A 52,123-nucleotide genomic window follows, 5' to 3' on the forward strand; every position below is an offset into this window, starting at 1 on the left:
CCATTATTGAAATAAAATATTTTAATAGTGGTAGGATGTTATTTTAATGCCTATTATTCCGACTGTGCATAACACTTTCGGTTCCAGATGACAGGTGGTATGGGAAACATGACAATATAGAGGTAAATCAAAGAACATAATAATCAAAAAGGAATTCATCATCTCATAAGACATACTTCCTTTCTTGAGAAACTCCCCTAGCAGAAAGGAAAGTATTACAAACAAACATAATAATAGACATAAAACTGAAATGCATCATCAACCACTATTGAAATACTTTATTTCAATAGTGGTTGAAATGAAAGGTATCCCCAACCACTATTGAAATAAATTATTTCAATAGTGGGTGAAATGAATCGCATCCTTAACCACTATTGAAATAATATATTTCAATGGTGGTCGTAGTGAAGTAATCCCCAACCCCTATTGAAATAATTTGTATTAATAGTGATATTTATAATAATATTTATCAATAAATAATTATTCAATATACAGGGGGTTTGAACAGAAGTTCTGGCAATTTATTTACAAGATGTTCACCATTGTGCAAATAATATACAATATCATAGGACATGATATGTTTTTAGAAAGAGAAATGTAAAGAAAAAAATGTAAATGTTCAAAGAAAAATTAATGAAGAAATTCATTCTAAGCTACGATTGAAAAAAATAATTTCAATTGTAGTTGTACTTCAACAGTGTCTGTAAATTGATTTTCAAAATGGAATACATCCCGGAATACTATTTAAATATTTTATTTCAGTAGTGGTTGTATTTCAATAGTGGTTGTAAAGTGATTCTTCAGATGAAATATATTCCCAACCAGTATTGAAATAATTTATTTCAATAGTGGTTTTATTTCAATAGTGGTTGCAAAGTGATTTTTTTTAATGAAATGCATCCCCAACCACTATTGAAATAATTTATTTAAATAGTGGTTTTATTTCAATACTGGTTGCAACATCTTCTCAAAAATTATTAGGCCAGAAAATCTCAAATTAAAATGGAAGCATCCTCAGGTAGTGTAGATTCAAGTTTGTTCAAATCATGGTCCCCGGGGGTAGGGTGGGGCCACACTTTGGGGATCAAGTTTTACATAGGAATATATAGAAAAAATCTTTAAAAATCTTCTTCTCAAAAACTATTAGGCCAGAAAAGCTCAAATTAAAATGGAAGCATCCTCAGGTAGTGTAGATTCGAATTTGTTCAAATCATGGTCCCCGGGGGTAGGGAGGGGCCACAAGAGGGGGATCAAGTTTTACATAGGAATATATAGAAAAAATCTTTAAAAATCTTCTTCTCAAAACTATTAGGCCAGGAAAGCCCAAATTTGAGTGAAAGCATACCCAGATCGTATAGATTCAAGTTTGTTTAAATACTAGTCCAGGGGTAGGATGAGGCCACAATAGGGGATGAATTTTTACATAGGAATATATAGAGAAAATCTTTAAAAATCTTCTTTTTAAAGACTATTTGGCCAGAAAAGCTTTAACTTGTGTAGAGGCATCCTCGGGTAGTGTAAATTCAAGTTTGCAAAATCACAGTCCCTAGTGGTTGGGCGGGGCTGTGATGGCTGTTTGAATTTTTACATAGGAATATATAGTGAAAATCTTTAAAAATATTCTGGGAAAGTTTTCGGTCCAAAACTCAGTACTTAGTGTGAAAGCACAGGTTATGCAGATTTAAGTTTGATGAAACCATGATTCCTTAGAGAAAAGTGAGGCCACAAAAGGGGGGGGGGGTATATAGGAATAGAGGAAAATCTTCTTACAGGTACAACAACAAAAAGGGCTTGTTATTTACCAAAAAAAGAAAAAGAGGTGGATAAAAATTGGCAGATTTTCATTTTTTTAAAGCAAGATCTACTGTACTTAGTTGTCAAGATATTTTGATACTGTAATGCTAATTTGATCAGAATTAAGGCAATTGTTGCTCAGGTGAGCGATGTGGCCCCTGGGCCTCTTGTTTTTGGATGTCGTCGATCCTATAACACATGTGCTCATATGTCGTGATCAGATTCGATGTGTTTTATTGAAAATTATGATAATACTGAGAATTATAAACTTGTGTCAAATAGAGGTATACATTCTCATGTTGATTAATCAAATTTCGAACTCGCTACCACCGAATGTCTTGATAGCAATATGTTAGAAAAACATAACATTTCTCTGAAAGAGTTGACGAACTTCTCATTGTAAAGCATGCATGCTTATATGACAAGTTATGTGCATGTATATATTAAACTTGGTACATTGTAAAATGGTACAGGGTGGCCTCATAATTATGTTTACCAAGTCTCTGTGTTGGACAACACGGACCTAATTCTTTGAAGAATTGAAGATCATTGTATTGCTCTTAGTCACAAGAAAGATATTTTTTCGAACATTCTTTTACATGTTATTTTGGTGTTTACTATTAATAAGAAAAATTATCGCAAATAAGTGTTAAAAAGGGAAATTAATCTACTATAAATCTGCATTTAAAGCAATGATGGCAACCCAAATGACTAACAAATACAATGTACGTGAAGTAACTCTTATTTTTTGTAATCAATATCACATGATTGCATATGGAGAAGAATCAGTCCTGTTCAGACACCGTTGACGAGACGATTAAAGAACACTTAACACCCTACTTTCTTCTTGGTACAGTACGTATTCGTTTCTAAATAGTATTAATATTCATTTTATACCGCTTACACTATTCATGAGGGCTAATTGAATATAGATATTCACAGTAAACTATAACTACTTTCACTTTTAAGGTTTTTTTTATTTTTTACTTGCAGATTTTATTTTCTATAGCACCCGTAAAGTTTAATTTTTAAACAAAAACTATTTAAAAGGATTTTAGTCTGGAAGTATTTTTCATATTTATCGGCATTTAAATATTTTTTTTGTATGAACCGAAACGTTCATGTCTGTCTACAGTCAAAGGTCATATATTGAAGCTTTATGGTTTCAACATAATTTATTAATTATTAGTGAATGAAACAGAGCTCGTCTTCCTCAAAATTAAATTCAATGTTGAATGTTTATAGGGATACGAATCATTCAACAAGTTCATTTGACCAAAAGCGTTCATATCCAAATGAACCTTTTTTATTGTTGCTATGTATTTCTTTCTTTAATGGATTTCGTTAAGGACATACTAGACTTTGACCCGTGCGTGCACGGGTTGACATTGCATATCAGACATTTACGAAATAGATATATCGAAAGGGACCAAGCCCGTTTTAACATTAATTTCAATGTAACCATCTATTATTAATGCCTCACATATACCCGTAATGTAACAAAAAATTGCAGAATCGTTCGAAAGACGAATAGTGCCATATAAAAAAATATTTTTATCTCGTAATTACGAGAAAAGATCTCGTTATTACGAGTTAATTTTCTCGTAATTACGAGAAAACATCTCGTTATTACGACTTAATTATCTCGTTATAACGAGAAAAGATCTCGTTATTACGAGTTAATTTTCTTGTAATTACGAGAAAAGATCTCGTTATTACGACTTAATTATCTCGTTATAACGAGAAAAGATCTCGTTATTACGAGTTAATTTTCTCGTAATTACGAGAAAAGATCTCGTTATTACGAATTAATTATCTCGTAATTACGAGAAAAGATCTCGTTATTACGAATTAATTAACTCGTAATAACGAGATCTTTTCTCGTTATAACGAGATAATTAACTCGTAATAACGAGATCATTTCTCGCAATTACGAGATAAAAATACTTTTTAATGTGGCCCAATTCGTCTTTCGTAGAATCGCCCCGTAACGATTTTGGAGAAATTTAATGAAGAAGTATTGAAAATAACAGTCAAATTAATCATAATAAACCATTTTGAGACTGACTGTAAATACCTTTCATCTAAAAATTTAATCCATATAATGTAAAAATTCTACACTTTTTCAACAATGTACACGTATTTTCTTTGCTACAGAGACAATACACGGAACGCATTCTATCGTAAAACCGGGTACGTAGGACATAAATATATTTTTTCATTTTAACGATAAAACATTCTATACATTATATCTTCATTCTCCTAAGAGATATACGAAGACAAAAGTAAGTACTAAGTTAATATGTATATTTGTTATTCTATAATTTCTCTCATAAGGAATCACAAAATAATATATGAACAGAATATTTAGCAATTAAATTTCCAATGAAAATTTACACGTATTTGTACTATCGTTTCTGAGTTTAATAATGCAAATATGATTTTGTAAAAGATCCCGTTCGCGTGAATGTATTGCGCACGCGCTAGATTGTAAAATCCAAAAAATCCAGATGATTTCCGGAATTTTTTGAGGAATTTTCACTGATTATTAATTAGCTTAATTGAGAAAAAATAAAAACAAATTGGTAATTGTCAAGTACCAATGATGTTTAAAATACATAAAACAAAAGGCAAAAATCTTCCGATTTATCGGTATTAAAGCTTAAAAATTCGAGTCTATTATTTTAATATAGTAGTATAGATTTCGAAACATTGCTTACTTCAGGCCAACCGAACAGTTAGTCCACTTTAAGTTTTGCAACAACAGGTGGAGGCAATAATGCCATTCTATCTGAACAGTTATCAATATTATCATATTCGGATAGAATGTATATGCTCTAGAATATTATTTGAAAAGTTCAGTAGATACTTCAAAAGCACTTTATCTTATGATTGCAGTATTTTGTTACGATATGTTTGATAAAAAAGATATATATTATAAGGTAAAGGGTGTCTACAAAAAGGCTACTTCTATTTGAAAATTTTAAATCGTTTTCGTATGATTTAAGTTATTGTTGGTCTTTTGAAAGAAGTTCACGGTTTATCTATACAAAACCCATTTACATAATACCAGTACATAGTGTATGCATATACATAACTGATGTTATTCGTGGTCAACGTTTGAACTTTTTACTAGGGAGTACATTGAAAATAAGAATGCATCATCCAGGAAGTAATGAAGTCGTGCCATCATAGGTACACTGTGTTTAGAACACCAGAGTGTTTGGTTATCATCCATATATATTTTACACAAATAAATTACGAGAAAAGTAAACAAGTGTTAACTCTTAAATCAACATTTCATCATTTGTTAACTATAGGAAAACATATCAAATGTTACCCTACCAGGATATCAACACTTCTCTTACTTATACATTTTTAAATCCACGGCGTCCTTTCTTTATTTGAATACATAATATATTGCTGAATAACTACCGTATTGTGCACATTGAGTTCTAACGACCAATTAAATACTGGTATTAGATAGAAGCTTTTTTTAAATCTTTTAAATTAATACGTCTGTTTCTTGAAAACCGACACCACGAGTGTTGATCTTCATTCTTACGGATATCTGGCTAGAAGCTTTTTAAGACAACAGAAGAAAAATGCACTATTCGAAAACTCTTCTGTTAGTTGTCTTATGTCTATTGCCTCTCATATCCATATCTTTAGGACTTTCATCACTAACCGACGACCCAATTGAAACAGAAAAAAACCGGCCATGAACTGTTGGTTAAACTAGAAGAAAGCTTGCAGAAAATGACCCTGGAGCTATCGTTCCTTAGAGGCGAAGTAGAAAACCTACAGGAGACAAACATAAAACTGATGGGCGAAATCAACAATTGCAACAAGTTTAGAAATCATGACGGAGAAAGTTGAAGGTATGGCATCTAAAACTTGCTATTAAACCAAATCGGTGAATGATCTGTGGACGAAAGCAAATTTTATGAACACAAACACGAACGCTTTCAATTTTTTAAAGCTAAATATGCCGTTTTAATGAATGTTTTTAAAGGGGATTGGTCACGATTTTTGTCAGAATTTATTTTCTCATTTTTGATGTTTACAAAGCTTTAATAAAGCATTTCTAATAAGCAACCGAAATTTGAGTGTCATTCGTCGAGTTATAAGCGAGATGCAGAGCTCACAATTCTTTGTTATGCAAACAAAGCTCAGGTCATGTCATTGCTAACGTTATGAATGTTGACAAGAAAAATCCAGGTTTAGACCCAAAATGAATAAAAGAAAGACTAGGGAATGTTTATTTATGGTGAAAACGAATTAGCAGATAGAAAAATCAGCTTCAAAAAGAACTTTTACTTGCATATTGAAACAATGTAAACAAAAACATGGCACGAGCCATGTTTACATAAAAAGAATCGTGAGCTCAGTATCGTGCTTATGAATGTATGACTGTCATTTAAATGTTGGTAAATAATTAAAAATGCATTAATTAAGCATTTTAAACAATAAATATAGGAAAATAAAATTTGACCAAAATCGCGACTATGCTCCTTTAAAGAAGCCCTCACCAGTCTAGAAAGTTCGTACGTCGAATTTTCCAACATGAGATGAAATAGATGAAAGAAAACACTCAACTATCAACAATCAATTTCCCAGTTATAATATACCGGCCATAGAAAATTTTCAACCAAATTAAAGACAATGGTATGGCAATGACTGACAAATGTAACAACGGATACGTTTACGTACTAGTATATGTATATGTATCATTTCAATATTTATTCTTGTTTTAATTTTCTTGATTTTGTTGTTTTTTCTGTACTAGGAAATGAGAAAAGGATCGCCTTTACTGCGGGTACTGCACAATATATTCCAAGCGTCTACTACCGCACCGACATGATTTATCCAAACGTCATCACTAATCTAGGGGGGGGGGGGTACAAACGAGTAACTGGCGTCTTCACGGCGCCAGTAAGTGGAACCTACATCTTCTACACCAGTGTTGTCTCCCGGGATAACAAAAACATATCCACCGACATTGTGCTGAATGGTAACAGCAAAGTCAGGACATTTGCAGATAGCAGAGGATTCAACGTCCCTGAACATTACGTGTATCAAACCGGGACCAACCTAGTCTGTCTCCAATTGCAAGTGGGTGACAGAGTCTGGGTGAGGAAATATTCTGGCACCGGGTACATTGTTCATTCAACACCCATGCATACGTTTTCGGGATATCTTTTGTAGCCCTTTTGTCAAATCTCTTAGTTCATCAACATTTAAACTTTCCGATTTTATTTTGTTTTTATGAAAAGAATATCATTGCAAATATCTATCTTTAGATTTACGCAAAGCTTTGTTAATTGTCATCCAACATTCGACTCATTTAAATAAAGAGAATACAATTCAAGAAAAGGTTTAAAGTATCTGCGTTGTTTTGTCAAGATCCACCAATGGTAGCTCATACCAGCATATAAAAGTTGAGAAAACTGAACTATTATTATGGAAATATTTCTAAAAATTGAGTACCTCATCCAGGAAGGGAGCGAAAGAGCTCTTTAAATCCTGCAAATTTAGTGCAATTTTGCCACTATATCTTCACTTTTATCCGGTATAATAGTTCGAAAAGTTATCGTAAAGATAAACGAAAGGAAGGTATCAGAAAGAAAATTCAGAAATAGCGTTATTTTAGGTTGTACATTAAAATTAATATGAAGGTTGCATTAATTATATCTGATATATTTGAGAAGGTATGACTTTATCCTATAAAAATTAATGTGTCTATTACCAAAGAAATGCAAAATGTCCAAGTAATTGTTTTTCTGTTTCTCAACACCGTTTTATGACGGTGTATTGTGTATTCAAGAAAAAGGCCGAATCAAATATAAATGATAACTTTGGCGTGCATAAGGTATGAAAGTCAAGCAACTGTGAACAGCAATGCTCAATGGGAAAATTCTATACAGAGCTTCCGCAAAATCAAGTACATCGCTAAATGCCATGCATATATGTTTAAGAATAGTCACAATCAGGAATACGCTAATTCAAATCCACGCCAACTTGTTAAAAACATAATTTCCGCCAAATATCGTACACGCCAAAAATATTACGTTAACAGTAATTTATTTTCGTAATGGATTTCCTAATGAAAGTTTTTAAAAAGTATTATTTAGTGAAAAAATGTCAGTCTATGAAGTCCGTTTTTACATACATTTGATTCGTCCAAACAAACTAACATTCCTTTTTAACTCACCTGAGCTGAAAGCTCAAGTGAGCTATTCTGATCACATTTTGTCCGTCGTCTGTTTGTTTGTCCGTCCGTCCTTCTGTAAACTTTTTACATTTTGAACTTCAACCAAATTTGGTACAAAGCATTCTTATGGGAGGGCAAATATAAATTGCAAAAATGAAAGACCGATCTTTATCCAAAGCGGAGAAAACCTCGAAACTGTAGAAAAAGGGGGTGCATTTTTAAAAATCTTCTTCTCAAGAACTACTGAGTCAAATTCAATGTAATTTAGCATGAATAATCCTTATGGAAAGGAAAATTTAAATTGGAAAATTTATGAGCTAATTCTGTTTCAAATCTGAGTTATTACGAAAATAATAATAAAGGAAAGGCGTGTTTCAATCAGTTTATAGCTTCGGGTTCGGTATCCATAAGTCTTGGTAAAATAGGTAGGCAAACCCGGGCTCACAATTCTTTGTTTGTACACAGATCTGAGGCCATTCTTTTTTTCCATTCTAAATGCTGAAAAGGAAATACCTAGTTAAAAATCTTAAGCTGAATGTAATAAACTCATGTGAACAAATTATGACTCAAACCTAGCAGAATTGTGAGCTCTGTATCTTGCTTATAATTCTACGATCTACTCTCTGGGCGTCCTCTCTTTATACAATGAATAATGTGAAATCTACATCAATTTTGATAGTTTTTTAGACACGACTTAATTAAAACTACAACGTTAAAACAGTCGCCACAGTTCTGACACATTTCTGTTGCGGGGATAAAGGAATTATCGCTATTCCTAAGAAAATATTACAACGGAAAATTATTCTGGTTTGTAGCCATTTGTTATTTTTGAATAAAGATGAAAATAATGCGCGGGCCTTAGAAAATTAGAGTGATGTACCTGTCAATACTATAACATTGACTTTTATACCTCTTTAACATGCTACGTGACAATATTTTTCATTCCAGTGTATTCATCAATCAAGTGTGTGTATAGTTATAAAAGTCACACGAGTTTACGTGAGGTAAACAACAGTCATTTAATTATAATGGAGAAGACAAATTAAATTTTTGAATGTTTTTAAATTGAGGAATTGAGCGCATTGAGGTAAAATTTTATTCTTCAGATCTATAGGATTTAAAAAAAATTTACAATAACTATTACATTATATTTTTAAAAAATACAATAACTTGAGGAAGAAAATGTATTTATATGCTTATATATTGTGATCGCTTTATAAACTGGGGGGGGGGGGGGGGGGGGGGGGAGGGGAAGAACGAAAATATAGGGAATTGGAAGTTAACAGTGTACCCCTACCAAATGTTAAGTTGTATATCTTGCGTAGGATTTTCTTATTCTGGGTAAAAATAGTATTCCATGAAGGAACATTGTCAAAGATTACGTGTATGCAAAAATAAGTGTAAAATTCGAATACTTTACAATATTTATTTTTTGTTGTTCTACCGAGAGGCCATATGGCACACTATCTTTGAACGTCCGTTGTTCTCAGGTGAGCGATGTGCCCCATGGGCCTCTTGTTTATTCTTATTTTCGCGACAAACCCTTTTATGAAACTGGATTTGCATTTTTTAAGTCAACATTTCCAATTACAACTTTAACCATTAGGAAACCAATCACGAAGACGTTCTGTTGTTAGTTGACATATATTTGTATTTATATAAAACGAAATTTATTCAAAAACTTTTACATTAACAATTGTTACTTCTATGCTTACGTCGACTCGATATATATTTAAGTGAACGTGTAATAAAAGATACCACAGAGTCAGTGTCATCTGTTCAATATTTGAATATTTTACTGGAATGGGACATTGATGTAATCTGACAACAAAGGTACTGTTTAACAAGTTGATAAGACAGGACTACCAACAGTCTCGATTTAAGTCATATCTTGTTAAGTTCTATTTTCGATAGAACGACTTTGTTAGCAAATACAATCTTCCTCTGGGTCGCATGCTGACTGACGTTTTTCATACTTATTGTTAGACCATAATTAATCACATAATTGTCTGCGTATTTCCCCCTTTTTTTCCCCAATTACGACATAGAGTACACGGCGGGTGTGACCGGTTAGCAGAGGATGTTCCCTCCCACAAGGCACCTGATCCTGCCCCTTATTTTTGTAGAGGCCCGTGTTTACTCTGCTCCTGTTTTTTTTTCCTTTTGACTTTTGATTTTGAACACTGTTCGTTATCACCAAATGTCATCACACTAAACTTTTAAGTAGATGCTTGATTCTGTAGCATTATAATAAAGTTTAGAAAGAGACCATTTTTAACCATAAAACAAAGGGAACTGTTGATCGAAACAAAGTTGATGGTAGCGGATTATACTGTCGATGAAATACTTGGACGTAATTTTCTTTAAAAAAAAACCTTATGTATAGAGAGCGTTAAATCTTTTAGAATTAAACAAAACAAGGTAATTTGTCCAAAATAATTAGTGCTTTGGATGATTGGGATAGGTAAAATATTTGTTCACAAATATAGGCATTGTTCAAAATACCCAACAGTGTTTTAGTGGATACCAATTTAATGAGTTGCCGGGCGATTACTGGTTGCGCAATGCGTGTTATCCAATGTCTTATCAAACAGGGAACTAAATTCTTAATAATAATCACGAATAAACATTTGAATGACATAATTGAAAAGGGCTTGATTGGACCATCCGTAAGCCTGCGGGAGCCATCTGTCGTTCTGGTTCCTTAGAATGTTTAGAGAACGCGTCATTTAGTCGTCGACAAAACAAATTTATAGCTAAAAATGATATTCATTGATCCGAAAGGTGAAATGGGGGATTGTTAGAAGTGATCAATACGTTTGATGATTTCAAAATTGATCACCGTCAAGGTAGGAAGCGCGGGAATGCGGACACACAAAGCAGCTAAGATGTCATGCACCCAGAGTGGAATCGATTCGGAATCGAAAGCAGAGATCAAGTTCGAACAAAATTGGAAAATCCACTCCGAAAGGGGTGCAGACTGAAAGACATATATTGTTTTATTGTTTCAAGGTTGAAAACGGTAAACACTTAATTCATGTTTCGAAGGTATGATAACGGGGGTTTGTAGGGAGATATCAGGAATATTTACATAAGAGAAAGACTTGTAGTAAAGAAATGGGTGTTCCTGCCATGATGCAAGAAAAATACCTGTTTATTATACAAATGAGGAACACGTTAGGGTGTAAGACTAATGGCACATCCGTAGATTAAAGCACCTAATTGTCACCAAGGCTCTTGCCCAAAGGAGACAAAAATCGTTTAGCCTTTCTGGCAATACATGAACTTTAACATGATAACTACTCTATTAATTTATTAAAAAAGAGATCCAAAATTTGCATTAAATTTTCTAAAGTCGATACCGTAACAGTTCTAAGTCACCTTAAATAACCCATAACCATTGTAACAGTACATGTCTTTTGTTTGAGTGCAACAAAACTCATATCGACACCATGTCCTTTTTTACTTAATAATTATTTTATATGCTGAAAAACCATCTTTTGATATCAGTTTTGATACAAATAGAACAAATTTAGAAAGTTAATAATTGTATCAGTCAACCACTCAAGTATCTAAAGGCTTTATTCCATTAAAATTTGCATGAAATTTTCTAAAGTCGATACTATTACAGTTATAAGTCCCCTTAAATAACCCACAACCAGTGCAACAGTACATGTCTTTTGTTTGGGTGCAACAAAACTCATATCGACACAATGTTCCTTTTTACTTAATAAAAACTTTTAAAACACCATCTTTTGATAACAGTTATGATACAAAATCAACCAATGCTAGAACGTTATTGATCGATCACTCCATCACTCAAGTATCTAAAGACATTTTTTCTTCTTTGTCTTTCATGGTTTGATATGACACGTATCCAGTGTTTAAATTAAATAATTTATAATGCACACTTTCACGCAATATATCAAAGTATAGAACACCTGTTTGTAAGTGTACATAGGTTCCTTAAAGTGTTTGACGAATGTTAGGCTAAAAGATAAAAGTTTGCGGAACTTGAGAGAATAGTTATCAGATATCATCTAAGAATTCTATTGATCTATATGTCGTTAAATCATTTACACATCAAACAGTTGGACACTAAAGACACCTAAAATACTCGATCCTAAAGGCAGGTCAGCAAACGGCCACTGGATATTATTAACCTCGACAATTTTTACATCTAAATCTTTAAAAGACCATTGATTTGTATAAAGTCACAAATCAACGAAAGGTTATCAAATCTCCCTAAACGTGTGTTCGTGATAACAGAGGAGAACAGAGTTTAAACTCAAATACAGATGAAATTTATGATTTCAAGGCAACATCGAATATACAAATTTCTCAAAAACCACTATCGGGTCATGAGTAGGGATTTACCTAATCATATATCTCTTTTCTCTTGAGACACACGATAACATACATCTTTGTTGGGAATTATGTTATTCAAACATTCCTTTAATCTAAAGATTTATTCTGATGACGATAATCCGTAAAGGTGTGTGTATGTCTCCCAGGCAGGGTTATCTGAACTACAACAAATAACGGGGTCTCTTCCGGGTTCTCTTGTGAAGAAATCAAACATCTGTTAACTGTTTACAACTTGTTACCAATTCCAAATTGTTATAAATTGATAAGATAAAGATGAGTGTACTTAACATTAGTAGGGGATAATTATTTTTTTTTACTTTTGATTGACCCCTTACAATTGGTAGAATAATTTGCCGCAAGTACAGTACTCAAGCTAAGATAGTTATGTCTTACTACTCTTAATTTACATATTATATATATAAAAAGATACATTATTGCATAATTTCTAAAAGGAGCGTTTATGATGAAATTATCTTAAAAAATAGATTATTAAAATATCGCATAAAAATTTAAAGCTTATTACATTTACTTAAAATATAAATATCTTTGGAATACTTTAAACATTTCTAACATTTTAATATCGAAATAAATCACATCAAAGTACCAAATGTACATTTTTTTTATTAAACTCGTGCAATAAGGTAACGAATCTCTTAGAATTTAAGGGGATTTGAATTGATCATTTCAGGAAATAATGTATTTGCACATATGCATAAACGCAGGAATAAATCTTTAATCTTTAAGCGTATACGACATTGCCAGTAGGTATCTGATAATTGCAAGCAATATCTCTTACACAACTATAACAACCATCATCCTAAGCACGCCTGGTTGTCCTCATTTTATTCAAATTTGAATGATTTCTTATTTTTCAATATAAGGCTATCAACATAGTCTTAAATGTTGCCACAGCGACATGTTGACATAGCAAAAAAATATGAGCTCTGTATCTTGCTTTTAACTCAACACTGACATAAGAGGTTTTTTTTGCTGACCATTATTAGCACTCTATTGATTTTGTGTTATGAGTAAAATGGATAAAAAAAAAACTTTGAAACTTTCAGCTGAAAATTGTCGCTAAATTCCTTTTAATCTTATGCTTTTATCTTGTCAGAATATTTCACAGGTGTAATAAATGTTACGTATTTTACTTGAGGATATTTATTTGATAATTTAACATTGTAGCCAGTTAAAAAAAAGGTCGAAACTGAATCATATCAATGTGCATAGTTATTGAGGTTATGATTTTAAATTATGTTTTTGATGCTGTTGATGTGTATGTAACTCACAGGATTAAACCAAAGTGATAAACAAGTCATTTTAGCACAATATATTCATAAAAGAACCCCTCATATGTATTTGAGCTTGGGAATCGAAAATCCATGTGTAAATATAATATGTTATGATTTAGGATCCCTTTAAAGAAAATGTATAATTCACATACTGATAGCATTTCAAATAATGTTTTTAACAAAGTTTGAATATGTTAATATCATGAAGTTTTGATAAAGTTTCCAAGATAATTTGGAGAGTTCAAAAATGTTGTTATGATAAATGAGACAGATAGAGACCTCTATGATACGATGGTATGATTAGATTGATACAATTGCTCGTGTCAATTGTTCTGGTGAGCAATTTGAAAACACCAGGATCCATTTTTTTTTCAAATTGTCAGACTGGATTTTATTTAACGATGATTTGTTTCCAGGCTTAAATAGTGCATTTAACAAACACCTTTATAAAATCTGTTATCTTTATAAGCTTTAGAATTGAAGGTGTATCTGTTGTCTGGCCATGCTATTGATTTAATTTTGTTGAATTTTACTTCATAGCTAGGTTTACTTAACTAAGGTATTCTCCATATATTTAACTTAAATAAAATAAAAAAAAATACACAGAAAGAATTAGAGTTTTGAAAGCGTGTCACTTTAGTAACTAATGTTTTAAATGATTTTAATCAAAATTTAGAAATGAAACTGGTACAAGCTCTGATAGTTTAAAGAAGACGCTTCATATTTATGTTCCTCAGGAATACGATCAACTGTTATCTGTTCAAGCAAATAAAAAGGAAACATTGAATTGTTACCACCAAAGCAATAAAGCAAGACTAAGGCATTTTGATGCTTGCATTTTTATACAATGTTTAGTACAAATAAAGGAGGCCAATTTCGAAGTTACCCCATCTTAACTATCAAAGTTCACAATCTTTAAAAATATTTTTCAAAGTTTAAATTGCTGACAATCATATTTTCATCCTAGTATACAATCAACAACCATGCTTTTGTCTACTGAAACCGTTTTCTTCTGATATATCAGTTTAAAAAGAGAAGATATGCTGAATGGTTTCGTTATTATTTTTAATACCCATGTACACTGGTTTTAGAAAATTTATGACAATTTATGAAGGTCGGCCATTTTATTATCTATATCTATAAAAACAGAATTAAAATAAATTTGTTTTACAAAAATCAAACAATAGTTTCTAGTCGTAGATTTTTAACATCACGCTTAGTGTTCTTCAATGATATTTTTTCTCTCTAAAGGATTGCATACAATTAAATGTTCATAGAGATATTTCATTAACAAAATTTAGCCACACCTGGACGGACGCAGTTGAAATCACCAACGGCAGGAAACTTGGTTAAATGTTTTTATTATTTTATTAAATTTTATGATTCACTGAGCTGACAATGTCTCAACAAAAATGACTAATTTTAGTACAATTCGAACTGTCATTATATCTTGTAAGTGAGAAGAGCCTAGAGTTGGGCACATACAATGTTTTACAGTAATCATTTAATATACTGTTTGCTGATAAGTGTGTAATATTACTACTGATAATTATCTGAAGGCTTTTTAAAACCATAAATACTCTGTAATACTGCAATGTTATTTCGTCCGAATACACAAATTGTTAGCAATTCTCCGTTGCTTTCAGGTTTTTCCCCTGATATACATTTTATGTAAGAAAAGAATATATTTGTATATTCTCAGTGTTATAGAAACGTTATCTCTCTTGTATTTTATTGGCCAGTTCTCTTCCTATAAGTTTTTTTTAACTATAAGTAAAAGGTGTGGACATGAAACACAATAACGCAGACCAGGTAAGGTAAGTAAACGGATTACAAAATCTGATCAAATAATTATCAAGGCAACATGTATGTCAAATATGTAATTTTTTTTATCTCTCTCGTGAAATATGTTTACACGTCTTTTTGTACGCCTTTTAGCATAAAGCAGCTTCTTCTAAAGAATTATTTGATTATTTTCCTTTAACTTACTTAAATTAATTATGAAGATATATTCTTGAAACTTCGGAAGTTTCTGCTTTAATTAATCATAATTTTCAACCTTTTTTGTAAATCATATATGACAAAGCGAAAAATCCATTTAAAAATTCAAGTTTTAATGCAAACTATCTTATCAGTTTTTTATGAGTTTTCATTTTATTTAAAAGAAATCTCAATTTCTGATTGCATATTCTTTACGGACTCGCAGATGTACTAAAAAATGGGATCATTGAATGGGTTTAAGATTACCGGAGGACCTCGGAATTTTCCGGTTCTCCTGATATTCTGTATCCTGACGAACGCCATACAGAGAACAACAGCAAGGGATGAACCAACGACGACGGATACTACAGCTACAGCAGATAGAAGAAGTAGGGACTCTAGTCTATGTACAAATATTTTATATCTCGCGTGAAAATGCTTTACAGTCGCGTGATTGTTTTGCGAATTTAAAAGATAATAATATTACATGCAACATACAAGCAAATATGGCATCAACCTCAGTATAATCATCCTTAAAGGAAAACTCTTATTTCTATTTTTTTTATTATTTACAATGCTTTAGAAATGCATTTTTAATGATCACATTAAATTTGAGAGTCATTCGTAGAATAATAAGCAAGATACAGGGCTCACAATTCTTTGTCATGTAAACAAGGTTCGTGCCCTGTTTTTGTTTACATAGATTCCATATTACAGTAAAAAATCTTTTTCCAGCTCATTTGTCTATCTTTTATTTATTTTAAGAATAGATACATAGTTCCTAACCTTTAACACATTCGTTTAAGGTTTAAAACTGAAATTTTTACTTCAACGTTCAAAATGTAAACAAAACGCTTTGTTTACATAACGAAGAATTTCTCTGTAACTCGCGTATAACTCAACAAATGACATTCAAATTTCGGTTGCCTTTTAAAAATGCCTTTCTGAAGCATTGTAAATATTAAAATCGGAAAAATAAATTTTCACCAAAATCGTGACCATGCCCCTTTAAATATGAATATACAAATAAAGTAAAACAACTGTAGCTCGGATTGGTTCGATTAAACGACGACAAACAATGTCTAATAAGTGACAATTTTGTTTTCAAAGAAAACAATATATTAATATCAATTTCGTTTATTATCATTATGAGAGACAAAAACTATTTACAACAAAAACTAAATGACTTTTTGTATTTTCTGATTCAATGTTTATGACACATCATACACACTAAAGCATAATTGGATTGGTGTCCACTTTCAGGGAAAAATAAAATAAAAGATAATAATTTTTATTTCTTAATAAGGTAACACTTTCAATGTTCGATTGAATTAACATTCTTTTCCCCCAGAAAGTCCAAAGAAACTTGCACATTTGCGAGATTATTTACAAAATTTATGATTATGTCTATGTTAAAAAAAACACGACTACGCTCAATACAAGCCTTTACACAAAACTTCTTTTAATGTTATATTGAAGGGGTCAAAATCAAAAATATAAATACGTATTTGCATATATTTTTTATTTTCTTATCTTAAACTTATGAACATTTCTGATTTGTATTAGTCTGTCCAGTTATGCTGATAACGCCGTCATTTTTGGAAACCGATTTTGGGAAACGAGCAATATTCAGTGGTTTTAAAGAAGCAAAACTGGAACACAGTCTTAAAGCAAGATGGCAAGTAATTCGAAACGGAACAATAGAAACCATTGATGTAAATGCCGACAAATATAAAGGGAGCCAACTCTTGCCAAATCTCACGTTAATCATCAAAGCTGCATTTGAAGATGAAGGTTTTTATCGATTTCAAGTGATGATTGAAGACGGTTGGTGTACGAGCAACAGGGTGGAATTAAGAAAAGTCAGAGGAAGTAAGACGTCGATATATATGAAAAACAATATTTCTTTAAATCTCTCATTCAATGATCTTTGTTAATTGTGTATTTGTTCGCCTAGTTTTGCAGCATGGTGATCCTTGCACACAAACGAGGGAATGCAAAGATAGAATGGAATTAATCTGCTCAGACACCTACAAAAAATGTGTTTGTAACAGTTTGTATGCCTATCCTCATGGAAGCAGATGCTACTTCCGTAAGTTATCTTAAGATTATAGAATGATTCATTTTCTGAAGTCAATACTGAAAGTGACATTAAAAAATATTTCAATGTACAATTGTTTTCTCAATCTGTGATAGATTTGTAGCATTCTGTTTGCAAAATTAGACAGGTTACCTGTTAATCGAATCATGTAATTGAATTAAATTAAACTAAATTGTAGAGTCATCACTTAGGGCACTTTTTACGAACAGTAGTATTTCGACAACTTCCATGGAAGTGAATTGGAGGGATCCATCACAGCATGACAATCTTGTACAGCGATACATCCTTGAAATTTCTGAAACTAATGGATATTTCTCAGTAAATAAATCTGTAGCTCGACAGAATGAATTTCATGTCAACTCCACTTTCGTTCCTGGACATTTATTTACTGTGACAATAACTTCTGTTGTTTTCCTCAACGATGTCGGAAAGACTGTATATATTAAAAGTAATGTGCTACTTGTAGTTGGTAAGTGACTTTTATAATGCTTAGAGTTTTAGAGTATTTTTAGAAAACGTTTTATAATGTTTAAGATTTTTGCGTATAATGTTTATTGCAATACATTATCTTATTTTAGAGCCATTACCACCTGGTGCAATCAACATCAGTGGAAGTATTTTCCATCCAGAGCATCTGCACCTTAACTGGGCAGTTCCTGAAATGAATACTTCCGTCGATATGTACAGCATCACCATAGATGGATATCATTATCACTGTCCAAATAACTTTTATGACTGGCCAAGGAGATTGGAACCTGGAACAAAATACAATGTTACCATAAAAGCTGTCAGTTGGTGGAATCGAAACTTCGAAAAAGAAAGCGATCCATATTACGAAGAAATAACTACAATCAGTGCGTTATATTACGAAATTAACAATAACCATTCAAGATCTAATTTAGAACGTCATAATATTCATAGACTTGTAAAGAATTCTATACACTTAAATCACTAAATGCATTATGAAAACATGAGCTTTGGAATAAACAATTCTTAAATTAATATAAGGAATATAATGTAACAATTTTGTAGGAACTCCAAGAGTTATTTTGTCTTCCACTCCATTCTATCGTGTACCCTACTTATCGAATCTCAAAGCAAACGCATCAATTCAGCATCAAGCTGATTTTCCACCTATTCTTGAAGTGAAGTGGCAAAAGGTTCACTACTATACAGGAACAGCAGAAGATATAGATATAACTCACGGCAAATTCATTGGAAGCACTGTTGATAGAAGTAATCCACTTTTGCTTATCAATGGAGTTACTTTCGAAGAAGACTATCCCAACTATTACCGATGTTTAGCAAGAAATTCAGAAGGATGGGGAGCTAGCGACAATGTATCTTTGTCTGTCATTGGAAGTATGTTGATTTGTGAATTTTTGCTAGGAAAAGTTTGAAATGTTAATAATATCGTGTGATCTTAAGGGGGTTTGAGTGGTCGTGGCCAATTTTAGATTATATTTATCTCCAAAGAAGAAGAACTCTGTATAAAGATAAAGAGATATTCAAATCTTAAATCTTTCATATTTAGATTTTTTTTTTACTGAATGATAGTTTTTAGCTCAACCAATGATATAATAAAAGTTAAGAAAGATCCGATAGCTAATTTGTTGACCATCCAACTTCCTTAATGTACTTGTAAAACAGAGGTGGTATACATGTACATAATTGATACACTGCATCCTGAAAAAGTAACGCATAGGATTATTTTAACAAACATGTAAGGAACGAATTGAAACAACCATTACGTAATTTTTATATCTGAAAAATTTGATCCATAACATGCATTTTAAAAAATCTTTCGTCTATTTTTGATATTTAACAGGCTTGAGGTACAATGTACCTTGTAAAGAAAGCAGGGAATGTCTTTATGGGTCTGACATGTACTGTCAGTCTGGCAGGTGTCGCTGTTCTTACTCATATTACCATAGCAACTCTGGTTGTGTTCATAGTAAGTATTTTCCTATTTCAGACGTAGATCCAGTCTTTTAAATTACCCCTCCCCCAGCCCCCCCCCCCCAAAAAAAAAAAAAACCAACAAAACAAAACAAAACAAAAAACCCAACTAAATAAATTGCACGTTACAGGGCAATTATCAAGATTTTATCGATTTCTAAAAAAAGACCATTTACTATATATTCATTAGTGCTAAAAAAAGAACCTTACACTACATTGTTAGAATGTTAGAGAATTTTAATCCGTTCCATGATTTGCATATCTGAAAAGTGACCAATTTTCGCATTGCATCTGACGTCATGGACGCAAATGAAATTGAACGGTAAAATGTTTTCAACTAAAAATACAACTTACTAGTGAAACGTTATCGTCATTAACTATTGATTAACTATTAACAATTAAGTAATTAGTTTCTTGCATGTGATTTCCTGTTTTTATAAAATTGTTTTTAAAACAAGTAATAGATTTAAAAAAAAAAACCAAAATCAAAAAGAGATCCGATGTTGGGAAATTCTTTCAGCTTAATTTAAAATGCATTAAAATTTGATTTTAAATTTCAACGTACAGGAATTTATCCAGTGGGCATTTCAACGTTGAAACAACGTTGTTTCAACGCCAGGCAGCAACGTTGAATCAAGGTTGAAATAAGGTTACATATGAAAGTTGAGGCAACAGTGAAAATGTAACGTTGTTTCAACGTCAAAATCCAACGTTGATTCAAAGTAGAAATTGTGTTGAAATCTAATTTAAAATATATAGATATGACAATGAAAACAAGTTAAAATTAAGTATTTTTTTGGCAAAAATGTTGTTTATAAACATATCTTCTTTTATAACGTTGTGCTGTTTTATGTGTTTTGACACTCTATTAAAAAAAATCCAGATGTATAAAGTCGGCCTTTATTTAAATCCCAGTAGTATTTGAGTATATCCTTCGCTAAACAACTTGTGTATAAAGTCCTCGTTAAAAAGTTTAACTTCGCATTTCAAAATGTTTTAAGTAAGGCTGTAGGAATACGATCACAAAGAAATCACGTACATTTCGCCAAATGGTAGCCATGGCATGAAACAAAGGATGTCAACACCAAAACGTAGAATCCACAATAGTCAGTTCATCATTTGCATTCTGCAGACTGTTTTAAAAAATAACCCCCAAGATACTCCAGTGTAAAATATAAAACAAATTAATAGTTCAAAAGCTAAAATCCCGGCATTTTACTGTAAATCTGTGTAGTGACTGCACGAGGTGTACCTAAGAACTGACTTTCTTTGTTCACCAATAACGTCTTTAGCGGTCAAGCTGACATAGAGCAGTCTGGTAAATTGTACAACTCCATAGATCATCAGTGCTTGCAGTGGTTATGGGTCTGCGCAACCCCTTCTCACTGACCCAGTTAAAATACAATTTGCCACTTGCTGTACGCACAACTCAATCTCAAATTTCTTGTATCAAAACAATCTTTTTAAAAAAATGTAATGTGACATAGTAATTTAACTTTTTATTTGAAAGAAAATTGATATTTTAATTGGATAAGACAACAATATAATATTTTTATTGGAAAATATATAAGAAAAAATATATTCAAATTAACATTTAATATTGTAAAACACATCATTTAATGCTTCCACGTTACAAAAAATAGGTAAAACCTAAATTAAATGAATGATAAGGAAGTTTAAATTTGAAAATGTGTGTTCAGTTTCATGTATATATTAAAACGTTGTTTCAACGTTGAAAAGGGGTTGATGTCAGATATGACACGTTTTATTCAATTAAACACGTGGATATATTAGTTACTAGTCACTGCAGCTATTTGTCAAGTGTATAATTGTGTACTATGTGCTTTTTTCGGAATGTTATGTGTATACGTTTTTTACTCAAAGAAAATATTCAAATTTTTTAAACTACATTTTTCTGTTGTTTATTTTAATTCAAAACATAATATGTATATGCAATAGTTTGTGAATAGGTTTTAACTGTTTAATTATATCCTGAAAGTGATTTGAACAATATGTAAAAGTAGAAATTACTTTAATTCGCTTATAACATATAATCAATTTTCATTTGTTTATTTCTGTGCATTGATTTTTTTTCGGCGCTGGAAGGGAAAGTTTTATATTTTCCTTTTGATATAACACATGCTTGAAATTGAGCAAAACTTAGTATTTTTTTTACAACCTGCTATTTTATTTCCCTTTATTATTGTTGGATTAAGTACACAGTGTCAAACAGTATTAAATTCGTTAATCCATCAACATTAATATTGCAACTTTTAAATCACGGCACCGTGAAAAAAAATCTTGGTAATAACCCTTTAAGTGCAGACTGACGAAATCTACTGTGGAATCAGTATAAGTCGAGGTGGCTTAATTTTCATGGTATTCATGGGTAGCCCTCACGCAGGAATTTACATCCTCTACGAGAACTAATTATACAAATTTTAGTTTCCTACTGAAACTGAAAACCGACGCATCCACAAAATAACAAGCAAAAATCCTACAATCCACGAAAATCGGCCCTCTCGAGATTAAATGATTAGTTTATGTTTAAATCAAAGTTGACTTACAATTAAATATGTATCATCTTCACCAACACAGAATCCAACTTACAAGGACACACGCTCAACCATCAAAGTTTCTTCTGTGAAGAAGGAGCTGGATTTTCGTTTCAGTGGAGAGAACCATACCGCGATACGGATTTGGTGATTGGATATGAAGTTTTATGGAGGGAAGAAACCATCAGTTACAATGGGAGTTCTGGCTCTACGTTTGTTGGAAAGAACACTACATACATAACACCATGCTCCCTGAAATTAGAACCAGGGCGATTGTATTGGACAACAGTCCGAACACATGCCGAATTAAAGAATCCAAAGGAAAATATAACTGTAGATGAGTCTTCGCAGTCAATAATACTTGGTTAGTTAAAGACCGCTCATGAACAAAATCAAGTTAGGAAACGAATTACAAAACATAAGCAAGAAAAAGAAAGAATTGAAATACTTGTACAAATAAGATAAAACTTTGTTCATAAAAAAGGGTTTCAACTGATCTTTCGTTATGTACAGAAAACGTTTATGGCATATCAGAAGCTTAAGTTTAATAATCTGAATATCATTAGGTTTTTATATAGTTTTTGCATTACAAATCTTAAATGAAAAATACTACTAGAAGTATTTTGAGTTAATTTACAAATAATCAAATGGATTTTTGTCTAAATCATGACATAATGTTGTTCTTGTTCACCTTAGATCCCTTACGACCCTGCCCGATCATGAAGAATCAGTGTAATCTCTCACCTGACAACCTATATTTAAAGTGGGAGAGATGGTCAACAAGTTTTGTGAACCATTACAAAGTAACCATCGACAAAAACACACAAATAACAACGGGATACGAACCAGAAATACGCTGGAATTCTCTGCTGATGTCCGAACACGAATATGAGGTCACGATCATAGCACTCAGCTATGGCTATACGACAAACTATCCTACCTACGGCACCAAAGAGAGCGCTCCTTATGTTTTTAAGATCAAGACCAATCGATGTAAGTTTATATTTATTTCGTCAATTTGCGATGAGCTTATTACAGAGATAGATTTTAGAATCTTATCGACAAAATGTATATTTTTTCAGAAAGTAATTCTACTTAGAAATTGAAGCATAATAATGATTAATCCAAACAACATTTTACCATGTTGAACAATATGCACTTTGCATATTTGCCTATGTAAGCTCTCATCACTAAAAAAATAGATAAAGCTTAACATAATTGTTGTTTTCTTCATCTAAATCCTTTCAATAAGAACAGAAATGTGAGGACAAAGCATAATTTTGTTGAAAAGAAACATTTATTTTTCTATTCTTTTTATTTTTGAAATCTGAATCTTAATGAAACATTTGTAGCTAAATATTCTGGAAAGATACAACTTCCATATGGAGAGAAAGAATCAGATATCATTTTGCAAAACAAAAAGACAAGTGAAGCTCTTAAAGCACCGATGACTGTTTATGTTGGGGATGGATCTGATGGCGGATTCAACTCAGTATATGTAAGTTTATGTGCTTAGCATTTTGGCAAGCTAAATTTACATTATTGTTTCCAATAAACATAGAAGTTAATTAAGATGAGTTAGGATGTAAATACAAAGAAATGCATTTGTATTTTTCTTTCACCATTAACAAAATTTTACAAAACAAATTAAATGATAACCAAAATCATAAGCATTGTGAAAAAAATCAATTGAGAACCATAAAAAACCCACAAAAACCCCAATCCCGACATTGTCAATAAGCCAGTTATAAGTCTACAACTGCCAGTAACGTCATATATTTTTACAACAGTGTTTTCCCAGCAAATGAATCGCTAGTCTAATAACCATTAAGATTTATGTTTTTATGTTTTGTAATTCGATATGGATGTTCTTAAAGTAGAAAATTTTAAAAAGACTAATGACTTCTTTTGGCTAGAGATATATTTTATGTGCTTTTTGTTTAGACAGATAACTGTTATTATTTCGTAAGACTAAATTGAACATTTCTTTTCGTAGATTGGTTTTCATGGCGTGATAGGGCTTGGAGACAACTTCAAAAGTCCAAATGCACTAGATTTGCACTCTCCAAATTTTAAGGGGAAAAAGATATTATGTCCATTTTCATCTGAGCTAAAGTCAGAAAAAATTGGAAAAGTGTACTATAAAACATATTCAAGGTACTTAACCGATAAAGTCTCGTTCATTTAAATTTCGTCTATTTGTGTTACACTTTTTATCTAATTTTATACTGTTATTAATGTTTTTAACGCAATAAATTTTTTAACCTAATATACATTCAAAGGCAACAAAATAGAGCCGATTTTAATGAAACCTTTATGGAGAAGGCAGACAATATCATAAAGGCTTATTTCAAGGATTTTAAAGGATTCAAAGCAAATTGGCTTGTGAAAGTGACATGGGAGAATATGACAGTGGGGGGAATTAAAAAAAAGGTCAGACTGCCAGAATATTCATGGTTACTTACTGTTTATCTAGTACACCTGTCTTACTTTATTATATTATATTATAAAACAATTTTCCATTTAATACAAATTTCTTTTTATATAATAATTTCTAGTATATTTTTCTTTGCAGAAAATTACTTTTCAAACTTTCCTTATATCTGATGGAGAGAATACCTTTGCTGTTTACAATTACGTTGATGTAAATTTACCCTACAAACACGGCCTTAAGATATCAGTGGGATATCGTTTTGGTAACACCATTGTGCAAAAAAGAACTGCCAAAGACAAAAGTGTGTTTCGAATGTCAGACGTACCTGGAAATGGAGGTAATTCATTTAAAACATATTTACACGACATACTTAACTGTATCTTTTTGTTAACACATTCATGCTAATTTTATTTAAGGAGGACGAGGTTTCTGGATTTACAAACTCACTAAAGGGGTTCGTACACAAAAGGAAGCAGGAGAATGTCGACTTTGGTATAACTATAACCGAGATAATAAAATTGGCCAACAGCTCTTAACCAACAACATTGAATGTCCCTGCAATAGTCGTTTACTCCGGTTTGATCCACGCTTTGCCATCAGTCGACTTGACACAAAGAATCGGTTATTATGCTACGCCTCTATATTGGTCGATATCAATGCTGTAAGAATTACCTTATAACGTCTTAACATATTGTATTTACCTTCGAAATCAATACTTTCATTTATTCAATTTATTTATTGAATCTGTATTATGACATATGTTTGTTTTAGGAATGCTGCTTCAAGATGTATGCTGATATCGACCATTTAGGACCACTACAATTGTCAAAACCTTTAGCAGGAACCATGTTAAAATATAATCCGTTTATGGACCAAAACAAATATAATAATAATGACTCGCATCCTAGAGATGCTTGTTGCAGTACAGAACAATGTGATTTGTTTTACGAGGTTCGCCCGATTCCAACATGCTATAGCAGATCACCTTTTGTTTCTGGTAATAGTCTTTTAATAAAAGTAGTTAACTTGGCGTTTGAGGACAATTAATTTTTGTATAAACTGTATAAATAATTACGTTAAAATGAAGGACACAAAAGGGATTAAAAGGGGATTTTTCTTCAATTTTAAAAAGGATACAGTAAACATTTTGTGATTCATTTTATAGCTGGTACGTTTGGGGATCCGCATATTACAACCCTTGATGGAAAACTCTATACATTTAACGGTTATGGAGAATACACACTGATGAAAATAGAAACAGGCACGACAACATTTGAGCTCCAATCACGCACAGAACTTGCCTCATCTCAGAATGGGGCGAAATCTAACGCCACTGTCTTCAGTGCGTTCGTAGCGAAGGACCAAACTGGTGCCAGCATACAGGTTGAGATGGCCCGCAACAAGAAAAGTAATTTACAATTCTCATGAAAGTTAGTAAGTCTAGTGTTTGTTTTATACTACTGTTCAATTGAACCTCTGACGTTTCTTTCTAGGTATGATCATTAAAGCAAATGGCAGAGATCTCACTAAGCAGTTTCAAAACTCAAATTACACCCTTTTGACAACAAATATTTCCATTCGTTGGGACAATGGAAAGATTTCTGCTTTATTTCTCAAGCCACGTACGTTGCATTTTTCTTCAATCGTTTATTCAACAACACTAGCTATTCTTTTTGTGGTTCTATATTTTAATAACGGTTTTTATTTTAGTAATTACTGTGAAGATAAGCCTTGGAAAGAATATGTTGCTTAGCGACACTCTTGTGAATAAGAAATACAAAGGTCTGACATCCGGTTTGATGGGAAACTTTGACGGCAACGATAGCAACGATTTTATGTTGCCAAACGGAACAGTGTTAGATGAGAACGCAACCAAAACGGAGAGAGATATCTTTTTCAACTTTGGACAACATTGCAAGTTTATATTAATGACTACCATCTATATAAATATTTAGAGTCTGGTACATTGCCATTCGTTTGCGCAAAGTTTGACATTAGTTGACTTAATCTAAAACTGCGAAACGTTAATTAATTATAACTTTTTATAAACCGCAATGTTAGTCAATTTAACCAAACTGTTGCAAATGAATATTGTATAATTTAATTGAATGATTGTTTTGTGTATCTTTTTATTCGTCGTTTATTATTCAAGTATTTTTTTTTTTGAAAGTGATCTTAATATAATTCTTTCTTTTCATTTAAAGGGTCAGTAAAAGGAAAATCTTTATTCCAATATGATGATGGACTGACGTTCAGGGATTTCTACCATCCTGAGTTCGTTCCTATGTTTTTGGACGAAGTTGACGAAAGCCGTCTAAATGATGCCAAAGCTAAATGTGGACTAAATCCCTCGGCATCCTGCATTTCTGATTATTTGGCAACGGGAGACATTGAGGTCGCTTTATCATCTGGGAAGTCAGAGGAAACATCGGATAAAAATATTGCTGAGCTAGGTAATCAAATTTGTTGATTTAAATCTTTGATATATTTGAGGTAAATACAAATAAAATCGTTTACAATGCGTTTATCGAACATGTTTTTACTTCAAAGCAATATGAGCAGTATTTTTCAGAATTTATTTTGCTGCATAAACATGCTAATATGATAGTTTGTTTACTTGAAAATTTGTTATAAATAAGATTAAAACAAATCTTAGTTTTTTTTCATAATAAAGATTCCTTTTCAATGGCATATAAAAGAAACTAATTTTTTTGTACGGGACGGCAATAATGTAATTTTGCTTCAATCAGTGCCTAAAAATAGTTTTCCCCTAAAAAATTTGACAAACCGAATTTTGAAAACCATTATTTTTTTTTATTTTGTTCATTGAAATAATAAGTTATAATTTTACATTAAAACTTTTCTTCATAACAATTTGTTTAGTGGATACAGATGTTTACACGTATACTTTTACAGAAAACGAATCACCGCAAATATCGGGAAACACCACAATCAATGTGCATGTAAATAAAACAGTCAAATTCAAATTTGAAATTTCTGATGACGGAAAGACAAGTCCACGTTACGTTGTACTAAAAAAACCCGACCATTTTGTTCTCGACAATCGAACAGGAATTGCAACATGGACACCTATAAATGACGACGTTTCTGAGATCAGGTAATTGATTAAATGATATCAATATTCTCTTGAAACTTCCTTTTGCAAAGGAAACCTTCAGTGTGACTATTATACAAATCAATTTTACGTAGTAATCACAAGATAACATGTGTCAGTTTCCCATTGTTCATCCCGCAAAAATTTCATTTGTGGTTTTATTTAGTACATTTTGTAATTACTCTGTTTTATTTATCATGTATTATTATTACAAATATAACTGACTTTTGTTTGGTTTTAGTATTCTTGCAGAAGACGATATGGGTGTGCAGTCGCCAGCGCTGGATGTTATCGTCAACTTGTGTAGTGGCTGCAGTAACCATGGAAGCTGTGATTTTGATAATTCACCATCATCAGGGGGAACTGGATTTCACAAAATTGTTTGTGACTGCGATCAAGGATACACTGGTATCTATGAAATTGGACTACACCCAAAATCAAATTAAATTAAAGTATACATCCTAAAATTGAATAAAGATACTAAAATACATGTATAATATTCCTGAATTTCTATAACAAAAAACTTTGGAGGAACAAAAACCGTTGATGCATTTTGTTTTTCCAGGATTTAAAGAAATCTCTTTGTAAAAATAATCTTGTTACTGTTATCAATACAGGTGATAATTGTGAAAGTGAAGTTGACGCCTGCCTCGAGATGCCTTGTTCTTTGAACAGACAGTGCACAGATTTGAGTCCAGAGGAGGAGTCCATATTGGGGAGAGGCTACAACTGTTCAGCCTGTCCCCCGGGCTACGAAACGAGCGATGACAGCTGTTCAGGTTGAACAATACTTTGATTGTATTAAATAATTTTGATAAAAGGGCTTCATTCCTGAATTGTTTTACAATATTGAGATGTAACTATTGTGATATAAAGGCTTTATTTCTTTTTTTTTCGCCATTTAACCAGACGTAGACGAGTGTTTATCGAAGGACAACAATAACTGCAATGCTACAGTTGAGACGTGTGAGAATACGGAGGGGGGATATATTTGTCAATGTCTCCCAGGATACAAGAAATTGAAGGACAAGTGCCTAGGTAAAGCCCGTGTTATATGATTACCTTAAGGAGTGGTCTTCATATAATTCTCATTAGGAGAGCTCCTAAACTTTAAATCAATTAACTCTATCTTAACTATGTTATTGTCAATGAAAATTAGGCCATTTTTTAAAATAAAATACGCCAATCTTTTCACGCCATACAAAAATAGTACCAGTATAAGAGAAAGTATGATATCTATTAACCAATGTTTTTATTCTTTCTTCATAAATATTTGTATTTTACACATCTAACAACTACTGATTTGCTATATTATACAAGTGTTTTATACAAAGATATTGATGAGTGTCTAACTGGAACATCGCGATGTGAACAATTATGTCAGAACACACCAGGCTCTTTCACGTGTAGCTGTTTCCTGGGTTACACCTTGAAATCGGACCATCGTTCGTGTGTCAAAGCAGGTATATTTATTCAATTCACATTTTCTATCTTAACTATCATAGTCTGTCCTAAGATATTTATGCCGCACATATGGACGATTTAATAAAAATAATCCATGTTTTGAACCGCGATAAGCCAAAGAGGGCGTTTCATTAATCTTGGAAATTTTTCACTTTTGAATGAACCCCTTTAAAATTCTAAGATATATAGGATTATCGAGAAATAGAGCAAAAAGTGAATCAAGGATCTCTTTGGACATGCAGATTATAACTTAAAAAAACAAACAAACCAAGATTCGCTTCTTTAATGTCAAATTTTATAATCAAACCAACGATATATTTCCAAGTGTATTTGGCCACCAATCATTTTCAATGATTTTTTTTGTCTTTTTTGTCCCAATATGTTTAAGTAATATAAAGTGAGAGTTCGACAAAAGCATCGCTTAACGATATTAAATAATTTTTTTAAATCGAAGCGCATATGTTCGAATTTTAGGAAAAAACCTAGTTATATTGTACTACCTCTTATATTGAAATGAGATTAAAATTAGAGAAGTCTACAGTAATAGATAAAAGGATCTTCACATTTAAACTTTCAATCTGATAATTCTTCCTAAGCAGATAATGATCCTTGTAAGGATTTTTCCTCAAAATGTGAGTACACCTGTAGTAACAAAACCGGAACAATTCAATGTGATTGTCCGTTGGGATACGAACTGGCATCGAATGGAATCAGTTGCAAAGGTATGTAAACAAACTTTGTTTAACAATCAAAATATCTAATCTGCAATCAGAATTTTTTGCAGCTTATAAAAGTACTAAATACACGTGTTATTTTTTTTATTAAAAAAAAAAATTAATTTCGATAAGAGCTTTTTTGATTGTCCACATCAATAGATATAAATCCCATTAAGGACGTTGTTTTAGACTGAATTGAAATGAGTTTCATTTTTGACAAATGATTTCATCATTTACTTCCTAAAAGAATTGATGGGCTTTTTGAAATATTTCCAAGATTATTAATGAACACATTTCTGCATTCTTCAGATATAAATGAATGTGAGCTTCCGACTTCACCGTGCGAAGAAGGCTGTATTAATACAGAAGGCTCGTTTAACTGTACCTGTCGGCCTGGGTATTATTTAAGCCAAGATAAAACATCATGCAAAGGTATGGTTAATGAAATAGTGTTTATGTTTAGAATAAAAATTGATAAAGATTTTAAACTGCTTCAAATGCGAGGATACTTGAATGTAATATTTGTACAAACTTTGTTTTTAAATCAGAAGTTGTTAAGTATCTTGTTAATCACTCCAAATATTAGAATTATCGACCTTGCATGTAAGGCAAATTAGCGCTAAACTAAATGGACAAAAGATATTCCATTTATATTATATTTCTGAGAAAATATTGGTTTGATTATGGGAACTCTTTGGAGGGATGTGGTTATAGTTTGAAACTGGGGTATTAGAAAATTACAACGCAGACATACATGCGTGAGTAATAATATATATTGAAAGAATAAAAAAGAGGAAATAAGAATAAAAGATATAAAAGCTGCGTATGGTATATGACAATGTTTGTAGGACGAACAGATTTGTTTTCATTGCGTTTGTGTTGGACAGGTTGTGAACCTCCTAACTACGGCAACAACTGCAGTAAGTTATGCGAGTGCGGTCCCGGGGGAGACAGGTGTGACGCAGTGAGTGGGTGTGTCTGTCTGTCAGGGTGGACGGGAGAGAATTGTGATGAAGACGTCGATGAATGTACAACAGATCCATTCATCTGTGGCTCCAACCGCGTATGCAAAAACCTTGAGGGTTCCTACTTGTGCGGCTGTGAAGACGGTTTTCAGTTAATGGCAGACAAATGCGAAGGTGAACTTAGGAAATAAAGTTAAAATGTTTTAGTTAAAAAAAAAATTACAACTTTTTTTTATTATAATATTCATTGTTATGCATGAAGACAACATAGCATAATCTATATTTTTACGTATAATAGATATTGATGAGTGCTTTGATGTGAGCTTGAACGATTGTCCAAAATCAACTACAGTTTGCCGAAATGCGTATGGTAGCTACTCCTGTGAATGCCAGGAAGGATTTCAAACGAAAAACGGGGCATGTGAAGGTAATTTTAGATTATGTTCTTTACCAATGCAAGCCCTACCGCCTCAAAAGTTTTGAATTGCTTTAAATTACCCAAATAAGCCGTCAGCGCCAAAAATGAATAATGCATACATTTGAGGTAAAAAGTCAGGCTTTAGGCTGAGTATTGACTTGAGGAAAGTTGTTGAAGATTAAGGCCGGTTTACAAGTAATCATAATTGTAAAAGTTCCAAACTATCGAAATATATATAAACGTAAATCAAATTAAAAATCCGATGAATTTTAGATATAAATGAGTGTGAGACAGGCGTTCACCCTTGTTCTCAAATGTGCATCAACGTTGACGGTGGCTACAACTGCGGTTGTTACTACGGATTCACTCTAGAAGAGGATCGGGAGAATTGTGAAAGAGGTCAGCTTCAAGTTCATTTAGTTATACAAATTAACACAATAAGGAGAATGCAAATATACATACAAAAAAATAGTCAACACATGTATATTAAATAAATTCAAAATATTTATAACTCTAGCATACATATGTATATTTATATGTGATATGATAGAAATATTTGTAAAAGATAAGATTTTTCGTGCTGCCCTGATATAAGTAGAAGTGTTTTTGTCAGCTTTGACTATTAAGAAGATTTTAAATGTTGAGGGGTTTTGTATGTAGCTCTTTTTAAGTCTGAAATCATTGATACATTTCAGTGAAGGACATGTGTGCCTTGTTCCCCGGTCTCAACTGTAGCTATGGATGTAGGAGAGGCGGCCATGACCCATCATCTGGAATCTGTTTCTGTGAATCGGGATACCAGCTTGATAGTGACGGCAAAACTTGCATCGGTAGTTAAAAAACTCCTTCATGTGATGCCCTCAATATGAAATTCATAACACTTTTCTATTTAATTTTAAAGTCATGATAGGTCTTATTATTATACTGCTTCGTGCATTTTCCTATTTCAAATATTTCGTAAGAACAAGTTAATATTTCATTTCTTTTAAGACATCAACGAATGCAGCAGCAAAAACAAATGTGCCCACAACTGCACAAACACAAAGGGTTCATTTAAATGCGGCTGTGCGGTTGGATACAAACTTCAGAATGATGGAATATCTTGCGAACGTGAGTTTGTTTAATGCTTTTATTTACACTGTAATGTAGGGATCCCTATATTTTATCAATGAAAATGTTTGCCAATGTATTGTTTTCCTTTCATGATATAGCCTGTGGCAAGTTTTTCTATGGAGAAAACTGTGAAACCCCGTGCAAATGTGGGCGTGGTTCCAATACATGTGACAATATAAAGGGGTGTGTCTGCGAGCAAGGGTGGACCGGGGAATCTTGTGAGCAGGACGTAAACGAATGCAAATCCAATCCCTGCCCTGGCCATCACGATATCTGCGTGAACACCCCCGGTTCCTTCCGTTGTGAATGTCCTCCAGGATTTAGAAAAATTAGTGGATTTTGTAGAGGTATAAGTTATAAAATCAACAAGAACTTTTTCGAAATATTTAAATGGGGTGAAAAGTAAAAAAAAATGTATTTATATCAATAAAGGGATTTAAATTATCACATTTGTCCATGCTGTTTTGAAAAAAAACTACATAATTAAGCTTTAATGCAGTTAGAGTTGATGAAGTTAGAGAAATTGTATGTACAGGAGGCTGACATGATGTAGAACTCTTTTGTATTAACACCACACCTTAAAAAAAAATATTTTACGTCACACCATCTATTCCGGTTTGGATTACATGTACAATGTACAAGATGCTCCGAATAAAACGCTGGTCTACGCCTTTCTGTAACTCAAGTAATCGACTGAACACAATTGATAATATTTAGGTTCACACGTCAATCTTAAGAATAGATATACGTAACTATGCATAAACTTATGCATATTTTTAGCTAATGACAGCGTTAAATCTGCTATCATTCAAAGTTGAAATTAACATTAAGGAAAATATTTATTGCAAGTCTTGTTTTTTGCCAACTGAATTTATATGTAATAATTGTAATCAGGATTTTTAAAATACACTCTCTAAAGTCGGAATTACCATGTGGAAATAACGACAGGCAGAAATATTTTACGATACTTGGTATCTGTTGACAATTTCCACAACTACGCGGAGATTCCTCAGACTCTAACCTCCGCTTATAGATTTTAACGAGCATGCTTCGTTTGACGTTGGTTTGTAAAGTAGAAAGTCAAGGTGAAAGATCGGTCTCAAATCGACATTTTTTCAAATGTTCTAATACTTAACATTTAGAGCGATTATCATGATTTGCTAATACTGATGCTATGTTGAGAAAGGAAACCAAACCGGAACAGATGGTGTGACGTCATAGATTAATGTTAAATGGCAGCTCCATTAGCGGCGGGAAATTTAAAATAAGCGATCAATTTTCTTGATTTATTCATTTTCCCGGCTTTTAAAACAATATATATACGATTTACAATCATAGTAGATAATAATAAATTGATTTATTGTACAGCATATTTTTAGTTTCCTTCCCCTTATCAAGTTGTTTAGATCTACGATGTCAATTTTATGTATTTTATATACACAGATATTGATGAATGCCAAGACTCGAGTATTTGTCCACAGAAATGTAATAATACTGTAGGAAGTTACAAGTGTGCTTGTAACCACGGATTCAAACTGGAAAATGAAAAAGATTGTGTGGATATAAATGAATGCTTTGATACCAAGTGTCATGATTGCGAGAACTCACCAGGCAGCTTCAAATGTTTATGCAATGAAGGATTCATAATCGATCCAATAACTCAAAAGAAGTGCAACAGTATGAAACTCTTATTTTTTTTTATAAGCAGTCAAACATTACTAGTACTTATCATTACTCTTACAATAGTTACTTAATTATCAATGTTGACATTTAATTTCATTCGATTGTATTTTATTTGACATTGTATTTTTACCTACGTAAACATGTCAAACACAACAGATGATAATCTTTTTGGTTCTTAAGCTTCTCAGTATAGCGAGTGTTTGTTTGCCTATTTAAGAGGTTTAAAATATCTTTCATTTAATAAATAGAAGACCCCCGATATATATTTGTACTAATAAAAGCACTGAAATAATATTTTTAATATATAATTTAATTTATCGTAATAAGAAAGTTGTAATGTGTCAAAATAATTACAAACTGTTTCAAGCAAAGTTATATCGAAATATTTGATTTGATTAATACATTTTGAAAGAAGATATTGGTAATTTAAATATAAATTAAAAATTGAGCCAAAACAATTTGTAGGTTCTGTAAAATAATGATTACATTTTTTGGCAGAACATTTTTTTTTAACTATATACTTTTGTTTAGGTTTACACAATAAAACAGCCTTTATTGTATTCATCAATAAACCAATTCATTAAAAAGATTGAAAAGAAATATTTAATTATATTTGAGAGAGTTTTACAAGCCATAATCTTATTTGTTAAATTTTTCTGAGCCGCCATTTTTGTCGCAAATGACTTTAAAAATCCCTTTATTAAGAGCTTAAGCTAAATTTGCACTTTTATATACCCATACGTTTTTACAGATATTAACGAATGTTCTGACGGCAGCCACACATGTTCATCCTATGCCACTTGTACGGACACGATTGGCAGCTATACGTGCAAATGTCCTGATAAAGGGTTCAAAGGAGATGGACACAAATGCACAGGTTTGGGGAATGAATAGTTTATCAGAAATCTTGCATCTTTGCTACTGCTCATGATCATGAACAGATTTTTCTTTTTTCAACATAAGAATTATCTAAATAAAAGTTATTTAGATAAACTTGAATTACGTCGTTGAATATATAACACTTTTCACTTATCTTTATTATGCCAGTTAATTGTGTTGATTGAGGAATGCTAACATTGTCCCTTTTTCGTCTTTTTGTTCATCACTTGAACACGTTACACAGTCTGCGATAATTTCACATATGGAGAGCAGTGTTCCAAACTATGTGCTTGTAACAGAACTAACGCTGTTGGATGCGATGCCGTTTCGGGGAAGTGTACCTGCAATTCAAAATGGGAGGGGAGGGACTGCACCGTAGATATTGATGAGTGTAAAAGAGGGACCAAGATATGTGGTTCAGATCTACACGTTTGTGTAAACACCCCCGGTTCTGCTATCTGTGAGTGTCGTTATGGCGGAACAGATCTAAATAACTGTGTTCGTAAGTATGCGATTTATCTTTAAGAATCAGGGTACAATTGACTACTTTCTAACTACTTTTACTATAATTCAAAAGATATTTTCATGATGATTTATTTCAGTATTTTGTGATGTTTTAAAATCATTGCTTGTTTTTGACTGGACGTTTTATTTTTCTCTTGTATTATGTTTTACAGAACCAATAGCGGGATACTCAACAAGTAAGAACACACTACATGTAACAATTTGAATTCAAATTAAGATCATGTGATGATGCATCTTAAGGATAAAGACTTAACCATCTTTGCATCAATGGTGACCTATTTTTAATTTTAATTTAAACTTTTCTATAAAGATGAAACAGAAACCAAGGTGAAGGTTGAAGTTAGGTTTGACATAAACGTTCAACGTCAGAAGTTCCTGAATGATTCGGTTACGATTGTGGAGGAATTTGAAAAATCGGTAAGAAATGTCAAAATAGACAGACTTTTTAATTTCAAATGTTAATTGTGGTTTTTATTGAGATAAAATTTGATTCATATTTTTTTTATTTTTTTAATAACAATGTTAAAATATTGTATCCTAGTTAAATGCTTTCTACGAAGAGGAAAATGTAGACGGATTCCACTTGGTGAAAGTTTTATCTGCTCAGTATGTAACGAAAATTCTTCATCATTCAGTGAACGATAATTTATCTACAAAATGTTCAAATTAAAACTGAAATGATCAGTTCCGCAATTAGCGAATCTTTTCGTATTTTTTTTTCATATTTGAAGGTTTGGGAGTTTGATCATTGACTATGAAATCATAGGTAGCCTTAACAAATCGGTCAACTTTACTACTGAACTCGCAAAATGCATGACAGATCTTCTTCATGGTAAAATTAAACTGATGGTGCTACATCATATTCCAACAATACTGCATATGACAATTAAAGACCAATCTGGACTTCCACAATACAGTAAGGAGTATTAAATCATTTTTGATTTTATGACTAAAGGTTAAAAGTAATTGAGCATGAATCTAACCAATGCATTTAGTTTAAAAAATCCGATTTGTTTTCAAAGAAAAAAGAGATATAAAACTAATATTATTTTGCGAGGCAAGAAATATAATCAAAACATCTATATCTTTTCAAATATATTTTAAGGCATCTCACCGTCAGCATCACCTTGTTATGTTATGCACAGTTTCGGATATTCGTGTTTATCAGGCGAAAAATGCATCGACTCCTCTGGTATAGCAAAGTGTGTGTAAGTATTGCTACAATAAACGATATGTCTTTCATATTGAAAGTAATAAAGTTATAATCAATTTAATATGCATATACTTAATACTTTTAGCAAAGATTCATCTGATAAAGGTAAGTTTACTTCTTAATTCGTAAAATTTTTGTCATAAAATCTCTATGATTTTGTTTTCATTGAGTCAAATTGGTTAATCATATTTTTAAAAAAAGAATTTTCTGAATTAATCTCAATTAGGTTAGGGGTATACTTGTTTCCTATCATATCGCGGGTTCTATGGTATCGCGGTATGTCTATTTACGTATAGTAGCACGCACTGAAATTGACATTTGACGTCGGGATAATTTCAGACAAAGTAAACAGAGACACGCTGAACATCACTGAGGAATATAATAGAGTAAACTCACAATAACATTAGTTTCTGGAAATATTTCTGTATTGATAGATTTTTTGACAAAATGATTTAACTACCGCGATATCATAGGACTGGCTCATATACTAGTACACCATAAATTTCATCTATTCCCCATTATGTTACATCTGATTTAAGCCTTACCTAAACAAAACGAATTAAGATTGAAAGTTTGAATTGCTTACAAAACATACGATAACCGGAAATATATCAGATAGGTTTCTATAAATTAACGATTAAAAGCTAGTACACGTAATTTGAAACAATTTAATTTTTTTTTCAAGATTTGTCGACGTTTTTTATCGTTCTTGGAGTGACTATTCCATTCTCCGTTGTTGTAATAGCTATTGTGGCCTGTTGGATTTATCATCATAAGACAGCAAATCGTGTACAAGTGTGAGTGACTTTTTTATATCCATACAAGTAGTTTAAAAAAATCGTATGATTAATTACTACAGATGTGACATAAAGCTTTTTATTAAAGCTTTGATAGATAGGTTACTAATGTACCATCGGAGGGCAGTTTTCATATGAGTCGAATATATAGGATTCGTACTTGTTTCTTACCTTAGTTTCATATAAAATAAAATTTATTTGTGTTTTTTTTTTCTCCTTTGATTGACATGATTATTTAAGGAATAAGTGTTAATAATTAGGAAAGACCAAAAGTTCCGTTTTTATTCATGAAAAAGATATTCATAATTAAACCAGTTTTTTTTTATTTTAATTGTTTATAAGTATGCAATATTATTCTTTTGTGTTTGATACCGATTTTTGTGATATTAGAATTATATTGAGTATCAAAACATCTATTACAGAATCGACATAAGTGATTCTTACATTCAGAAAATGAAATTTCGCAGAGAATATACTCCACCAACAAATTACAACGATGACAGCCGAGCATATGGCGCGTACTTTGGCCAAGGTAAAAAAATATACATTTGTAATTAGTAATTGATTACTTACCCTTAAAAAATACATTCCAATCATGATCACACTTTCTTGTAGGCATTTACTTTCTTTTTCCCCACAAATCTTAGAAACGCCTTTTGTTGTTTCGAAATAGATGTTATTTTTTCAACACTGTGTTGAATACGTATGCCAATGCCAAGATTACATTTTTAACACCTGTCTTAGGTGAATGGTCCGAAAAATTTAATTATGTGCTTTATTGTAAGAGTTCAAATTAAATTTTTATGAGAAGGTATTTATCACATAGAATAAACAATATTCCTGTAGAATATCTAAAAAAAATTTCTATGGAAAAAATGACAGTTTATAATGTTCGGAAAGATGATCAAGTGTCTAAATAACCGGCGTATTATGTTATTTATATATGTAGTAGAGTAAGGTTTATCATTTCAATATTGCGTAATAAAAAAAACTTAACATCTTCTTTTTCAGTTCCAAACAAAGAATGACATGCAAGAAGGGGTTCTCGAAACAAAACAAAGACTTTTATTTAAAAACTAGTCTGAATAATCATCTCTCTCTCTCTCTCTCTCTCTCTCTCTCTCTCTCTCTCTCTCTCTCTTTAGTTTTAAGATGTATGGATATATATTATTATTAAAAAGTGAAGGATCTACCATTTTTTAGTGATTTTGTGTATTGATTACAATTATACAGAATATTTGTCACCAAATCACTACTCATTGAGTGAATATAACATTAAAAAAACGTTCAAAATTTAAATATGAACATAAATATTTGTATTAAAATCTTATTGTATACATATACACAAAGCGCACTAAACGAACAACTCTAGATATCTGTAGTACAATGTGCTGGTATTTATCATTTACCTTGTTTGTATTAATATATGCAGAACATTTTAAATATAGAATTCATTCAAAATAAGATAATGCATGTCTACAAATGAGTAAATTGGTTTATATACACGGAATTACATAAAACATTATGGGTCTATTCTTATCATTACCTTTGAAATTTAGTGTAATTTTGGAAAAATAAAGAGTATTAATACTTCATTGTAAACAAAAATTTGCAAAAAGTGAAATTCCAGGCAAATGTTCACAATTAGTGAGCAGTTATAAAAATAGTCAAAGTTCATGGTTGAATATATAAGATATCTTTACATATCAATATGTATTTAACATTGATATTGTTTAACTTAAATGAAATATCATTAATATATACATATAAGATACTCCCTATAGATTTTCTCTATATATTCCTATGTAAAACTTCATCCCCCTATTGTGGCCCCACCCTACCCCCGGAGACTATGATTTGAACAAACTTGAATCTATAGATTTTCTTTTTATAGTTATTAGATGTGTCAATGTAATCTCTTTTCTAATGCTAAGCTCGGGAAAGAGCTCCTATAACACAGCAAGCTCATATTTAAATAAAATAGGAAGAGAGATGAAGTGAAATTATCAATTTTATATTATTACTGTAGAAGCACACATTTTCGTTAGGTTAAAATTCCGTTGTTTTAAACCAAATACAATTTCGTTGATATTTGGTATTCATTTTCGTCATATTGAAATCCCTAAAATATATCGCGTATCAACTCTGCATTTATTAAAATTTGGGTTTTATATTAATTTCGTTGATTTATACTGCCAACGAAAATAACGAAATTTAATCCTCAATGAATATATTTTGCTTCTACAGTATGTGCGAACCATTAACCCATTGCTAATTCAAACCTCATGTACGGATTCAAAACAAAGTAGAATGTAAAGGAAGGCCATGTTTAATGAAGATGGAGTTCGTTTTGCACCAGATTCTTATTGCCTATATTACATGTACCATTAAATAAAGCTTAAATAGCTCCTAAGTTTGTTTAAAAAAATGATATGTTCTTGAGCTGCTCGTCTTTGTGGAATTTATATGGTCACAAATAAATTCGACTTTGGTCGACTTTTTACATAGGAATATATAAAGTAAATCTTTAAAAATCTTCTTCTCAAGAACAATTTGGCAAGAGAAAGTTAAAACTTGTGTGGGAGCATTCTTAGCTGGCGTAAATTCAAGGTTGTGAAATCATCACCCTCGGGGTAGGATGCTGCCACAATGGGGGGGGGGGGGTTAAATTTTTACATAAGAATATATAGAGTAAATCTTTAAAAAATTAGCCATTTAGCCAGGAAAGGTATATGGAAGCATCCTCAGGTAGTGTAGATTCAAGTTTGTGAAAATCATGACTCCCGACTGTAGGGTGGAGCCACAATGGGGGTTGAATTTTTACATAGGAATATATAGAGTAAATCTTTAAAAATCTTCTTCTCGGAAACCATTATCTATGAAAGCTGAAACTTGTTTGGAAGCATCCTCAGGCAGTGAAAATTCAAATATGCAAAAATCATGACCCTTGGGGGTTCGGTGGGGCAACATTGGGTGGATGGTAGATTTTTTACATAGGAATATATAGAGTAAATCTTTAAAAATCTGCTTCTCAAGAACCATTTGGGCAGGAAAGCTGAAACTTGTTTGGATGCATCGTCAGGTTGTGAGATTTCAAGTTTATTTAAATCATTATTCCAGGGGGTAGGATGGGGTCACAAGGGGGGGGGGGAGACAATTTTTGTTACATAGGAATATATAAAAAATGAAAATCTTTATATCTTCTAAAACAGTTGCCAAGAGAAAGCTGTAACTTTAGTGAAAGCAACTTCAGATGGTGTGGATTCAAATTTGTTCAAACACAATCTTTAGGAGTAGTGTGGGGCCACATTGGGGATTCAGTTGAACAAAGGAAAACATTTTAATTATTCACAAAAACTGAAAGGACTATGTGCGGTATGGTCAAATATCTGCCCCCGATTTCAACCAATTTTTAAATTGTATCGTATAAAAATAAAATCTTCACAAATCAGTGTAGAGACGATTCCTATAACTTTGATGTTGATTTTAGCCATCATTGCTCGTTCGCTGTTTATCTATGACGTCACCTAAATGACCAAATTCCCGCAAATTTGCAAACGAATGAAAATATTCTCATTTTTGCTCTATACTTTGCTTTCGAAAGTATAGAGCGCAGGTCTGCTCAAGTGCGATTTTAACATATTTTTTTTTTCAGATGGTTATACACATTATACTAAAATATGGTACTTGAGCAAGCCTGCGCTCGATGTTTCCTAGTCGAAAAACCATCGGAAAACACCCATATTTTGCCACAGATCATCAATTTATCAAAATAATGCAATCTTCATGACGTCATTTCTACATTATGACGTCACTGTGGTGATAACCTTTTACACATTTATTTCCAACATGATTTTAACTATCTTTCACCTTATTTTTAAAGCTCTTTCTTAAACTTTGATTTTGGGGGCAAAAAATGCATAAAACCGCACTTAGTCCTTTTATTATATATGCGTTTACTTATATACAAGCATTTTTATATTGTTGCTGATTCTTTAGAATTGTTTAAACATTGGCCCCTGGACGATTATTGGGCCTCACAAATGGTTCAGGGTTTGATATCCTGTATATAAACAATTGTTAAGTGTCTTTTTGAGAACTGCAATGCTGAATGTGATATCACTATAAAATCATCCTGACTTGATTATAAATATAAAGATATCCAGGGGAAAACAGATTTTTTGTATAGGATCTACATGTATAATACCACATTGTCCAAATATTTTGTATTTTGACTCCATGATCGAAGCTGATTTTTGTTTAGGTGAGCGATGTGGCCCGTGGGTCTCTTGTTATTTTCCCCTTTACATACTTGACGGATGAAATCAAATATAATATTGTTAATCACTAGAAATCAAAGTTACACAGACCTGGCCAGATGACGACTATTACGTCAATCAACCTGCTATTGTTTCAAACTTGATTGACAAGCGGCATCATTTTTTAAGTAAAAAAAAAGGGGGCGTTTGTAAAACTTTTCGGCCTTTAAGTACAAACATTTATTTAAACCTTTAAAGATTGCAATATATGCTTCATTCTGAAAGATTGATACTGTGCTAGCTGCATACATCTATAAAAAATATGAACAGCTTTGTTACGTAAACTCAACAATGGAAAATAATTTAATGTTTTTATAACGTAATGTGTATTCCTGCTTATATTTTATTCCTGACGTGGTTTGTCATAATTTCTGCTCGTTGAGGGTCGGTTGGCCCCTCTGATATAAATCATTTATGCAAGAATTTCCTTTACCAGTGGTCAGCTCTCTGGAAATCCTCACATTTTGGGAAGTTTGCATCCAAATGAAATACATAGAATATCATTAAAGCTATATAATTAAATATATATATATATATATATATATATATATATATATATATATATATATATATATATATATATATATATATATAATGATTAAGTTCAAGTGTTTTTTTTTTAATTAAAAATTTAAGTAATACAATTTAGATCTTATCGGTAGTAATCGTAATCAGTTTATAACTAGAGTTGTAGGTCGTTTTAAATCAAGTACTTAATAGAAGTTTAATTTCAGGTTTACTCTCTCTTAAACTCATACTTGCGAATGAAGGCATCATAATTGCTTCTCGTGAGATATCTACATAAGCACATGAAACTAATGGTTATTCAGGTCATTATCGAGAGGAAATAAAATGTTCAGAAAATATTTTTATTTTTTAATTCAATGATATATTCTGAGTGCTGGTGACCAATTTTTCATTTTAATTATATTCATATTGTACACTTAGCGATCATAACAATGGTTCTAATCTTATCTCATTAGTTTCAATTCTGTTGTCGAGAACGGCAAACATTTTGCGACAAGAGTTGCGATTAAAACTCTAAATGAGTTGAGAACCATAAGATAAAATATGTATGTACATATCTTGTTTCCCAAGCTGTTAATGGTTCCTATGGTACAATATAACAATTAAAGCAACCAACGAAATACTTCGGTCAAGGTGAAAAATTGTAATGTCACTGGTAACCGATTACTGACCTGAAACAAGTATTAAATTCCAATCTTGATCATATACTTTCGTGTAAACATTTCTTTTATTTTTTTTCAATACACATCTTAAAAATATCTACTATTGTTTGAAAACGCGTGTTTTTCTTTTATTTATCTTTCAACACTGTGTATAGTATATACATGTAGTTCTGTGGATTCATTTTTATTCGTCAATGTTCCTGTGAGGTACAATTTTCCCGGTTCCTAGGGATGAAATTTCGCCAGTTGTATTTTATAAATAAATATCAATCAAATATAAACATTCATGCCGATGTCAATTCGTCGGCAAGGGTTACCAAAAAAGCCACGAACATTGGTCCTTGATGAACAATAATGATTTCTTAGTTTGTTTATGCGCCAATCAAATGGCTTTGAAGGGGCATATGCAATAAAAACCAAATTAATATAATGATAATGATGATGATTATACCAAATAATGGATGAAATACGTGAAAGTGCACTATGCCAAAATTAAAGGAAAATCAGCGTATTCATGTTCTGGGGATGGTGCAGGTTGTAATGGCCAAGAATGTTTTTCAAAACAAGTTGGTTTTCACAAAAGTATTATTTGATTATTATGGAAACGTTTCCAACAATAAAAAAACACCGTAAATAGACCACGACCAAGACGTACCCGTTTGACTTCGAATTGCCTATATAACCATATTAGATTCGTGCATCTTCGAAACCGTTTTCAGACAGCAAGTTTGACGCTCGCAGCACCCCAGGTCTTAGACGCATAAGTGTAAGAACAGTACGTAATCGCTTGCGTAAGTAGAACCAAACCAAGACGTCACGTTATACTTTCAATACTGCTTCAACATCATCAAAAGTACCAATTTTAATATTTGATTAATGTTTCATTCACTGATAATCAAGATTTCATTTGGCCATCAGTAACGGTCGCAGAAGGGTTTACCGCCGGGATAGGGTGCGTTACTTAGATGGGTATTTAGTGCAAGGTCGACAATTTTGAGGCGGTAGGGGAATGTTGTAGGTTGGTATTACGCCACGCAATAGAATTCCTTTCCACATAACATATGGAAACCTGACAGACATTCGCTTTAGGGGTGAACTAAACTAACGTCATGTAATATCGTTTTTACGGAGACAACAAAATCATATTATCGAAAAAAGGGTAACGCCAGACCGCATGCTGCCCGTTTTAGAGACTTTTTTGCCTAATAGCATGCCCATGTCCTGCCCTGGCCGGCAGGTTAAAACTAGTAATCACCAATAAAACACATTTGGGATAAAATGTTAAGATGGATGCGTCGTTTACCAAGCAAGCAAGTGACGCTAAACAATTTATACCAGGAATTGACCAAATATATTTGAAACATTCCCCAGGCTTTTTAGACAGTTTAGTGTCATCAATGAACCGCCGGTGTCAAACATGCGTGAACGCAAATGGTGATAATACGCGGTATTAAGACTGAATCACAAATTATCTCAATATACTGTGGAATCATCCAAATTCGTGATGGAATAATTTTCGTGGTATTCGAGGGTATGTACATCATCTATGAAAACAAAGAGTAAGTTTTCTTACTGAAAATGAAAATCGACGCATCTACGAAGAAATCCCCCCAAATAAACAAAAATCCTGCAATCCACAAAAACATTGGCCCCCACGAACTTAAATGATTCCACAGTATGCAAGGGTATACATTTTGTTCCTAGGTTGAAAATAATAAACACCTTGTTTCACTAAGGTATGTTAGCGGGAATTGGTGGTAATCTATCAGGAATACATAAGAAAAAGACTGCTAGTACAGTTATTGCTGCCATAATGCATGGAAAAATACTTGTCCATTAGGCAACATTAGGAACACCGGGGGTATTAGACCAGTGTCATGAGAGCCAAAGATTAAGGCACTTAGTTGTTAACAAGACTCTGGCCAAAATGAGGCAAAAGTTTTTATTAAGTCAAACGTTTAGTCAATACATGCACTTTTTATACGATTAACAATATAATCGTTATTATCTTTATACAAAATGAGATCCACTTATGTACATCACAATTTATTAATGCTATATTTGTGTCTAGATCTAACATAAATCACCTCAAATAGCACATAGGTGGTACAATAGTACATTTCTTTCGTTTGAGTGCAACAACACTCATATCGACACCATGTCTACTTACATTTTATAAAATGTTCTATCTGTAAATAAAACATCTTTTTTGATACCAGTTTTGATACAGAGCGAAGCAGATTTAGAACGAACTTGATTGTATCAGTTTCCCACAAAAGTAACAAAAAACAATGTTTTATAAAGCTGTACTTCTTTGTCTTTTTTGGATTCAAATAGCACGTATCTAATGTTTAACTTAAATTAAATAACATCAGAATCCACATTTATACGCAAAACTCCTTTTTCAATGTACATGTATAACGCACCTTATTGTAATCGTACATAGATTACTTAAAGTATTTGACCAAATTTAAGCTAAGAAAGATAAAAGATTGTGGAATTTGTGAGTGAGTGGTTAACAGTGATCATCAAATATTCATAATGATCCAATCGTTGTTCAATTATTTACACATGAAGCAGTTTCAGACCAAAGAAATATCCACCACAAAATCCTCGATCTCAATGGCAAGTGAGCAACCGGTCACTGGATATTGTTAGCTTTGTCAAATTTTACATGTAAATCTTTGAAAGACCATTCATTTTTAAAACGTCACCATTCAGTGAAAGGTTATAAAATCTCCTTTAACGTGTGTTTTGATAACAGAGGAAAGAAATAGATTAAACTCAAATACAATAGAAAAAGATATGATTTCAATGCAATTTCAAATATAAAGATTGTCTTAAAAATTAGTATCAGATCAAAGGTACGGATTTAATTAATTATAACACTTCTTTGTGAGGAGTTATGTTATCTGAACTTTCCTTTAATCTAAAGATTTATTTCGATGACGATAACCCGTAAAGTTGTGTTAATCTCCCAGGAAGGGTTATCTGTTTTACAACAAATTGCAAGGTCTCTTTGAAGAGATTAAACATGCTAATCTGTTGTTACTTAAAACACATTATTTATACATGTATAGAAAAGGATACAGAATAAGAAATGACCGTCAAATGTGCAAGTAACCTTTTCTTTCAATCGTGCAATACTTGAGAATACTTATATATGGAGTATCAAGCAAAAACAGAGGTGTTTTTAAAAGACAGTGGTAAATTTTACTTTGATAGAGGGTAGTTAATTAAAAAAAAATAACTTGGGTAGTTTAGTAATTTATACAAAAAAAGCCAAACCATATTTTTTCATGGTCACGGTACGAGCTGAAATTTCAAAAACAATAATAATAGGTGATGCATATATTTTTTTTATTTTTATCAGTATCATGACACGTGGCTTGTTTACATAACAAAGATTTGTGATTTCTGAGTTCTGTAATTCGACAAATGACAATAAAGAGTTTTGCCGACCATTAGCAGTACTTTAGTAAAGCATTATAATGATAAAGTAAATAAAAAGCTTTGAAAATTTTCGGCTTTATTCGTCGCTATATCCCATTTAATCTTATACATTATCTTGTAAGAATATTGGTCAAATGCAATAAATGTTGACAATGTTTTTCATGTTCTCTCTCTGGTAAAAAAGGCTGATAATAGACGTGAGAAATATAAATGTTCATATTTGTTTTATTTCAAAAAAATATGATGCTGATGTTGTTCATGTGATTATTTACGAAATTTGAATCATAATGATTGAAAAAAATGAGTATCATTGGTGTTTATATTTTTTTCAAAACCCAAAATTGTTTAATTTGCAAATCCAATAAATGTGACTATAAATCCTATAGTAAAACATCTTTTCACTGAAAATGAATAATTCACAGATTGAAAACAGTAAAGATAATTTTTAATAAACTGTTTAAATATGGTAATGTAATGTAGATTTTACAGAGAGTCTTCAAGATAATTCGGAGAGTGCAGAAGAGTTGTTGAATTAAAGAGACGGATAGAGACCCCTATTAACATCACAATGATATGATTCGATTGCTATATTTGCTCGTGTCAACTGTTCTATAAACAAATCAGGGTCTATTTTTTTCCTTTGAAATGGAGAGGTTGTATTTTTTTCTCGATAAACTTTTTCTAGCTTTAAGAAGTTCGTTAAACAAACATATCAATAAGATCCGTAATCTTTATAAGCTTAAAGTTTTATCTGCTTTCTGGCCATGCTATTACTGAAACTGAATTTTATTCAGTTTTACTTTTTTTTTCCAGATTACTCAAGTTTTCAAGTTTTCTACAATTTTAATCAAAATAAAATCAACAAAATCTACAAAAAACTTTTAGAATTTTAAAAGTGCATCACTTTGATACCTCATGTTTAAGATGATATCAAATGAAATCTGTCAGTTCATAAAAATAAAAGTCAAAAAATTAAAAAAAAGACGCCTTTTATATCCCTTTTCTATAAGGAATACGACAAACCGTTATGTTGTTAATTAATAATTAAGAAATCGTTGGAATTTTACTCTGGAAGTAATAACGCGTGTCCTGGACATTATGATGCTTGCATTTTTATAAAGCTTAGTATTAACAAAAGGGACTATTAATCTTGATGTAACGCCCACCGGTATTATCGAAGTTAATGTTGTGCAAATAATTCTCAAAGATTATCTTATTGGCACTTATGTTTTTCTTCCTTGTATAAAATTAAACAAGCCCTTGATTGGATTCCAAATTTCTACTGAAATCATTTCTGTTATCAGTTTAAAAAAAAAGGACATAAAGTTAAATGTTTTGTAGTTATTTGATTAAGAAAAGTGAAAATTTTTAAAAAGGCATTAAAACCACACAAATGAGGATTTATTGACAATATTTAGATAATAATCAAAATTTAAAAACAAAACCCAATGTTTTTAGAGAAATTTATCAATGATTTGTAATTGAATATTCCAATCATAACGTTTATGTGTTTTTCAATGATAATTACATTCTTCTCTAATAGATATATTTTAGGAATAAATGCTTATGGAAATAAGTATTAAAATAATTATATCACACCTTGACGGACACCTTGGAAATTAATCAACAAGGACAGCAAAATTAGATGTTGCCTTAATTAATTAATTTTTATTTTATCATTCAGTTGGTTTGAAGCCGACACTGTCTCAACAAAAATGACTATATTATCTTGTGCTATTACAAACGAAACTTCCTGTATATTTTATTACCACGTAATGTTCTATAAACATGCAATTTTTACAAAACTGAAACTTTAAAAAATAATATCATGAAATGAATTATATATCGATTTTATTTGAACAACTGTTGTTATTAAGTTTTCTATTGAAGAACAAATTCAATGAAAATTCAAAGAATTTTAAACATATCATAGTATTTTCTATCTATAGTTTTACTGATAAGGAGACATGTACTGATATTTTGAGCCATGACACACATTTATATTACTTCTCTGTCGCTGATAGATTTTTCCTTTGATTAAAAAAAATATATGTATACATACCTTATCAGATTTCAGTGGTACAGATATGCTATCTTTCTTACATTTCATTGGCCAGCTCTCGTTTTTAAAGAAAGGTTTTTCGACAATAAGTAGTAGAGGTGGATAGAGAATACAATAAAGCAAACCAAGGAAGGTAAGTAAATGTATCACAAAATTATCCGATTAAATGATTATTCAGGCAAAATGTATGCCAGTTCTATTTCTGTATTGCTTAAAAATACAAAAAAACTTCATGTGATATAACGTTGAATTTATCAAAGAAGAAGACATACTTAAATAAATATCTCTATCATGAATATTATTTACTCTTTGATGCCTAAAATTTTGTATTTTTTGTCAGTTGTGTGATTCAATTTTAGGATTGCGGACAATAACTATTAATTTAGACAAAATAAAATGGATTGAGTAAGTGGTTTCAGCATACATTAAATTATACTGTTCACTTAAATAATTACAAATCTTCTTTCATCACTAGGTAATAGATTACGTTATCTATATGTACGTTTTGAACGGATATGATTTGATTCTGATGATATGTTGAAATATTCTTTTTAGAAGAAATATTTAGCTTACTGAAACCCTAATTGTATTGGTGTTTGAACATGATCAGTTTAAAGATACATACACACGAATTGATTAAAACTTTTCCCTTTGTAATTTCTAAAATGATCATTGGCATTTGTAACGTTTCACTAAAATTTCATTGTCATTAGCTACATGCCTCTACATAAATTGTGAAATTCATGACCACTGGATCAGAGGTTTAGGATAACTGGGATGGGCCAATATGGGGCCATAGTGAACGTCTATTGAATTTTATATTTCCTTCGGTACTTCACAGTCGTCGCGCATTGTTGTTATGTACATAATGTCCTGTTTTCAACTTGAAAAGTTCTCTGTCCATGGGGAGGAGGTGCCATATATTGCCCTATACGGAACATGTATTCTTTCCCGATTACAACATAGAGCACACGGCGGGTGTGACCGGTCAGCTGAGGATGCTCAATTCTCCTAGGCACCTGACCTGCCTCTATCTTTTTGGAGGTCCGTGTTGCTCTGCTTTGAAAGTGTATTTCGATTTATGGATTTTTGAGATGGTTGACGGTTTGTTATTGTCATTTTTTTTTCATGTAAGCCACTAGCGATGTACCGAACTCATGTATTTTAATTTGTTCTCTCCATGTGTGCTATATTGGTAATATATTCATTCTTATTATACCTAATCCTTGAGAATATAAGTGATTTATATTGATCAAGTTGTTTGTCAGGGGTCATTTTGCTTAAGATATTGTGATTTCTTAATAGTATCTGTAAAACAAAATATGGTACAACTATTGTTTACATAACAAAATGTTAATCATTCTAGAATGTAATAATAATCATTCAAAAAATACACATGAAAACATTCAAAATGATATCGTGTCCCTCTTTTGGTTAATCTTTATTTTAACTAAGCAATATAAGGCTTCTTATTTCTTTATACGGCTCCATGGGATACATAACTTCGTTTGAAGTTATATCTAAATAATTATTTCATGCACATTCTTGAAATAAAGCATTTAGATATTTTCTGAAAACCTTAAAAGATTTGTTCTTTAACTGGTATTGATTTATGTAAACTAAAGAAATTATTAAAATGTCAAAGATACACAAACAGAAGAAAACCGATCCATTTTTCAGCCATTTTTGTGAATCAATTATGAAAAAGCTGAATACAATCGAAAGTCAATGTATTCATTTTAACAAGAGGAATAATGATTGACCTTAACCGTCACTTGAGTTCCATAATCCTTTTATAGACCTGTCAGAGGGTATCATTTTTCATTTAAATATTCATATTAGAGTCAACACCTTAACAAAAAACTTCTTTGTTCCCCATGTCCCTTATTTCATGATGTTTGAAGAACATTTATTTAAAAAAAAGGGGGGGGGGTAGAGTCAACAAAATCTCGGATTTTCTATACACTAGCTCCAGGAGTCAAACATTGTAAGGTTAACAGGATTTGATAAACTGGTTTTGAGATTAAGCCATATATTTTTTGTATTGAAAATTAATCGAAAATAAGTCTATTGTGAAAAAAGTTAGTAAAGACAATGCCCTATAAGAGAGATTTTTAAACTGCAACAAAACAATTTTTTTTTACTTGCAAGATATTCAACGAAATATTTTTATAATTATATTTTATTATAAAAATCCTGGCATTCATTATTATATTCCAGTAATAAAAACAGGGGCCCGGAATGAAAGACACTTGGACACTTTTTATTTAACAGGCATCCCCTCCCCGTGGGCAGCGAACTTTTCAAGTTAAAAACAGGACATTATGTACATAACATCAATGCACGACGAATGTGAAATTACCGACAAAAATATAAAATTTGAAACACTTTCACTAGGTCCCCACATTGGCCCTACACAAGGATCCTTAACCTCTGACCCAGTGGTCATGAATTTCACAATTTAGGTAGAGGCATATATGGAAATCATAGTTATGCTGTAAAAGATAATATACATTTCCACTCTATGGCTATATCTCCCCCCCCCATTAAGGGCCGTAACTCCTGACCCAGGAGCCATGAATTTATTTATTTTGGTGGAGGTCTTCATGGATATCATTATCATGCATTTCGTTCAATTTTTTTTAAACGTGTGGGAGTTGAGCAGAAGGTTTTTTATAGCATTGAATGATTTATTTTTGACGTCGTCGTGTCAATAAATGCCGTCAGGTGAGCAGACAAACTGAATTACGCGCGTTAGCGCGTTATGATAATTTGTCTGCTCACCTGACGGCAGTTATTAACACGACGACGTCAAAAATAAATCATTTAATGCTTATATTTACATTCCCTTACTGAAGAAATCAATTGTTAACTTAAATAAATCGATATTTAAATAAATTGCAGATCACGGAGGGAGTGAATATGTAACAGCAAGAACAGCTGTTTTGTTAAACCGGTTTAAACTGGTTTTCGCATAGACTGTTGAGATGAGATCGACGAGCATGAAAATATAATCCATGATTAATAACTCTTGAAATGTTGCTTTTAAAAATAAAGTCAACTTTCTTGTTGAATAATTAAAAAAAAATTGGTGTTTTGACAACATTCATGAAATGCATTTTTTAACCGATAACATAGAAATCACTGTTTGAGAACTATATATGTAAATTACTTGTAAAAGCATACGCAGTGAATAGGTGTTGCATTTAGAGGCATTTAAACATCACGGAATTTAATGGAAAAACACAGTAGAATGTAAATATAAATATTTGATACATTTTCACTACTACTATATATGGCTATATTGGCCCAGCTTTTGGGTATAAAGACTTGACACTGGGGCCCTGAATTTCACAATTTAAGTAGATTGCTTATTAAATATCATAATAATGCTTTCAATTTACCGCAAATGAGTACAAAAGATTAAATACAATATTACTTTATGGCTATATTGACTAGTCCTCGGGCCTGAATTCTTAAACCAGAGACCATGAATTTTATAATTTTGGTAGAC

The 52,123-nt window shown here is 31.8% G+C and overlaps 1 protein-coding gene and 1 pseudogene across 2 annotated transcripts; both read left to right on the plus strand.

Moving 5' to 3' along the window:
* Nucleotides 1–5,303: 5,303 nt before the first annotated feature.
* On the plus strand, nt 5,304–7,469 carry LOC128177451 (complement C1q-like protein 2; annotated as a pseudogene).
* An 8,402-nt stretch (nt 7,470–15,871) lies between these two features.
* On the plus strand, nt 15,872–38,777 carry LOC128177399 (uncharacterized). Of its 2 annotated transcripts, none has more exons than XM_052844094.1 (44): nt 15,872–16,037; nt 17,215–17,520; nt 17,606–17,740; nt 17,928–18,218; nt 18,328–18,603; nt 18,782–19,111; nt 19,578–19,703; nt 22,307–22,627; nt 22,960–23,256; nt 23,616–23,761; nt 24,260–24,420; nt 24,546–24,696; nt 24,839–25,034; nt 25,114–25,358; nt 25,469–25,694; nt 25,863–26,105; nt 26,191–26,319; nt 26,408–26,611; nt 26,902–27,150; nt 27,614–27,815; nt 28,054–28,220; nt 28,430–28,591; nt 28,722–28,850; nt 29,147–29,275; nt 29,873–29,998; nt 30,302–30,424; nt 30,880–31,131; nt 31,256–31,384; nt 31,649–31,774; nt 32,071–32,205; nt 32,366–32,485; nt 32,587–32,835; nt 33,932–34,165; nt 34,923–35,048; nt 35,295–35,552; nt 35,728–35,751; nt 35,886–35,992; nt 36,117–36,181; nt 36,307–36,491; nt 36,681–36,783; nt 36,874–36,893; nt 37,474–37,585; nt 38,008–38,117; nt 38,597–38,777. In XM_052844094.1, the coding sequence occupies exons 1-44, from the start codon at nt 15,887–15,889 to the stop codon at nt 38,611–38,613; spliced, it is 7,593 nt and encodes a 2,530-aa protein (XP_052700054.1). In that variant the 5' UTR covers nt 15,872–15,886; the 3' UTR covers nt 38,614–38,777. The 2 variants fall into 2 exon arrangements, with proteins under 2 accessions (XP_052700054.1, XP_052700062.1); XM_052844102.1 differs by having other exon boundaries at nt 29,876–29,998.
* The last annotated feature ends 13,346 nt before the right edge of the window (nt 38,778–52,123 follow it).

The sequence above is a fragment of the Crassostrea angulata genome, chromosome 1 (assembly GCF_025612915.1).
Source record: "Crassostrea angulata isolate pt1a10 chromosome 1, ASM2561291v2, whole genome shotgun sequence".
NCBI lineage: Eukaryota > Metazoa > Mollusca > Bivalvia > Ostreida > Ostreidae > Magallana > Magallana angulata.

Coding starts and splice junctions, on each gene's coding strand:
- LOC128177399 (XM_052844094.1), top strand. CDS start 15,887: ATGGGATCATTGAATGGGTTTAAGATTACCGGAGGACCTCGGAATTTT. Junction 23,762..24,259: donor GCGGATTCAACTCAGTATAT/GTAAGTTTATGT, acceptor TTCTTTTCGTAG/ATTGGTTTTCATGGCGTGAT. Junction 35,993..36,116: donor TGGAGGAATTTGAAAAATCG/GTAAGAAATGTC, acceptor ATTGTATCCTAG/TTAAATGCTTTCTACGAAGA.